At 44.6% G+C, this 72089-nt stretch overlaps 1 protein-coding gene across 1 annotated transcript; it reads right to left on the bottom strand.

Moving 5' to 3' along the window:
* Nucleotides 1–3832: 3832 nt before the first annotated feature.
* b4galt4 (UDP-Gal:betaGlcNAc beta 1,4- galactosyltransferase, polypeptide 4) lies at nucleotides 3833–56162 on the bottom strand. The gene is made up of 7 exons (XM_072514050.1): nucleotides 55777–56162; nucleotides 37895–38303; nucleotides 35690–35922; nucleotides 31649–31836; nucleotides 21916–22038; nucleotides 13895–13999; nucleotides 3833–11706 (listed from the first exon to the last, which is right to left on the bottom strand). The coding sequence occupies exons 2-7, from the start codon at nucleotides 38193–38195 to the stop codon at nucleotides 11553–11555; spliced, it is 1104 nt and encodes a 367-aa protein (XP_072370151.1). The 5' UTR covers nucleotides 38196–38303; nucleotides 55777–56162; the 3' UTR covers nucleotides 3833–11552.
* Nucleotides 56163–72089: the final 15927 nt, after the last annotated feature.

Genomic DNA, 72089 nt, shown 5'->3' on the forward strand with positions numbered 1-72089 from the left:
AAAACACCCTTCTACTGCTGCCCGTTGCCTTCTGTGACCGAGTCAGTTCTGTATCCATCTTACCATCCCACCTCTGATCCCGTGTGACTTCACCTTTTGTACCAGTCTGCCACTGGGCACATTGTCAAAGGCTTTACTGAAGTCCATGTAAACAACATTATAGAATTTAAAAGGAATTGTTTTAGGTACGTTTTATGTTAGGTATGTTTTACTGAAAATAAGGTTAAGGCAAGGAATCTTTTTTTATTTACGGGATGTGGGTGTCACTTGCTCGGCCAGCATTCATTGCCCATCCCCAAGTGCCCTTGATAAGGTGGTGCTGAGCTGCCTTCTTGAACCGCTGCGGTCTCTGTGATGTAGGTACATCCTCAGTGCTGTTAGAGGGAGCGTTCTAGGATTTTGACCAGTGACAATGAAAGATCAGCAATATGTTTCCAATTCAGTTACTTAGCGGAGAATGCCCAGATAGTGGTGTTCTCAGTATCTGTTGCCCTTGTCGTTCTAGACGTCAGTGGCCTTGGAAGGTGTTGCTGAGAGAGCCTTGGCGACCCCCCAGTGCATCTTATAGGTGGTACATACTGCTGCTACTGTGCATTGGTAGTGGAGGGAATGAATGTTTGTTGACGAGGGATCAGTCAAGCAGGCTGCTTTGTCTTGAATGGCGTTGCGCTCCTTGAGAGTATTCCATTACACAGTCCAGGTCTTTCTGCATTTGGGGAGACGGTGATGTAGTGGAATTGTCACTGGACTAGTAATCCAGAGACCCAGGGTAATGCTCTGGGGACCCGGGTTTGAATTCCACCACAGCAGATGGTATTTGAATTCAGTGAAAAAAAACATTTTATTTGTCCTTGGGATGTGGGCATCGCTGGCTGGGTCAGCATTTGCTGCCCATCACTGAGGGCATTTAAGAGTCAACAGCAGTGCTATGGATCTGGAGTCACATGTAGGCCAGACCAGGTAAAGACGGCAGATTTTCTTCCCGAAAAGGGCATTAGTGAACCAGCAGGGTTTTTACAACAATCGACAATGGTTTCATAGCCATCATTAGACTTTTAATTTCAGATTTTTATTGAATTCAAATTTCACCTTCTACCATGGTGGGATTCGAACACTTTCCCCAGAGCGTTACCCCATGTCACTGGATTACTAGTCCAGTAAAAATACCACTACGTCACCAACTCCTTAATGATGACCATGAAACTGTTGTGTGTGGGAAGGAAACCCACTGCCCTCACAGCAAACCTTTCTGGTCTGGCCTATATGTGACGCCAGGCCTACAGCAACGTGGCTGGCTCTTAAATGCTCTCAGCAAGGGCTTAGCAAGCCATTCAGTTCTTGGGAAAACAAATGCTGACACTTGCTAGTGATACCCATATTCCATGAAAGAATAAAGCAAAACAAATGTTTCAGTATCCAAGACTTACAAATGGAACTGAACAATATATTGCAATCAGCGCACATCCCCATTTCTGACCTCCCATCATCTTATGATGGAGGGAAGGTCACTGATGAAGGAGCTGAAGATGATTGGATCTGGGACACTTCCCTGAGGAATTCCTGCAGTGACATCCTGGGACTGAGATGATTGACCTCCAACCACCACAACCAACTAAGTGTAATTGAATTTCTATGACAATTTCTTTCTTTACCCTTACATAGATTCTAGAACTAGAGTACATTTTCTGGATTAAAGTCAACACTTGGCCACATGATCCACTCAGGTCCAACCTCTACATAAGGGTTGTAATGAGGTAATAGGTTACAGAAAAATCTTTAATTAAGCAAGCGGGTTTCATGTGCAGCTCAGGTGACTGTGGCATTGTATAAAGCATAACCTGGTCCACTTAATTCCCCATTAAATATTATTGAATCACTACAGTGCAGAAGACCATTCGGTCCACTAATTCTGCACCTACCCTTCAAAAGAGCACCCCACCTACACCCAATCTCCCACTTCACCTCCATAACCCCAATCTTTGGACACTAGCATGGCCAATCCACCTAACCTGCACATTTTTGGACTGTGGAAGGAAATTCACAGACATGCGGAGAATACGCATACCCCACACAGACTGTCACCCAAGGTCAGAATCGAACCCAGGTCCCCGGCACTGTGTGGCTGCAGTGCTAACCACTGTGCCACCCTTAGAAACAGACTGTTCTTTCTAATTATGCTGTACACCTCCAAAGTATCCATCTTCCCATCATTTGAAACTAAAGAGTCATCTGAAGAACTCTTCATTTCAGCAAAATTCTACTTGTTTTAATCTCACTGGGATTTGCTTTGTGGAAACCCCCCCACAAACGTACTGGAATGGGGAAGAATATGCCAACCTCAAATGGAGCTTTATTCACCAGCTAAAACAAAAAATATTTATTGTCACAAGTAGGCTTACATTAATACGGCAATGAAGTTACTGTGAAAAGCCCCTAGTCGCCACATTCCGTACCCTTTTTGGGTACAGAGAAAGAATTCAGAATTCTCAGCTGGTACAGGAATTGAACTCGCGTTGCCTTGTTCTGCATCACAAACCAGCTGTCTAGCCCACTGAGCTAACTAAGGTCAGGGCCTATTCAAAGATGAGTCAGCTTTTGGTACTGCTCACCAGACACAAAGGCTTAATGCAGGTTCAATAATCAGGTGCATGGTCTTAAGTGCCCCCAGTTATATTTCACATTAATCTCTACTGTAAATCACTGCTTGATACTGATCAGTAAGCTTCTTCAGGGCAATTTATGTGATCAACCTCTGCCATGCTTCTCGCTAAAGGTATGCAGTGGTCACGTTCCATTGCATCACAGGTTAGTGTGAGAGCCATCTGAACACACAGTCATGCCTGCAAGAGCAAAAGACAATCAAACACCACTCTGCCATCATCTCCAGGCAATAATGCTGCAACAGAGCAAATTTATATCCCACAATGATTTCTGGTAATAAACACTGACAACACAGGCATCGCCCAAGAACTGATACTGCTCGGCGTGTAAATGATAGGGGAAATGGGTTCTGTTCGAATTTCAGAAGCTGCACCTGGAAAATTGAAACATTACACTTGAAAACACACCCAATGCTGTTGCCATTTTGCCAATGTCAGTTTCCTCCCAGCCTCGATAGAATATGTGCACGTAAAATGGGCACAAATCAGTGTGGACTCAGAAACCCAAGGAAATGTTGAATCCTAACAGTGTACAGCAAGTCCTCATTTAAAGTGGTGGTAGATTTCCTGAAAACTGTCCCTTTGCCCCTTTAAATGGAGCATGGTTTCCCCATAGATTCCAGAGGACAATTTTTGCCTGGAAAATATCGGTAAATATTGAAAAGCTGTGCCATTCAAGTGGTGCATTGTTGAAATAACTTGCAGAAAGAGATCATTGAATATAACAGAAATATTGTATAAATTTAGACCATTATAGTATGCGTGACTTTGAAATTGTTACCTTGCCTGCAGTCTTCTTCCTTGCAGAGACCTGGGATATGGAGAATAGGTGGAGAGGTGGATAGGTGGATAGAGAATATTTAGTTATTGTAGTTACATGCATAACTTACTCCTGAACAAATTTCTGCAACATTATAAGCTGTGATGTGCTTGTCACTTTACTCCTGAACAAAGTTCTGCAACATTTTAAGCTGTGTGATGTGCTTGTCACTTGATTGTGGGTGTATCTGGATTAGAGGTGGAAACTCCAAGGTGCCAAGTTTAATCCTGTGCCTATGTTTTCACCAAATGCCAGCAAGTGGAGCTAGCCCAAAACAACATTAATTGCATATGTGGATGAGAAATAAAGTGTACCAGTTGCACAATTAAATGGCTCAGTTACAATTCAACACTTAATTTAAAATATATATTTTTATTGAAGATTTTTAATTTATAACAAACTAACAATACAAAAGTCAAATGTTGCACAATACAATATAGCCAAAACCCAACCAACCATATAAATCCCATCCAAAAGAAACCTGCCCCCTAAACAACTGATGGTGTAAACTCACCACTTAATATTGACAGAATAGTCAGCAGTTATCTAAAATTCATATCTCATGGTAATTTTATGTGGCAAAATCTAAGCCCACTTGAAGTCACATTTGTTCTGTATTTAAGTGATATTTTACAGGACAGAATTTAGAGCATTTACAGCAAGTAATCTCAGCATAGCTTTCACGTTTTTGACCATTGACATTCCCCGATTCCACCTATGGCCAACTATTTAGGTCAAAGCAGCATTAGCAGTAACATGAGTAATGGGACAGGTGGAGTAAGAAGGAAGGAAGAGGATGCATCTGAACCATGCAGGTTGATAAATGGGACAGGGAGCATGCAGTTGCTCTCCAAAAGAGAACATTGGTTTAAAAAAAGTCTACCATGCCCCAGGTCACAAAGTGGTGATCCTCTTTTCGAAGATGTTTTTTTTCCCCAATTCCACTATTTATTCTACTCTGAATGTCCACCTCTGTAGATCAATTTATTTTCATGTTGGGCAGGGTACAACTTGATGGCTGATATTCAGGCTGAAACTTTACTCCCCCGGGAGTAGGCTGGTGGCAGGAGAGGTATAAAATTGGCTAGCATGGCATGGGACTCCCTACCCATTGCATACCCCCCGCCCTGGAATATTCTGAACAGTGGAAGACCCAACACACAGTCTGCGCTTGGGCTATTTTAGTCTTTGCTTGCCACTGTTGGTATTTGACCTCCAGCGGTAGTGTTCATATCATCTGGCAAGGCGTCAAATGCACACTGGCAGTGGCTGGGATGTCCCTCTTGTTCAGGCACTCTGTATCCAACAAGGGCAGCCCGTTTGTTCCCTCTTTGCCCTCCCCTCCCTCTTCAAAGCCCACCTGGCTGGCCCCAGCCGAACCATCCCACTCACTTTGGTGTCCAGACGGTCCTTGGGTATCTACAATCTCGGCAGGGGCCATCCTCGAGCTGAGCCAGTTTATCGGCTGACGGTCATTAAATCAGATCAGGGCTTCCCAGCCACATGGAGATAGACTCCCCCTCGATTTATCTGCTGGGGGAGGGAGTACTACCGTTGCAAAAAAGTGCTAGACTTAATCTGTCAGAAATTGAATGTGTGCGAATTATTCAAGACTACAAACTCAATGCAGCAACATTTTAGTGTGAATATAGCTGTGAGCCTTTTCACCAGTTGAGGAAAAGGATAGGCACCCAAGTGTTTCATGACTTAAATTTTATTCACATGAAAAGACAGTATCAATTTAAAAATAAATATGTCAGCAATTTTGTAGAAACACAGACATAGCTTAAAAAGTATTAAGAGAGAAATGGGCATCAAATGCATGCATGGAAGAACTTCGATTTACATATAAAAAGTAGAGATTTCAAAAACAGGTATTTGTCGTTCCTAAGAAAATGGTCCCCTGTACAGCGCGGGACTGGAATCAGGGATAAAGGATCATTTCTTCACCTTATAGGAATATACAGAACAAAAAGACAAGTAGAAAGGAAGATTTCGATAAAACCAAATGGGCAACATTGCGGCCATCTGTTTTCACTGGAGGGCTTTATGTAAAAAAAGGTATCTTGTGCTGTACTTACCCAATCATTCCTCAAAGTCATTTTTGTAACATTTTTTGTCTAGTTAAAAAATATTCTTAATCACAGTAGTACTGTTGCCAACTGAAATATCTAAATGCACAATTTAAAAACAAATTCTTTCTAGTAGTCACTCAAATATTGATCATTTTGGAACACTCAACCAGACTCATTTATCCCCTGGACACAAAATTTTAAATATATGATTGAAAACCTTTAAAATGCATAAGAGGTTTACTGCCAAACAATAGACTTGTCAATAAAATCAAACACACTGTTTAATGATGTTGCAGTGTAATTAAAACAAGTTTCTATCAACAAACAAATATTCAATGGTTAAAAATTAATCAAAAGCCTAGCGTTGTGATTGAAAGGGATGAATAAAACATGTTCCTGAAGCGTTGTGCAACTTTTAAATTAATTTTCATGGACAAGTGTCTACGCTCATAATCCACAAGGCCAGATTTTACACTCCTCCCCAACAGGTTCGGAGGCTGGGGGTGGTGGTTGCAGGAGCGTAATATTGGATGGAATGGATTTCCTCTGAGAACCGGCCCTCTCGACCCACATGTGATGTTAGGATGGGTTGGATAGGGCCTCAGATAAGAAACTTGCCCATGCTCCTATTAAGGCCCTTAACTGGCCACTTAAGGGTTTTTCTGCCTAGGTTTAATTTTTAGGTTGGCAGGCGCCTGATAACTGAAGATAGGAAAAATTTTCTCATCCTCAATTTTAACAGGGAGGAGGGATTGGGGAGGGTGGGGAACCACCATTGGAATGCTCATTCTGACTGAGGGTGCCACCCCGTCAGGTACCAGAGAGCACCAATTCTCCATCTCTGCCCAGTCTACTCCCCCAACAGTGAAAATGTCCTCCCCCCCCCCCTTTCCCTCACCCCAACATCCCCTTCTCTCCCCAGGACCCCTGTGCGGTTCTGTAACTTAGCCTCAGGCTTAGCGCTGCAGTACCTCTTCCATCCACTGCAGTGCTATGCCTTGATGGCTGGAGAACTGTTAGTCAATCTGATTGGCTAATAGTTCTCCAAGGGGGTGGGACTTTTGCCCAAGTGCAGTCAGAAGTCCCACCTGTTGCTAATCAATGCTTAACGGAGTGTAAAATGACAACATGACTATCGGAGTGACTCTCTGAAGGACTAGCGCAGAGTGTGCACCATGCTATATATTCCAGCCTAACTCATTTGCAGAGAAAGTGCAGGTTGAAAATCCCTTATCCGAAATGCTTGGGGCGGAGTGTGTCTCAGACTTTGGAATTTTTTGTTTTCGTAATATAGTGTGCATGTGCAGTGCACGTTGGGAATTGTGCATGTGCGGTACACGTTGGGAACTGCACATGTGCGGAACATTGGGAACTGCACATGTGCGGAACATTGGGAGCTGCGCATGTGTAGCCCGCTTGAAAATAGTATGGATTTCGAAATTTCGGATAAGTGATGCTCAACCTGTATTTTAAACCTAGTCTAGGAAAAAATGAAGGGGAGATGGTAAAACATTATATCATTAGGGAATATTTATTATTATTCATATGTTTTTAAACAGCACTCATTCGGCTACATAAGTTTTTTTGGGCCACACTTCCATTCCTGATGTTAAACAACTCTATCATCAGGATTTTCACAACTATGATCAGGAAGTTGGTAGGAAATTTCTAGCTCCTATAAAATAAGCGAGTCAATGGGATTTCAGCAGTATTTATGCACAAATTAACAAGTGGCCAAGAGCAGAGCTCAGGGGAAATCTCGGCTGCTTGATGAAAAATAATTTGCTTAAAAACGTCAACAGAAAGTGAGAGATCTGAACAACAAAACTTTGGCTTACCTATGCTTTTTGAAAATTGTCCATTTTCTAATTACATTTCAGACTGAGCAAAATAACATACTGCAGCAGGCCATTTATTTAGGCGATAATTTTGGGTGGCAATTTTCAGATAGGATTCAGTGTGACAAAGATCAAGAGTCTAGTTGGATTGAATTGGCGTTCAATTTGGATATAATGTAATATCTGAAAAGAATATCACATTTTAATCAAGTAAATTAAATCAGTCAAGCTCCACGTTGTATGTTTGCCTTTGGGATCAATTCTAATTGTTTTGTTAGGCAGGAAATGGGCAGCAGTGAATCAACTGTACAATTTGCACCACACCCCATTTGGTTGTGAAAATTGAGTGCTGTGAAAAATAGGCAACTGGCCGGCTGAAGTCACATTCCTTACTGCACTGTTAACAATGGGGTAATTAATTTACAGTATTTATCTGAAAATAAAAAGGTGCAAGTTCAATATTATAAGTGAGCAATGTGTCACAGGCATGTCAATGGGTTTTGCATTTAATGGCCAACAATCTGTCCTGCATACTTCAGTGTTTAATGGAAATATTTACAGCACTATGGCATTGCAGTGATGCAATACTTCCATTAAGCAACATGCTAAAAGTCAGCTTTGACCAAACAGAACATTAACATCATTGTTCTCATTGTAACACACCCAAACACATCTGCAGTAACATTAGGCCAAAGTGTTATAAACATTCAAAACTCCTTTCCCTCTATACACAGAAGGAAAAAAATCAGTACAGACCAGCATTTTTATTTCCTCGTTTTACTGGTGTTCCATTTTAAAACATGGAAAACCAGTTCAGACCAGTATTCTTATTTCTCTGTTTTCCTTCTGGTAGGAGTGTATGTAGCTCTCGATCTTCACTAAAGACAGAGCTTGGTTACAATCACACATCTCCTTGCATTAAAATACTATCCTACAATTGCTAGACATAGCCAGCAACAAAACTATTATGAAAAATAGATTTATTAAAATGCTTATGACTAGAATAGGTGAATGACAACAGAGAGACATGAGGTATAATAAATACTGATAGTGCACATTCAACTCAGTGTTGTATTTTTCCTTCCTTCATTCACAGTAACGTGGTATACAAGGGAGTAAAAGGTCATTCATGCTGCAAAGGCAACTTGCACTGAGCCAAGAGGCCTGAGGAAAGGGCGGCGCGGTGGCAGTGGTTGGCACTGCTGCCTCACAGCACCAGGGACCCAGAGTTACGGTACAGACTCGATGGACCAAACGGCCTCTTTCTGCACTGTAGGCATTCCATGATTCTATGATAAAAATCAGATTTGTGGGTTTCATCTGAATAATTGGGATGAAGCGTTTGTGATTGCTGTGCCTTGACGGGCAGCTTGGCACACAAAACATTAATTTCAGTTGCCTTGTTGATAACCGCCCTCAGGGAAGTCCTTGGCAATGGTAGCATAGGTGGGATGGAGAATGGCAGGGTGAGGTTGCTCAATCACAATGCCTGTGAAATAGGGGAATGCTCTTCTTTATCCCGCTCCATTGGAAGGTATCCTTTTAACAAACGTTGCTCTCACTTGGTGGCTCTTGGAGATGCTGGAGTAGTAAGTCCAGCATCTGCCCCTCTCTTCTGGCAGTACTTTGCCAAAGGGGTCCTTTCAATGGCATCAGGGTTGCCTGGTAGATGGGCCCCATAAATTTGGCAGTGGGACTAGTATCTGGACTGATTGGGTGCATGTCATCCTACTGCTGTTTCATATACATGTTCCAACTTTTAGTGGAAAACACGTATATAGCCTACACAACTACTCAGCAATGCAGTTTTCATTCATCTACATCACAGGACCGGAATCACGTAAATTGACATTTGTACACTAATCTATTTGTTTTACCATACTACCAGATTTTTAGAATTTTCCATCTGTATATTTCTGAATCCACAGTAAAATACTACGAGAAACTGATGTAACTTCATTTTACAGTCAACACAGCATTATCAAATATAATAGCTATAAAATGAAATATCTGTTCTTCTTGCATAGTTCATTTCCTTACATTGAATTTGCACAATTTACTACAGGCACTGTGCAACTAATCAGTTAAATCATAACCAATGTCCACCAGATTCCATAACCCTGCCTTCTAATCTGCTCCCTAAATTGGAGCACCTTCTTCCTACACTGTCTGCATTATATTCAGAGATTGCAATAGCTGTTGATTACTATGATGAAATCAGAGGGCAAATATAGCAATCGCATGCTCTCAGCATGAAGCTGCACTTTAAAGATACATAGATTAAAGACAGTCCAGTGATACACTGATACTCCCTTTAAGAATGTCCCCCCATCCTTTCTTAAAAAATGGAATCCCTGATCGAGTCCTAAGGCGAGTACTGTAGGAGTAGGGATAAATCTTGAGTTGCTCCCCTTTGTGCTCAATATGAAGGATCTTTGGAATGAAAAAAAATTTAATTCCAGGCATCAAGCACTCCTAAGTCAGGCTCAAAAGTCATAATAAACAGATTTAAAATTTACTTCACTTAGGGTGACCAGACACCCCGGTTTTGCTAGGATGTATTGTGGAGGTAGTATTATGTTTCAATGGTGGGGGGGGGGGGGGGGGGGGGGGTTCTTCAGTGGACAGAGCGACTAGACAGATGATGATGTTTTCACAAAAGCAACTTTTTGACATAAAATAATTTAAAATTACATTCAGCTGGAAGCTCTGAATTGCTACTCAAAGTTATTTAGTAATTTAATGGTGATACTCAAAAGAGTTGAACTTTATACAGGAACAGAGCTCACATGATTACACCCGCTATTCTCAGCAAGAACTGATGATAAGCCATGATAGGTCAATGAGCAGAGGGAGTGATCTGACTAGAAAAGCAGGATGACAGAAAATCATTTATCCAAAACATAACTAAAAGGTACAAAAATGAGTTTAAAATAATTATTTACACCTACAGCTTTGGTCCCCCTTTAATCCCAGTGAATTCTAAAAAGCTTTTATTTTTCTTAAAAACCCTACATTTCTGGAACACAAAATTAGCTCAACAAAATATTGTCAGGTGATTACATATGGAGAAAAGATTGCATCACTCCTGTAAAATCAGAACTTAAGAATCCAGGGAGTAAAACATCACAGTTGTCCCAATGTAGGTCTCCTCAATTATTCGCAGTTGTTAACGGTACTTGTTGGATTATCACATCGGAGTTTACTGATGGACTGAGTCAGTAATGGCTCAATGGTTGGCATTAGGCCTCGAGTCATAAGTTTCAAGTCTCAAACAAAAATTAAATCAAAGCTGACACGCAAATGCAGTACTGAGGGGGCACTGCACTGTCAGAAGTACCATCTTTCACATGAGAGGTTGAGTTGAGCCCACATCTATCTGTCAAAGATACCATGGCGCTATTTCGAAGAGGTCAGGGAAGTTATCCCTGGTACCCTGGCCAATAACTATCTTCAATCGACATCTCACACAAATAAAAACAGATTACCAGGCAATTGTTGCATTTCTGTTGGTGGGAGCTTGCCGTGAACAGTTTAGTTGCCATATTTCCTGCAATACAACAGTGACTGCCTTTCAAAAATTACTTTGTTGACTGCAACAAGTGCTTCAAGTGGTCCTGTGGTTGAGAAAAGCATTATATAAAAGTAAGTTTTCCTTTCCGATGTGCAGCAGAGCACTGACGGCAACTTTCAAAATGGGAATATTAGGACTTCATCAAGAGCTAAACTTCATTCTGATTAAAAATAATGTTCTTCTTCATGGGGTATGGGCAGCACGAGCTAAGCCAGTAATTACCCTCTATCCTTAGATGGTGATTGTGTACAGTTGGAGTCCATAGAGTGAAGGTACTCCTATTGTGCTCTTGGGTGGTGAGTTGCAGGATTTTAAGCCAGAAATTCTCAATACCCAAATTAAACTTTATAAAGGTTTATTGTGTTTGAACAATTTCAATTTTCCCTATTCATCTAAACCTCATTCCAATGATGAAAAAAGGGTTTCAAGTTCCATTGCCGATGGCTCATTCCTGTTGATTTCCAGGCATATATAATGTCATAAGGGTGTGTAACCTGAAGATTTATTCATTGATCTCAAAATCTGTACAAAGCTGAAAAGCAGCCAATCATCCACAAGTCATCAGTGAAAGTAGGAATGCTGCATTTAGACAGCAACTTTAGGATTGTGACGAGGATCACCAATATCCACTGTAATGTTAATATACAAGGGGTTATGTTTCACTGATAGCACTTTGTAAGCACAGGAGTTCAAACCATCTTTGCTCCAGACTTGTGAAACTTTCTTTAGTAGCTCCATCCTGTGAAGGTGAAGAGAGGTATAAGAATTGCATTGATCCATCACAAAGAAAACAAACATTTATTGAGCAAGTACAGGATCTAGAATATTAAACATGGCTGCAATATCCGACAGGGTGAGCCATTGAATATATCTTCAAGGATCTCACGGGGGAGGGGGGGTGGGGCACATTAAATATATCTATAACATGGATTTTAATTCCTCTCTGGCCACAGGGTAGTGCCAGAGAACTGGCGAACAGCCAACGTTGTTCCACTTTTCAAGAAGGGTTATAGAGATAAACAAGGGAACTATAGACTGGTGAATGTCACGTGAGTGGTAGGGAAACTATTGGAGACAATTTCTGAAGGGGAGAATTAACCGCCTCACGGAAAGGCATGAGTTCATTAGTCATTAACATGGCTTTGTTCACGGGAGGTCATGCTGAATAAATTTCATAGAGGTTTTTGATAAAGTGACTGAGTGTGTGGAATGCACTGCCTGGGATGGTAGTGGAGGCTGGAAACCTCACAAATTTTAAAACCACTTGGATGAGCACTTGAAACACCACCACATTCGAAAGGTGGTACATTAAATATGCCTAGAACAATGATCTCACAGGGTGGGACATTAGGTATATCTTTAACAAGGTTCTCACAGGGTGAAACATTAAATATTCTTGCAACAAAGATCTCAGGGTGGGATATTAAATATACCTACCACAAGAGTCTCGCATGTTGGGATGTTTTAATAAACTTACAACCTGGATACCACAGGTTGGGACATTAAACATACCAACAAGGATCCAACATGGTGGGACATTAAATATACCTACAACAAAGATCTCACAAAGCAGTCATTAAATATTCCTGCAACAAGGATCTGACAGGATGGGACACTGAATATATCTACAATGTGGAGCCCACAGGTGGGACATTAAATATAGCTACAACAAGGGTCCGACAAGGTAGGAATAAACATAGCAACTAAAGATATTTCATACACTGTATTCAGTGGTATTATTTAGGTGGTAATTGTAAGCTATTTTTGAGTGTGATGTTAAAGATTTTAATATTGTATTAGTAACAAAGTTTGTTTTAATATACCATATCTCTATTCCTTTGGGCAATCACTCCTGAGCGAAGTATCTTTTCCTCACAGTCTTACAAAATTAAAATAAAATATTGGGGTCTCGGTCCGGTGTGTTAAGCCACTGTTGGGGTCTGCTCTGGGATCGTTAGAAGTTGGATAGATCCTGGCTAAGCATGGGGGTGTTAGGTTATCGTGTGCAGACAGGATCAAATCAGCCATGTTATCATTAAATGGCTGAATGGCCTACACCTGGTCCTTGTTCGTATGTGTGTTTCTTCATAACACTTGCATCTGATCTTTTCATTTGCAACAACATTCCAAACCGGTTTTAAAAGGAATAATACATTTTGAACTAAATGAAAACTGATACTGCAGAACTGCAATATTCTTGTAGATTTTAAAAAAATCTATACTTTTAAATGGTTGCCATTTCCTATGTTACTTCAGTTTGGGGACAGGAAGGTGAAATAAAAACAAATGTTGAAAGAACTCGTACGTCACATTTGACTCAAAACATGAACTCGGTTTCTCTATCCAAAGACCTGCAGTTTTCCAGCATTTTCTGTTTATATTTCAGATTTCTAGAACCTGCCGTATTTTGCTTTCATTTTTGTTAGACTTGGGGTGTATTTTTTGAAACACCATCAATCCAGTGCTATTTACAAAGTGGGGAAAAGGGAAACATCAGAAATGGATGAACAAGGAGGTAGATTAAAAGTGGTTATCAAGATGCTTCGATTTAATGATAACTGAGACTTCTGTGCAACCAAGTATTCAAAAAGATTAGCATGTAAGGATCGGAAGCTCAACAAAACGGTACAATCACAATTGTGTAGGCCTCATAAAGACTATAAAAAAAGCTGATATTTACAAAAATGATAGTAAACCTGTAAAGATCATGTTCATGCAGCTCGCAGGCATGAACATGATGACAAAGAACATAAAGACAAAGAACAACTTTAGTCCTAGACATAAATCACCACGGTTTGTTTTGCAATATGATGAGTGTGAGACCAGTGTACATCTTAGATTTGTAATGCCAGTTTATTCTGTTACAAAAGAAAAATAAACGTGGGGCTGACCTGCTCCTACTGAATGACATTTCCATTCCCACTCACCTCACAGGATTGACTTCATTTCCATGGTCCCTGGTGTGGAAGGTCATTGTGTATCTGGCAATTTCCAGAGGGGGGCGGACAATTTTCATTTTTTGCAGCTGAACTCTGGGGGGGAAAAAAACCCCAATTGATTATTGCTACAAAGCACTTAAGCTCGATGAATAAAATTAAATTGTCAAGGGAGAAAGGTAGTTATTTTCTTTTTGTTTCATTTAGAATTAATGTCCGTCAATGCAGTAAAGTAATCATGTTAACTATTTTAATACAAGTTTCATTTCACAAGAGCAAAACTAGTTTTTCCTCTTTCCCTGATCGACACCCTGGCTGCTGAAAGAAGGATATGCTTGGAAGAGAAAGCTGCCTCCAGTGCTTTGTACACAAGCACACCCAAATCTTTAGCCACAGCAAGTTAAGTCCTTCAGTGGAGGGAAAATACATGGGAATATTTTCAGTAGTAATGACTTGAGCATTTTTAGTAAGTTACTATTTTCTATTTGAAGATCGGCATTCAATAAAATGCACCACCTTACAGGTTGATGTGGGCTCGCTCAGGTTTATAGTTAATTATTAAGCCAAGTTTGCTCTTCTATCCACGCCCCAAGAGAAAAAAAGACACAGCCTGTCAATCCTTTCCTGATGTGTTTTAACATGTAATTCTCGTATCATCCTGTACATTTCCTCTGCACCCTCTCCAGTACCTCTATATCCTTTGAGCGAGGGCAGCTCTCCACGGTGAGAGCTCAGAAGTTTGCGCCACAGGGTAGCAAAATCTTGATTATAGCAGATTCAAATCTGGGTCTTTGACTTGAACCTCCCCTTTCCTCAATGCTCAATGGTCCCTTCAACTATATTACAGATAGGTCTTCAGGTGGAATCTCTTAGGAGCTAGCCCATCCCATTCCAATGATGAAGTTGATGTTCTTGTTTGCCTATTTCAAGAACTGCAATATTGAGAAGTATTTTTAGAAGATGGAGCCATAATCTGTTACAATCCACGTAGAGACCAATAACAAAAAGAAATTGGAACTTCCAATGAATAGTTGAAAAAGAGCCACAGCAAGATTAAACAAAGCAAATGCAATATTTAAAAAAAACATTTTGTTTAGGTACTACCGAACAGACAATTTCCTTCTTCCATTTAAAACAGAAAATACTTCACATTTATACTTCACATTGTCTCTCAAGTAGACATTCAATTCACCTGGAACCAGTCCAAAGTGATTTGTAGCACCCGAGGGTTTACTTTCATCCTTTTCCCTCAACAGCTTTGTAACTGTCTTGCATAGCGAGACTGTTCCTGGAGATCATCGCTCAAGCTGGGTGAATCTTCCAGCCTCGTAATAAATCCTCATGAATTTGTTCTTTCAAAATTGGAATGTGAGCTCCCACCTGCATTCCTATTTGCTGAACCATAGAGATGGGTTGCCTGTATCGGTGTTTTCTTATCTTACAAATCCGGGCAGATAGCCTCTCAGAAACTCTTCTCTCAAAGTCCACTTCTATGGCAACATGAATCACATGGACGTTGTACTAAGAAATGCTGCTTCTTTTTGTTTTACTCCATTCCATCTTGGAATCAAATAACTAGTTTAAAATATAAGTTTACAACCCAACGTTATCAACATCTCTAGTTGGAGACCAGTAGCCTATATCCACAGTCAGCACAGATGCTTCCAACATTGATCAGGAGCATGAACACCTTTCACCTTCCTCTCAGTGAAACAACCGGGATGCCGTGTAGAAAAGTTTAGCTTTATATGTATTTACAATTAGTTTAAAGTTTAATTATGCATCATGATCAAGTAATCAAAGTATATCAGTTAACCAAATATTATATTCTGCTTAACTGTAAACAATGCAAGACAACAGTAACCACATGAATCTTTATTTTGACAAGTGAGAAACACCATAAGGTCCCAAGCTATGTAAATCATATCACATTTAAGAATCATATAATCCCAACATTGCAGGAGGAGGCCATTCGGTCCATCGAGTCTGCACTGACCCTCCAAAAGAGCACCCGAACAAGGCTCACTCCCGTACCCTATCCCCGTAACCCCACCTAACCTTTGAACACCAAAGGGCAATTTAGTATGGCCAATCCAATACTAAGCTGCACACCTTCGGACTGTGAGAAGAAATCGAACACCCAGAGGAAACCCACGCAGACACGGACAGAACAAACTCTGCACAGTCACCCAAGGTTGGAACTGAACCAGGGTCGCTGGCACTGTGAGGCAGAAGTGCTAACCATTGTGACACCGTGCTGCCAATTATGATTTAATTACCGAGCAAATGCCGCAAACCATCAAGGTTGAGCAATCGGAGTGCAGGACAATCATACTCACTGGCAATTAAAATGAATCAGTGGCACTCAATGCCGATAACTCTGGACAGCTAGAAAGATGCATTGTGCAAAACAAAAATCGTTTGAAGTGGCAAGGGTCAGTCCGGTCCCATCCAGTCAGGTCCTAGTCTCCATTTCCACATTCTTGTACCCTTAGAACATAACAGCGCAGTACAGGTCCTTCGACCCTCGATGTTGCGCCGACCTGTGAAACCACTCTAAAGCCCATCTACACTAGTCCCTTATCGTCCATATGTCTATCCAATGACCATTTGAATGCCCTTAGTGTTGGCGAGTCCACTACTGTTGCAGGCAGGGCATTCCACGCCCTTACTACTCTCTGAGTAAAGAACCTACCTTTGTCATCTGTTCTATATCTATCTCCCCTCAATTTAAAGCTATGTCCCCTCGTGCTAGACATCACCATCTGAGGAAAAAGGCTCTCACTGTCCACCCTATCCAATCCTCTGATCATCTTGTATGCCTCAATTAAGTCACTTCTTAACCTTCTTCTCTCCAACGAAAACAGCCTCAAGTCCCTCAGCCTTTCCTCATAAGATCTTCCCTCCATACCAGGCAACATTCTGGAAAATCTCTCTGCACCCTTTCCAATGCTTCCACATCCTTCCTATAATGCGGCGACCAGAATTGCACGCAATACTCCAAATGCGGCCGCACCAGAGTTTTGTACAGCTGCAACATGACCTCATGGCTCCGAAACTCAATCCCTCTACCAAAGCTAACACACAGCACGCCTTCTTAACAACCCTCTCAACCTGAGTGGCAACTTTCAGGGATCTAAGTACATGGAATATTGGCCAAATCAGGAAGCAAAAACCCACTTTCATCCAGTAAAGTTGCTGCCCAGCTTGCTAAGTGTTATTATTGTTGCTTAATAAATGTTTCCTCAGTTGATTCTCTCCTATGGTTAACAAACAAGTTATTAAATGCTGACTCACAGATTTGAAGGTCAAACACCCTCAAAACCAAAAAACGTTTAAAATCTAATATTCAAACAACCCTGATCTACTGTCAGCAGAATTAATCAAAAAACATGGTCAAAAACTTTATGTTTCCAACAAAGAGGAGCCACAGGGCTTTAGTCATGGCAAATCAAGTTCTATTTAAGGGCTTATGTCAAGCTGAAACATTTGTACTGAGTTTGAACAGGTTGCATGAAGGTCTGTTGGATGTTTCTAGCCAAAATCTTCAGACAAAACTCCTTGTGTAGCCCTGATGAGAAGCAGCCAACTCCTGGCCAGAAAATTACAGGCTTGTAGTGTCAGACTTTCCAATCAGGTGAAGCGATGGATGGAAGTAAAACAACAGGCCTACAGGACTCTGATTTATTAGCAAGCAGTCCGAGAAGTGCCACTCCAAACAAAAAGTGTCTGATCAAGAAGTCATCTCCCATGATTATGTCTAATGAGATGTTCAGCTGAGCCAGCAATTAATCAACTTGATACAAGATTATCTGGAATGGTGAGGCCACATCCAATTTTCTTTTTGCAATAACCAGCAATATTTGGGGACCTTCAGACATGCCTACTAGCATGCAATTTATTGTAGAATTTTTCGATGGCAATTTCTGTTGCCGGACCAGAAACCTGCACAACATGTCCCTGACAAGCCCACATCAATGTTTAAGTATGAGGCAATTAATGGCCAAGGACGGGGCTTACCAGCCAATTAAAGATCCCATGACCAGAGGTCCAACTTGGGAGTTGCTGATTTGTGATGGAGCGATACAGAGCACCTTAACATGGAGGTGTAATCTGACCAAGTGGTCTTAAGAACAGCCACAGCCACCTGGTCACGATTATGAAAGGACAACATCTTCACAAGGTGGCTAGCGCCCGCAACTGCAGCCGAGCAGCTATCATGGTTGAAGGTGGGGGAGGGATTATCTGGGATTAACTGTGCATCGCCTCCTCCCAAAATAAAACTCTCCTGCCATATTACACTGGCCTTGTTTCAACCTGATGTGCAAAGCCCCCATACGGACTAGAATCCCTGTCAGTGTAGAGTATTTGTTCTAGGGGAAAGAGACCTTAATAAGCCTTTCAACTGGCTAACTACATGAGGATGAGTAGCCATTCCAACCCGGATCCAGCCTGCTTAAAAATAGCTCCGGGTCAAGATAGTAGTGCTGAACCAATACAATGATGTGAAATTGTGGGCCGGCGTGCCTGTTGATTCTGTCCCACTGCTGACTAAAATCCCACCTCATATGTCAATGCTTGCTGAAAAATACTAAACCCAGTGAACTCTTCACATACCAAGTAAACTCAACATTCCCCTTCCTTCAGTGATTAGAGGTTAATTAATTTGTGTAACAGCTCATTGTAAACTTGCATGCTTACATAAAATCTCAGTTAACTCACTTCCTTTCACAGGCAGCTAAATATTTCACAATACCTCATCAATAAGCTGGTAGGAATCATATAAACCATCTGAAAGATAACAAATAATTCAACAACCAGTTTAGTTGGGCATTGTTTCAACAGGACTAGAACAAATACTGCATTCTGATATTTTGGTGTAATATTACACCAAAATGACAGCATGGTATGCTGCACGGTACATTTGACCTACACTGCTGTTTATGTTCCACACAAATCTCCTCCCATCCTACTTCATCTCGCCCTCTCAGCATATCAACTTCTACCATGGAAGCTATGGCTCCTATTAGTGAGGTCTTTGCACCAGAATGGGGAGAGCTCTCTCTGCCCACCTCCAAATTCCTGAGGCAAAAATATACAGAAGTAGATCAGAATCTCATTGTTAAATGTGTTATCTCTCTCGGTATTCAGTTTACTTTTGTGCCAATCCTCATGTCCCCTGCCCCCCACGTTATCCTCTCACCCCCCACCACCACCCCCGCGCAGCCCCCCACCCTCGCCCACCCACCCCCACCCCACCACCCCCCAAAGGTTGCATAAGCCACAAACAGTCCGACGTTGCACCTGTTTTAAGACAAATCCTGCTACTTTTCAAAAGTTAGACACAAAACACACCCAACTGTGTGTAAACTGCTTTGGGACATCTGTGGACATGTGCAAATCGCAGATATTCTGAACAATCGAGGTTCAGGATTATAAACTGGTAAGTACAGTCCAATGTAAATATAAAGCCCAGTAACTAATCCAATTTATTTATTCCATTTCATTTCAAAAGTCTCAATCTTGCAAACGCAAAGCATTTAAAATTTCTTTCAAAAAATGAATCACTTCACACATCTCTATATTAGATTTAATTTGCAACTTGTCCATCCATTATGTCCTTTTGAAGTTCAACATTATTCTCCTCACAGTTCACAATACTTCCAAGTTTTGCAGCATCCACAAAATTTGCAATTCTGCCATTTACACCAAGGTCTAGGTCAATAATATTGAACAGGAAATGCAAGGATCATGATATCTAACCCTGGGGAACTCCACTATAAACCTTTCTCCAGCCCAAGAAACTTCCATTAACCACTATTTGTTAATTTGTGTCACTCAGCCAATTTTATATCCATGTTGCTACTGCCCCCTTTATTCCAAGACCTACAACTTTGCTCAAGTCTGCTGTGCGGGACTTTAGTAAATGCCCTTTGGATGTCCATGCACAACATTACAGCGTTACCCTCATCAACAACTCAAGCAAGTTAACCATTAATAAATGCCTTTAGATCCATGTTGGCTTTCCTTAACTAACCTGCAATGGTCCAAGTGACTCAAAATGTTTTTCCTCCTGAATTATCATTTCTAAAAGCCTCCACATCACCATGGTTCAAGTGATTGACATGTAGTTGCTAGGCTTATCTTTTCACCTATTTTGAACAAGGGTGTAAAATTTGTAATTCTCCAATCCTCTGACAACACTCAAGTATAATGAAGATCGGAAACCAGTTCCTCCACAATTTCCACTCAATTCCTTCAATATCCTCGATATCTTTGGATGCACCTTAACCAATCCTGGTGCCTTAACAACTTTTAAGTACATGCAGCCTATACAAAGAACAAGGAAAAGTACAGCACTGGAACAGGCCCTTCGGCCCTCCAAGCCTGCGCCGACTTTTTGTTCTTTGACCATGCTGCCCGTCTAAACTAAAATCTTCTACACTTCTGGGGTCCGTATCCCTCTTTTCCCATCCTATTCACGTATTTGCCAAGATGCCCCTTAAACGTCACTATCGTCCCTGCTTCCACCACCTCCTGCGGCATCGAGTTCCAGGCACCCACTACCCTCTATGTAAAAAAACTTACCTCGTACATCTCCTCTAAACCTTGCCCCTCGCACCTTAAACCTATGCCCCCTAGTGATTGACCCCTCTACCCTGGGAAAAAGTCTCTGACTATCCACTCTGTCTATGCCCCTCATAATTTTGTCGACCTCTATCAGATCGCCCCTCAACCTCCATCGTTCCAGTGAGAACAAACCAAGTTTATTCAACCTCTCCTCATAGCTAATGCTCATCCAGTACCACCTCCTTATTATTTTTTAACGCTTCAAGTTTCTGAACTAACTCCTCTGTCACCATGGCCTGGGCTGCTAAGTATCAATTTAAACCTCAGCCATGCCCCGTGCATAAATCCATGTTTGGTCCCACACCTCCCCTTTTACTATTTATATACCTATGAATGACTTTTGGATTTCCTTTCATATCAGGTGGCAATCTCTTCTCAAACTTCCTCCTTGCTCCTCTTATTGCTTTTTCAATTCCCCTCTGAACCTTCTATATGCCACTTGGTTCTCAATTGATTTACCACCTAACATCTCTCATAAGCTTTTTTTCTGTTTCATTTCTTTCTCAGTCATCATCCAGGGTACTCTGCATTTGTTTGCCTGACCTTTCTTTTCATGGGAATGTACCTTGAGTGTATTTGAACTATTTCTTTAAAGGGAGCCCACTGTTCAGTTATTAAAGCAAATTACTGTGAATGCTGGAATCTGAAACCAAAAAGAAAATGCTGGAAAATTTCAGCAGGTCTGGCAGCATCTGTAGGGAGAGAAAAGAGCCAACGTTTCGAGTTCAGATGACCCTTTGTCAAAACTCCTGTTGTTCAGTTATAGTTTTGCCTGCTGATCTTTGATTCCAATTCAGCAGAGCCAGATCTATTCTTGCAACCACTGAAGTTAGCTTTTCCCCAGTTAATTATTATTACTCTGGATAGGGCCTTGTTACCATATCCAACCTACACTTCATAATAATGATCACTGTCTCCTAAATGTTCCCTTACCAACACTTCATCCACTTGGGCCCATCTCATTTTCCCAAGAATCAGGTCCAGCAATGCCTCCTTTCTATTGGACTGGAGACATACTGCTCTAGGAAATTCTCCTGGACACAATCTAAGACTTCTTGCTCCTTTATCCCCTTTACGTTACTATCCCAGTCTTAATTTCACATGCTGAATGTTCTGGATTTATTGTCTGACGGGTTCCAGTGTTTTCCCTACAATATTATAGATGGAAAATATTAATTACTCCTATCTGCAGCAATTATGCAGGAACATCCAAGGGAAAAATTCTATTTGGCAGCCTCGGGTGAACAAGACTCAATTTAATACATACTTTGTTGAGAACAATCTCATTCCTATCATTTTAGGTTGTACATCTGCAAAAACAAATTACAAATATATATTATATATATATATATATATATATATATATACACACACTGACTTACCTTATGCGAAGATCGTCATCCTCACCACCCCAGCCCCAATAGCGATTAGAAAATCCATTGACTCGGGTGAACTGCTCCTTGGTCATTGCCGTTGCTCCACCAAAGTACCCTTTATAGTGCAACCTTATATTTGGGGGGAAAATATGCATTTGTAAATTATACTTGTTGCGCATTTATTTCCCCGCAAAGAGATAATTCAGTTAGACTGCACATTGGAAAGCTGTCAGCGAAGGGCAGCAATGATATGGATCCAACTGGCTACAAAGAGAGCATTTCCCTAGTTACAAACCCCAACTATCAGCTGTGGTGAAAGCTAATGCCCACTGATCTGCTTCTCCTTATTATTAAGTACGACAAAGGAATATTAATAATTCATTACAATCCCCCCCTAGATTTTAAACCTTTCACCCAAAAACATAGGATTAATCTGGAGTTCAATTGTCAACTTGCACAAATTTAAATGCTGAGCATGCTGAAAGCAAACACAGTAACCATCTGCGTTCAGTCAATATGCAGAGGCATAACAATTGCTTGAAGGCGATAATACATTTTTCTAGTTCCAATTTCAAGTTTTAGGAGGCACAAACGTGCACAACGTATTAGAGCAATGTCCTTTCTCCTTAGAGATCTTTAAAAGCAGAATATTAGACCAGAAGGCTCAAAATAAATTAGAGCATTTTCAATACCATTATCAGGGAGCCATGAGCCAAAACAAAAAAGTGCCACTAATTTTTTCATTAATTTGGCAACTTAAAAGATAAAATATGGGCAATAGAAATATCACCCTAATGTATAAGTGAGTGCATGAAAACAAGTCAAATTACATATGATGATGTGACATGCTTACATGGCAATTCGATTCCTGTCGTGCACATCCAGGTGAAAAATTGTCAGCACCATAATATCACTTGAATATAACTGAAGAAATGATGCTATCTGTTATTAAATAAATTAGTTCCCTCTGGAGATCAGTATTACAATTGTTTGTCACCCAAAATGCACATAAAGTAATATTTCTGTCGATGACCACTAATTAAACAAGCAACAATACTGACAAGCAGTACTGATGGAATTAGTTAGCTTCCACCAGAGCTGAAAAGCATGCAAATATAGACTGCTGATGCCCTAACTACATTGTCCCTTGAGCTGACTACTTCTCAATGGTGGTTTCCAAGTGCTAATCATTTTGAGACTGAAAATGGTCACCTCCGTATCCCCAGCTGTTGAAACTTCTTGGTAACCATTACCCAAGTGATGTCAGCACTGTATTTTGCTGAACTTTAGTCCACCACATTACTATATTCCACTTGATAGCTAGGTGGATCCTCCCAATCTGGTGAGCTCGCTCCGGGACTGTGTCTTCCACTAGCATATGTTGCTACAACTCTCTCCTCAACAGATTGTTTCTACTTAGATGATTCTGGAGGAGGAGGTACAACTTACTAATATGAATGGTATGTCGGAGGTGGGGGGGGCGGGGGGAAATGTTAGGATGGTAGATAGAGATTAGACAATAGTCGGTGACAGATCTGCGAATATCAATTGAATACTGAAACCTGCATTTTTTGAGGTGAATGAAGCATTACAAAGTACTCTGGTAAAATGCCAGCTTTTCTTTCCTCAGTGGTCATGGCTCTGCCAAGGCCACTGAACTGTTCCGGTACAATGAGTGCAATGATTCCTGGGGCCCTTCTCTTGCTCACCTATAATCATGGGCGATTTAAAGCTTCATATAGATTGACAAATCAAGTTGGCAAAGGCAGCCTGCAGTGTGAGTTCCTAGAGTGTGCATCATGTTTATGGACGGCAGAGATCCTCAGTGCCTTCTCCTTGTAGGTCTTTGAACTGAAAGCCAGATAAGGCATGTAGAACTGTATGCATTTCAAACGCAAAAACATATCGAACAAAAGTATGCTCCCCTTTTCCTAATGAATAAAAATCAAATTTGTACGCACAATCACATGCAACTGAGTTACCCAACTTACACACACTGTTCTCATACATGAACGATTGTTTGCTTGATCAATCAGCCTCTGCACTTGCTTTACATACATAATCTTTAAATTGTGCAGATCTTTTAAAGACACGCGTGTGCACTGTCACTGGCTGTTTGTCTGAAAGATGCTCCCTCTCTGGGGAGAATCATTCCTGTGGCATGTGTTACCAAGGTAACGGTTGTTTTTCTGTTGTGGTTGTTGAGTACATGTAGAGCTCTGGGAATTATTGTAGTTCTGTAGCCTGTACAGCTGGAGAAATCCCTTCTTCTATCCTAGGGGCAGCACGGTAGCATTGTGGATAGCACAATTGCTTCACAGCTCCAGGGTCCCAGGTTCGATTCCGGCTTGGGTCACTGTCTGTGCGGAGTCTGCACATCCTCCCCGTGTGTGCGTGGGTTTCCTCCGGGTGCTCCGGTTTCCTCCCACAGTCCAAAGATGTTCAGGTTAGGTGGATTGGCCATGGTAAATTGCCCTTAGTGTTGGGTGGGGTTGCTGGTTTATTGAGATAGGGTGGAGGTGTTGACCTTGGGTGGGGTGCTCTTTCCAAGAGCTGGTGCAGACTCGATGGGCCGAATGGCCTCCTTCTGCACTGTAAATTCTATGATAATTCTTGATCAGCCGAAAGCTGTGAAGGGTCAGCTTCCCTAGATGTGCACGTACGATTGTGCTGGCAACAGAATATTTGGTTGTTTATTTCCACCGTGTACAATCGAGGCAACAATTTCTCGATGTAGGCCCCAAGTTTCCACGTGTGTGGACTCTTGTTGGGTCTTTGAAGGTTAGTACTCTGACTGGCCCTCCAATGCTCAGCTTGAGTGATGGTTTAAGCAGTCTGGTAAAAATGAAGATTGTCTTTCTGCAGTTTCACCTTGAACTTTACACTCACACCTGTCTATACCTCTGGTTTCAGCAGCTTTTTTTGCCTTTGGAACAGTCGTTTACGTGTGGCGTTTCTTTTTTAATTTATACTTTACAGGATGTGGACGCCACTGGCGAGGACAGCATTTTTTGCTCATCCCTAATTGCCCTCGGGAAGGTGGTGGTGGGCCTTCTTCTTGAACCACTGCAGTCCATCTGGTGTAGGTACACCCAGAGGACTGTCAGCAAGGGAGTTGCAGAATTTTGACACAGTGACAGTGTTGGAACAGTGATATATTTCCAAGTCGGGATGCTGAGTGACTTTGAGGGAATCTCCAGGTGGTAGTACGGAGGAGCGTTCCATGCCTCAGGATTCCTAGCTTCTGGCCTGCTGTTGTAGCCATAGTATTTACATGGGTGCCCCAGTTCAGTTCCTGGTCAATGGTCAACCCAGATGTTGATATTGGGGGATTCAGTGATGGTAATGTCATTAGATGTCAAGGACCAATGGTTAGATTCCCTCTTGTTGGAGATAGTAATTGTCTGGTACTTATGTGGCACAAATGTTACTTGTTGTTTGTCAGCTGATATGAATTTGCTTGGCAAAGCAGTAAAACTAATTTAACAAAACATAATAGGATGTGATCTGCCCAACAGGTAGAAATCTACCTAGAAACAGCAGTAGCCAGGATTCATTCTTTCCCACTAACAAGCTTAGCAGACATCTAGATAGAATTAAATGTGAATTGCATATTAGCAGAAACAGCTTATCTAGACAATTGAGAGATCAACAAAACATACAGACGCTAACTTCTAGAGTCAGGCAGACAGCCAAATACACAGAAGTAAAAATCAAAGTGGAACAAAGGTATAATTAGCTCGACCTCAGGAGCAAGGGCGGCCAATTAACACCTAGCAGCCTCAGGAAGTGAACAAGCCAGCTTTCCAGCTAGCAACCTGGAGGCCAAGTTTTATAGTTAACAGCCTCTTAAGTCTTAGAGCCAAGACAGTGCTGAAACCTTCCGAAGGGAGTTTAAATATATTCGCAGGACCAAGGTAAGATGTTTCCCAGACTTGAATACCAACCCTGTATTGTGTAGTAACTAGAAGTTGGTTTTAACTTATAGATTTATTTAATTTGGCTGTTGTTTGGGGGAACAGGGGAAGTCTTGAGGAGTTCAGGTCGCGTAGATATATTTTGGAACAAGGGGAACATTCAAAATCAAATGTGAGTGTTTAGTAATTCAAGTCCCTTAATTGACATGGAGTAGAATAGTCCTGTTGTGTGTATTTGCATTGCCTTTACTTTAATAAATAAAGGTTACATGACGACTGGTCTATTTATTCTCATTGGGGATTTCAGTGGTCTCCTCACACCATTACAAAAACCGAAGCTATACATCCCCACACACGGGTGTTCCAAGTTGGATGCCCTCGCAGATAACATCAGCGTGCTTCATAACACAGCCCAAACCTAGATATTGTCCAGGTCCCCCTGCATTTGGTCCTGGACTGTTCAGTATTTCCGAAGTCGCAACTGGTGTAAACATTGTGCAAACATCCCCATTTCTGACCTTGTGCTGGAAGGGAGGTCATTGATGAAGCAGCTGAAAATGTTTGGGCTTAGGATACTACACTGAGAAACTCCAGCAGTGATATCCTGGAATGGAGATGATTGGCCTCCAATCACAACTATCTTCCTTTTTGCCAATATGACGGCCACCAGTAGTGGGGTTTCTCCTCGAATTCTATTGACTCCAATTTTGCTTGGGCTTTTGAAGCCATACTCAGTCAAATGCTGCCATAATGTCAAGGACAGTCACTCTCACTTCACCCCTGGGGTTCAGCTCTTTTGACCATAGAACATAGAAAAATACAGCACAGAACAGGCCCTTCGGCCCATGATGTTGTGCTGAACCTTTGTCCTAGATTAATCATAGATTATCATTGAATTTACAGTGCAGAAGGAGGCCATTCGGCCCATTGAGTCTGCACCGGCTCTTGGAAAGAGCACCCTACAAAAAGTCAACACCTCCACCCAACACTAAGGGCAATTTTGGACACTAAGGGCAATTTATCATGGCCAATCCACCTAACCTGCACATGTTTGGACTGTGGGAGGAAACCGGAGCACCCGGAGGAAACCCACGCAGACACGGGGAGGACGTGCAGACTCCGCACAGACAGTGACCCAAGCCGGAATCGAACCTGGGACCCTGGAGCTGTGAAACAATTGTGCCATTCACAATGCTACCGTGCTGCCCTTAAGAACAAATAAATCTACACTATATCATTTTACCGTAATCCATGTACCTATCCAATAGCTGCTTGAAGGTCCCTCATGTTTCCGACTCAACTACTTCCACAGGCAGTGCATTCCATGCCCCCACTACTCTCTGGGTAAAGAACCTACCTATGACATCCCCCCTATATCTTCCACCATTCACCTTAAATTTATGTCCCCTTGCAATGGTTTGTTCCACCCGGGGAAAAAGTCTCTTGACTGTCTACCCAATCTATTCCCCGATCATCTTATAAACCTCTATCAAGTCGCCCCTCATCCTTCTCCGTTCTAATGAGAAAAGGCCTAGCACCCTCAACCTTTCCTCGTAAGACCTACTCTCCATTCCAGGCAACATCCTGGTAAATCTCCTTTGCACCTTTTCCAAAGCTTCCACATCCTTCCTAAAATGAGGCGACCAGATCTGTACACAGTACTCCAAATGTGGACTTACCAAAGTTTTGTACAGCTGCATCATCACCTCACGGCTCTTAAATTCAATCCCTCTGTTAATGAACGCTAGCACACCATAGGCCTTCTTCACAGCTCTATCCACTTGAGTGGCAACTTTCAAAGATGTATGAACATAGACCCCAAGATCTCTCTGTTCCTCCACATTGCCAAGAACTCTACCGTTAACCCTGTATTCCGCATTCATATTTGTCCTTCCAAAATGGACAACCTCACACTTTTCAGGGTTAAACTCTATCTGCCACTTCTCAGCCCAGCTCTGCATCCTATCTATGTCTCTTTGCAGCCGACAACAGCCCTCCTCACTATCCACAATGCCACCAATCTTCGTATCATCTGCAAATTTACTGACCCACCCTTCAACTCCCTCATCCAAGTTATTAATGAAAATCACAAACAGCAGAGGACCCAGAACTGATCCCTGCGGTACGCCACTGGTAACTGGGATCCAGGCTGAATATTTGCCATCCACCACCACTCTCTGACTTCTATCGGTTAGCCAGTTCGTTATCCAACTGGCCAAATTTCCCACTATCCCATGCCTCCTTACTTTCTGCAGAAGCCTACCATGGGGAGCCTTATCAAGTGCCTTACTAAAATCCATGTACACTACATCCACTGCTTTACCTTCATCCACATGCTTGGTCACCTCCTCAAAGAATTCAATAAGACTTGTAAGGCTAGACCTGCCCCTCACAAATCCGTGCTGACTATCCCTAATCAAGCAGTTTGAACCAAGACTGTAATGAGGTCAGGAGCTGTGTGACTGGCGGAACCCAAATGGAGAGCCAGTGAGCAGGTTATTGCTAAAACAAGTGCCACTTGACAGAGCTGTTGGTGACCCATTCCATCACATTACTGATGATCAAGAGTAGACGGAGGGGGCAATAATGGGTTGGGTTGTATATGCCCTGTTTTTTTGCGTACAGGAAATACCTGGGCAAATTTCCACATTTCCGGGCCACAGAAACCTTTTGACATCCCAAGAGTACTAACAGAACCCCTGAGAAATGAAATGCTACACCACACACATTGATTCTCCCCACCTGCTTCCCTGCCCCTCTTCCACCCTCAGAGGCCTCTTCCTCTCCACGCCATGGCCACGGCCTGCCTCACCCCGCCGCTGACTCTGCCATCTGGCCACCTTTGCTCTCGGCCTTGCCTGTAACTTTCAATATTGACTTTTTTGGTAATCAAGGACAAGAACAAAAGACAGTAAGGGGAATAAGAAAAGTGATGGGTAGAGAAATCAAGAGGCAGAATCAAACAGGGCCTCAGTTGAAAAATAGTGGAAACGGGACAAGTAATGTTAAAAACACGAGCTTCAAAGCTTTGTACATTAATACATTTTGCAATAAAGTGGATGAATTAATCACTCAAATAGATGTGAACTATTCTGAATTACGGAGACATGGCTGAAGGGCAGGAATGGAAACTGAACATGCAGGGGTATTCAGTATTTAGGAATAACAGACAAAGAAGAAAAGGTAGTAGAGTTGCATTGCTGGCTAAAAAGAAAATTAACGCAATAGTGAGGAAGAATATTAGCTCCGACGATGTGGGTAGAGCTGACAAACCCTAAGGGGCAAGAAACGTTAGTGGGGGTTGTATATAAACCCCAAACTGTAGTGTTGATGTTGGCAATGGCATTAAACAGGAAATTAGAGACTCATGCTATAAAGAAACATCTAAAATCATGACTTTAATCTGCATATAGAGTGGACAAATCCAATTAGTAACAATACTGTGGGGGAGGAATTCCTGAAGTGGTTTCCTGGACCAATATGTTGAGGAATCAACTGGAGAACAGGCCATTCTAAACTGGGTATTGTGTAATGAGAAATAAATAATTGGCAATTTAGTTGTACGAGACCCCTTTGGGATGAGTGACCATAATATGAGAGAATTATTCATCAAGTTGGAGATTGACGTAGTTAATTTGGAGACTCGGGTCCTGAATCTTAATAAAGGAAACTACAATGATATGAGGCACTAGTTAGCTATAATGGATTGGGGAAAGTTACTTAAATGGAGGTGATAGGCAATAACAAACATTCAAGGAGCGCATGTGTGAACTACACCAATTGTTTAGTCCTGTCTGGTACAAAAGTAAAACGGGAAAGGTGGCCAACCCATGGCTTACAAGGGAAATTAGTGATAATATTAGATCCAAGGAAGGAGCATACAAATTGTCCAGAAAAAAAACAACAGATCTGAGAATTGGAAGCAGTTTAGAATTCAGCAAAGAGGACCAAGGGAGCGATGAAGAATGGGAAAATAGAATAAGAGTAAGCTTGCGGTGAACATAAAAACTGATCGTAAAAGCTTCTAAAGGTATGTGAAGAAAAAGGGGAATTTATAATGGGGAGCAAAGAAATGGTTGACCAACTAAAAACATACTTTGGTTCTGTCTTCACAAAGGAGGACATAAATAACATACCAGAAATGTTGGGTAACACAGGGATTAGTGAGAGGGAGGAACTAAAGGAAATAAGTATTAGTAAGGAAATGGTGTTGGGGAAATTGATAGGGATTGAAGGCCAATAAATCCCCAGGGCCTGATAATCTACATCCCACAGTATTTAAAGAGGTGGCATAGAAATAGTGGATGTATAGGTGGTCATCTTCCAAGATTCTGTAGACGTGAACAGTTCCTACAGATTGGAGGGTAATTAATGTAATCCCACTATTTAAAAAGGGAAGTAAAAAGAAAATGGAATTACAGTTAGCTTGATGTCATAAAAGATTTAATAGCATAGCACTTGGAAAACTGACAGGGTCAGATAGAGTCAGTATGGATTTACGAAAGGGAAATCATGCTCATCATGATTATCTGCATGGTCATAAATTGAGAGAGAGAAATGTGCAACCAAACGTGGGTGTCCTCGTACATCAGTCGCTGAAGGCAAGCATGCAGGTAAAGGTGACAAATGCTATGTTGGCCTTCAAAGCGAATGGATTATAGTACAGGGGCAGGTATGTCTTGCTGCAATTATACAGGGCCTTGGTGAGGCCACACCTGGAATATTGTGGTCTCGTTATTGGAGGAAGGATGTTCTTGTTATAGAGGGAGTGCAGCGAAGGTTTACCAGACTGATTCCTGGGATAGCTGAATATGAGGGGGGATTGAGTTGGTTAGGATTATATTCACTGGAGTTTAGAAGAATGACCAGCAGGGGCTGCTTTAGCACACTGGGCTAAATAGCTGGCTTTTAAAGCAGACCAAGGCAGGCCAGCAGCACGGTTCAATTCCCGTACCAGCCTTCCCGAACAGGCGCTGGAATGTGGCAACTAGGGGCTTTTCACAGTAACTTCATTGAAGCCTACTTGTGACAATAAGCGATTTTCATTCATTTATTTCATTCATGAGGGTGGATCTCATAGAAACCTATAAAATTATAACAGGACTGGACAGGGTAGATGCAAATAGGATGTGGTAGGGAAGTCCAGAACCAGGGTTCACATTCTGAGGATATGCGGTAGACCATTCAGGAGTGAGATGAAGAGAAAAGCTTTTCACCCAGAGGGTGGTCAGCCTGTGGAATTTGCTACCACAGAAAGTAGAGATCAAAACATTGTATGTTTTCAAGAAAGAGTTAGATATAGCTCTTGGAGCAAAAGGGGTCAAAGGATTTTTTTTGGGGGGGGGGGAGAGAAAGAGTGGGGAAGGTGGGAACAAGCTATCGAGTTGGATGATTAACCATGATCATAATGAATGGCGGAGTGGGCTCGAGGGGCCAAATGGCCTACTCCTATTTTCTATGTTTCTATGCTTATATAGGTAAACTGCACTTCTGGTGAATTGGTGAGGGGTCAGCCATTAGGTAACCAAAAGGTTAAAAGTTTCTGAAAGCATTCTTTATTGGTATGTCATCGCACTTTAGGTTCTCTGATAGCCAACATTTCCACAGTCAGTTTTCAGACATTTTACAGCTTTATAACCTGATTTGAGAAAATCAGCACTGCCCTACAAAAAAGGAGCATCAGCTTTTGTTTTTCACAAACCAAGGTTTCTCCAAGTCAGTGCACTGGCCAATGGGATTATTATGCAACCACAATTTTCCGTTTCGTCTCTCCCATTGACCCTCTGTATTGTGTCAAGATCAGATTCAACCACGTCACCTACTTGTATCCTGTAGCATTCCGGCCTACAACAAGGTGTTTTGGTTCATGATCACAGAGATATAGGTTGAAATCATTCTCTGGCACCAGATCAACATCATGGAAAATGAAACAGTCCCACTGGTGTTCCTTCAGTGATTCCAGGAAGCCCACATTTAATAGTTTGGCTCGATTAAACACACCTTTGCCAGCCTGGTGGAATAAATAACTTCTGTCAGCAGGCTAACTTCCGGAAAAGTAAATTTAAAAAGTATAATAGCTTCCCATTTTCCCCACAGGGTATAGGAGGTATACCATAGGAGGTATGTGCCTCTGCCGCTAGAGATGGCAAGATCATTAGGTATGCTACCAGTGGATCTTTCTGAATCCAAGGGTAGGGGTCTGTGAGAGCAAGCGAGTGTGAGAAAGAAGGCATTGACAATGAAGAGGAGAGCTTGTGTGAATCTCCATTCTGCTTTACGGAAGTGAGAAATACAAAAGCACAGACAGAAGATTGTGTTACACAATCAAAATAAAAATGTCAAACTTCAAAAACAAAAGATAGTTAACAACATAATGAAATGCAGAATAGTTCACAGCCAACAGGAAATAAAGGGCAGAGAAAAAGAAGAGACGAATGGAAAAGGGTAATATGTGCACTGGATTTTTAGAAACACACAAAAAAAAACACAGAAGAGAAAGGTAAAGACACAAAGAGAAACCGGAACATCCATATTTTATATTGTTTCTTGGGAAAAATATTTTAATTCAAAATTTTACATTTAACAAATAACCCCTACACCACCGTGTTCCCCCCACTGAACCATCCCACCCCCTCCACCCCTTGACGGCAACCAGATCCCAAAAATGTCAGACAAACAAACCCCATCTCTGGTGAACCCCTCATCTGCCCCTCAGAACAAATCTCACCTTCTCCAAATACAGGAACTTCATTAGATCCCCCAGCCACGCCGAGGCACAGCGGGGAATAACTGGCCTCCACCCCAACAGGACCTGCCTGTGAGAGGTCAGTGAGGGGAAGGCTAAGACATCTGCGCCCGCACCCATCTGCAACTCCAGCGAGCCTGACACCCCAAATATGGCCTCCAGGGGACCCGGCTTCAAATCCACGTGCAAAACCTCAGACATGATGCTGAAAAACGACTCCCAAAATTTCTCAAATTCCAGGCAAGACCAGAACATATGGACATGATTGGCTGGCCACACCCACACTGCTTGCAGATATCCTCCACCGCCTCAAAAAACTGGCTCATCCTCGCCCTGGTGAAGTGCGCACTGTACACCACTTTTAATTGAATCAACCCCAGCCTCGCGTACGAGGTTGAAGCATTAACTCTCCGCAGCACCTCACGCCATAATCCCTCCTCCAACACAATCCCCAACTCTTCCTCCCACTTGGCCTTAATCTCTTTCATGGACATCTTATCCTTCTCCATGATCCTACGTTAAATCGCCAAAATGACCCCGCTCTCCAGTCCCCCCGCAGACAGCAACCCTCCAGCAATGAGGAGGACGGTGCCACCAGAAAGTTTGTGAAGACCTTTCTTGCGAAATTCGACACCAGCATATACCTGAATCCCTCCTTACACTGGAGCCCATACTTCTCCCCTAATTCCTCCATGCTAAATATCCCTCCAAAAACAGATCCTTCAGCTCTTTCTCCCCTCTCTCCTCTTATCTCCAGAACCTCGTATCCAACTTCCCTGGCTCAAATCCATGGTTTCCTCTTATCGGCATCACCTGTGAGCCTGCCCTCAACTTAAAGTGCCCCCAAAGCTTCAGCGTGGCTACCACCACAGGGCTACCCGAGTACTTCCCAGAGTGAACGGTAGTGGCGCCGTTGCCAGCACCCACAACCCCGACCCTTTACAAGAAGCCACCTCATTTTGCACCCAAAAAGCCTCCATCTCGCTGCTCCAGTCCCGCACCTTCTCCGCATTCGCCGCCTATTAATAGTGTAACAAGTTCAGAAGGGCAAAGGGCCAACCTCCCCACCGACCGCCGGCCCCTTTGGAGCACCGTCTTCCTTATGCTGGCTACCTTCCCTGCCCACACAAACAACAAGACCAGCCTATCCACCCCTCTAAAGAATGACTTTGGCAAAAATACCAACAGACACTGGAACAGAAACAGTGGCAAAATATTAATTTTTACTGCCTGCACCCGACCTGCCAGTGACAAGATGATACTACCCCTTGCACCAAGCCCACCTTCACCCTCCCCACCAGGCTCGTGAAATTAAGCTTACGAAGCTGTGTCCAGTTCCGTGCCACTCCAAATTTCTAAAATGAATTATCACTACCCGAAATGGCAACCCTCCCACTCCCCTCCCTGCACCTGGAGAAGACACCACAAAATATTTGCTTTTCCCTAAATTAAACTTGTACCCCGAAAACGCCCCAAATTTCCTTAGCAACCACATTATGTCCTTCACCGACGAGCTTGGGTCCGAGATGTACAGCAGCAGATCGTCCACATACAGAAACACCCTATGCTCCATCCTTCCACCCCCTACCCCCCCACCCCCAATCCCCTTCCATAATTCCAAACCTTTCAGTGCAATGGCCAAGGGCTCAATCGTCATCGCATACAGAAGAGGTGGCATGGGGCATCCCTGCCTTGTTCCTCAAAATACTGGAAAGTACCCCTAATTCGTATCATTTGACTGCACACATGCTGTCGCATTCTTTTATATTAATTTCACCCAAGCCGCAAACTTAGGCCCAATCCCAAACTTCTCCACCACCACAAACAAATAACTCCACTCCACTCTATCAAAACGACTTCTCCACATCTAACGACTACGGTCTCTGCGGAATGCTGATAAATCCTCCGCCATTTTCTCCAACTCCAGCGTGATGCCACCACCAAAGACATCTTCCCTTCACTCTCTGTCAGCATTCCGCAGAGACTGTTCCCTCCGAGATAACCTAGTCCACTCCTCCACCATATCCACCTCTCCCATCACCCATGGCACCATCCCATGCAGAAGGTGTAACACCTGCCCCTTTACCTCCTCCATGCTTAACATCCCAGGCCCAAAACACTCATTCCAGGTTAAGCAGCGTTTCACTTGCATCTCTTCCAATTTGGTCTATTGCATTCGCTGCTCCCAATGTGGTCTCCTCTATATCGGAGAGACCAAATGCAGACTGGGTGATCGCTTTGCTGAGCATCTTCGGTCTGTGCGATTCAGGACCCTGACCTTCCCGTTGCTTACCATTTTAACACAAGACCCTGCTCCCATGCCCACATGTCTGTCCTTGGCCTGCTGCAATGTTCCAGTGAAGCTCAACGCAAACTGGAGGAACAACATCTTATCATCCGGTTAGGCACGCTACAGCCTTCCGATCGCAACATCAAATTCAACAACTTCAGGTGATTAGCTCTAACCCACCGCGACCCATTTGTTTTCATCCCATTTCATTTTAACTGTCTTTTACCATTTCTTTCTTTCTTAATATATATTTAACCCCCCCCCCCCCCCCCACCAATCTTATCCACCTTTCCTTACCATTTCTCCTCTTTGCTTCCCCCTTCCCCTCCCCCCACATCTACAGTTCATCCTCTGATGTTAGTTTCTCTGCTGTTTGGCCTTTCACATCTTTTGTTCTCTCTGGGGACTGCCATTAGCACTCTTTCCCCTCGGGTTCTGTGGCCATTAGCACCCGGTTTCCCTGGGTTTCTGTGGCTGTGACTCATCTTTCATTCTCACTCCACAGTATAAATATTCTCCACATTCTCTGTCTGTTAGTTTTGACAAAGAGTCATCGGACTTGAAACGTTAGCTCTTTTCTCTCCCTACAGATGCTGCCAGACTTGCTGAGATTTTCCAGCATTTTCTCTTTAGTTTCAGATTCCAGCATCTGCAGTAATTTGCTTTTATCGTGGGTCATAGGTCTGGTCTCCAACAATCCAGAGATGGGAAGATATGAGCCATGCTTGTAGTAAAGCACGGGTTAAATTGATGCACAAATCCAAAGGCTAGTTGAAAGTTCTGTTTTTTCTATACTCATATTAATATGCATCTAATTAACTCAAGTACCTGATTAATGATATATATCCCATATTCCAGAAGCTGCCGTTGTAGAAATGGATGTAAATGCTCGAGTAGGTATTGGAGGTGCCTTTCTCGGTTCCTATATGGGATCAGTATAGCAACCCGCTGAACAGGGTGACATTCTTGGGGTTCATATCTCCCTTCTCGCACCTTTGGATTGTTCCTCTGAACTTGTTCCAAGGTTAGCTGTGCATCAAACTTCAACCCCGTTGCACCGCCTAAAGAAAGAAATTGAGGTTGGGTGGAAGACAGGAAAATAAATAACTTCATAATATTTTTGTTAATCATCTCTCCTCTTCCTCGTTTAATCTTCCATGTTAACCAACCACAACAATCAATTTGCTTAAAAACTAAATTGCACCCATGCAACACACTCCGGGAAGATCAACGGTTGAGTCTCTTAAATTTCATGAAACAAATTCAAAAACATCTTATATGCTTTTCCCCTGAATGCTAAAATTTGAAATGTCGGCAGAGATTCAGTTTACATGAAGCTGGGTTGCATCATCAGAACATATAGAAATTTACATAAGAACAGGAATAGACTTTGTAGCCCTTTGAACCTTTTCCCAATTACAACACCAGGTTAAAGTACAACAGGTTTGTTTCAAATCACTAGCTATCGGAGCACTGCTCCTTGAAGGAGCAGTGCTCCGAGAGCTAGTGATTTGAAACAAACCTGTTGTACTTTAACCTGGTGTTGTAAGACTTCTTACTGTGCTCATCCCAGTCCAACGCCGGCATCTCCACATCATCTTTTCCCAATTAGACATTACCTGACCTGGACCTGAATGCCCCTTTACCCACCCTTCATCCATTTCCCTTGATCCATGCACCTAATAAAAAGTACAACAGACTGCGTATATGAAAAGGGACATTTGTTGCTGAAGTTATATTATCTTGCACACATCAAGACAAACACAAAAATACCAAATTTCAAATGATCACAATTTGTGCGATAGGAGAAAAGTGTGCTGATTGGATGGCATGTCAATCCTGATTGGCAGAGGGGTTGCCACAAGAGAAAGCAATGGGGAACTATAATCTTCCCAAATTCCCAGGTAAGGCACAAGGTTTGAACTTCCTTTGTTTGAAGAGAATGTGTCCTTGTGTATGAACGCATGTCCCTTCCAGTAAGCATTAATGAGGGGGCACAGTAGTTAGCACAGTTGCTTCACAGCACCAGGGTCTCAGGTTCAATTCCCGACTTGGGTCGTTGTCTGTGCGGAGACTGCATGCTCTCCCAGTGTCTGCGTGGGTTTCCTCCGGGTGCTCCGGTTTCCTCCCACAGTCTAAAGATGTGCAGGTTAGGTGGATTGGCCATGTTAAATTGCCCTTGGTATCCAAAAAGGTTACTTAGAGTTACTGGGTTATATATAGGGTGGAGCTCTGGGCTTAATAAGGGTGCCCTTTCCAATTGTCGGTAAAGACTCGATGGGCCGAATGACCTCCTTCTGCACTGCAAATTTTATGATTCTATCAGCCGCCTTATCAACTTGACTGGAAATCCTAAATTGGGTGTTTGCGAAAACTAATAGCGCACTCAGGATTGTTCCATAAATGCTGACCAGTTGTGGAATCACATAAACCAGTGGACTTTCTGTTTTGGATTTTGCAAGTGTGTACCATTATGAACAATTCCTGGCGATAAATGAACTTCATACTTCAACAACAGTGAACATACTTTAGTGACTATCCTCTAATTTAGTCTATGTTGAGGGTGTTAAATATTTTACAATTGCTATAAGTGAGTAAAGCCTTTTAGTTCAGAGCCTTCAGACTTCTAAGCTATTTCACGGTAGTAGGGTTATTCTATTCCAGAAAAGAAGTGGGGCTGCATTTTACAGTTCCCTATGGGTATGTGTTTTCGGGGGGGGGGGGGGCACACAAAAGATGCTGGTTGGCTAGCCATTGCCTTCTTTCCCTTAGGTCAGCAGTACACCCTCCCACAATTTTGAGCTCGTAGAGCCTAATTTCTATAGCTGCGAGCTATTATTTACGAAGACGCACGACACAAATGCCCAACTATCGCAATTTGTTCCTAAACTAGGAGCCCAAGTGAATCTGCAATTAAGGCCCACCACCAGAATACAATTGAGCACTCAACTACTGTACAATCAACAATGGTTACAAATCCTTCCTCCCTCTCCCAGATTTTCTATGTTTAATTAAAACATTCCCAATACTTACGTAGGTATGGTGATAGAAAAGGACACAATGGACGAGTGGTTGGAGTTGGGGATACCAGAGGTGGGCAGTGTGGATCTCTGGGCACCATCTGAACTCCAACCCATCTTTGCAATGTTTTTGCCAGTGGTTGCGGATTAATGTCCCGTAGTAAATCCTGCATATTATGAACTACTATCCATGTAAGAACAGAGCCAAGACTAACAACAATCAACAGAAGTTTCAATTTTTGAGGTAAACTCTTTCCCAATTTGCAAGCCATGGCATAGATGTCACAGTTCAATAAAGGTCGCAGGTTATACATCAGTGATGCAACAAATTTTGGAACTGGAAGAACATGGATTCTCTATAATAAACCTCTCCACTTAGATTTTCTTGTCCACAGCATACTTTGCACTGCTAGACATTCAACCTGTAAGACAAAAGGAAAATACAATAACGAACTGGGCCAGCTCAAGCCTGTTAAACAAAACTTTGGATCGGGTTGAGAAAGGAGGTAAACAGATATAAGAATACATGCGAGTAAGTTGTGGATTGAATGAGACATTGGGAATTTAGTTCAGATGAGAATTCAGGGCAGAGGGGCAAAGATCTGCTCCTTTTTATACTTTTTTCAGCCTCCAGTGTTTGGTGAGTTTCCTTCCTTGTCTCGAAACTAGGCGAGTGTAAACTACAAATACTTTATCTGTGTAAATTAACCAATTGACTAGGGCAGCACGGTAGTGCAGTGGTTAGCACAGTTGCTTCACAGCTTCTGGGTCTCAGGTTCACTGTCTGTGCAGAGTCTGCACGTTCTCCCCCGTGTGTACGTGGGTTTCCTCCGGGTGCTCTGGTTTCCTCCCACAGTCCAAAGATGTGCAGGTTAGGTTGATTGGCCATGATAAATTGCCCTTAGTGTCCCAAAAAAAAGTTAGATGGGGTTACTGGGTTACAAGGATAGGGTGGAGGTGTGGGCTTAAGTAGGGTGCTCTTTCCAGGAGCCGGTGCAGACTCAATGGACCGAATGGCCTCCTCCTGCGCTGTAAATTCTATGATTCTATGACTAAATAAATAAATGGGTGGACAGAAATGGCAGGGCTGGCGATGTACACTCCAATCTCGAGCAATAGTATTTGCAGAAAGTGCCTGCAGCTGAGGCAACTTCAACTCCAAGTTGTCGAGTCCGGGCACACTGCAGGGCATGAGGGAGAAGGAACAGTTATCTGGACACTTTCTTCAAGATGCAGTCACTTCCCTTATGTTGGTCAATGATCAGGAACAGGAGAATGTAACTGCAAGTTCGGCAAAGAAGAGGAACAAACATGTAGTAATGCAGGAGCCTCAGCCCCTTGTCCAATGGATAGAAGGTGCTTGCTACCTGTGTGGATGAGAAGGACTGCATGGTGGATAAGCAGACCTACCATCATGGCACCACAATGAAGGTGCCATTTAAGTGGGGAAGGGGGTGTGGGAGGAATTGGGTAGCATTGGGAGATGGCATAGTCAGGGGGCTAGATACGGTTCTCTGCAGTTCATAGAATCATGCAATTTACAGTGCAGAAGGAGGCCATTCGGTCCATCGAGTCTGCACCAGCTCTTGGAAGGAGCACCCTACCTAAACCCACACCTCCACCCTATCCCCGTAACCCCAACTAACCTTTTTAGACACAAAGGGCAATTTAGCATGGCCGATCCACCTAACCTGCACATCTTTGGACTGTGGGAGGAAACCGAAGCACCCGAGGAAACCCACGCAAACACAGGGAGAACGTGCAGACTCCGCACAGACAGTGACCCAAGCCGGGAGTCGAACCTAGTGAAGGTGAGAGTCCAGAGAGCTGTGCTGCCTACCTGTTATATTATCTAGCACTCACCAGGACAAACCCAGAAATACCAAATTTCAAATGATCACAATTTGTGCGATAGGAGGAAAGGGTGCTCATTGGTTGTTACGTCAATCCTGACGTGCCAGGATTCAGGATATATGCCCAGGGCTGAAGAGGAATATGTAGTGGGAGGGGGAGGATTCAGTTGTCTCATGGTCCATGTAGGTACCAATGACATGGGTAAGAAAGAGATTCTCAGAGTGTACGAAGTACTGGGTATTAAATTGCAAAGCAGAATCTTAAGGTTATAAACTCTGCATTATTACCTGAGCCACATGCATAGTTGTGTAGGGTAAATAGGATTAGAGATAAACGTGTAGCAGGAATTAGTTTTGATTCATGGAGTACACTAGCACCAGTACTTGGGAAAGTGGGAGCTTGACCATTTGGGACAGTCTACACCTGAACCAGGCTGGGACCAGTATTCTACTGAGTGCTATAACTAGGGAAGTAGAGAGAGCTTTAAACTAACTAGAGGAGGGCGAGGAGGAATCATGTAGTGGAGTATTAGGTAAATTAAAGGGAAACAAGGCAGTAGGCCAAAGGAGCAACAAAAGGAAAGATAATTAAGAGCATGGCAGGAGGAGACAGGGTTTGCAAGTGGATAGGGCCAGAGTAGTTAACAAAAACAGTAAAATTTAACAATTGAACGCTCTATATCTGAATGTCCACAGCATTCACATACACCAGATGAACTATTAACTCATATAGAAATTCATATGCATGACCTGACACAGAATTGCAGCTACAAGGAAACCAAAGCTGAGACCTGGAATTTAAAAAATATTCTTTCATGGGCATTGCTGACTAGGCCACATTTTTTAGTGTTCATTACCCTCGAGGAGGTGGTGTTGAGCCACCTTACTGAACCCCTGCAGTCTTTGTAGGAACACCCACAGTGCTGTTAGAGAGAAAGTTCCAGGATTTTGATCCACAACAGTGAAGGAATGGCGACATAATCCAAGTCAGGATGGTGAGCGGCTTGTAGGTGGTCTTATTACTATGCATCTGCTGCTCTTATTCTTTCAGGGAGATTGTTGGTTTGAAGGATGATGTCGACAGAGCCTTAGTCAGCTCCTGCAGTGCATCTTGCAGATGGCTCATACTGCTGCTTCTGTGCATTGATGGTGGATGGTGTGGGTGTTATGGTAGTAGATAGGGTGCCAATCAAGCGGCTGCTTTATACTAGTTGGTGCTGAGTTTTTTCAGCATTGTTAGAGCTGCACTCATCCTTGCAAGTGGAAATATTCCATCACACTTGCTCCGTGTAGAGAGTGGACAGGCTTTGGGCAGTAGGACGTGGCCATTACGAGACACCTGGAGGACGTGGTCATTGCCCGGCTCCTGTAGGACGAGGCCGTTGCCATTGCGAGGCTCCTACCCGGCTCCTGGAGGAGGTGGCCGCTGCCCGGCTCCTGGAGGAGGTGGCCGCTGCCCGGCTCCTGGAGGAGGTGGCCGCTGCCCGGCTCCTGGAGGAGGTGGCCGCTGCCCGGCTCCTGGAGGAGGTGGCCGCTGCCCGGCTCCTGGAGGAGGTGGCCGCTGCCCGGCTCCTGGAGGGGGTGGCCGCTGCCCGGCTCCTGGAGGGGGTGGCCGCTGCCCGGCTCCTGGAGGGGGTGGCCGCTGCCCGGCTCCTGGAGGGGGTGGCCGCTGCCCGGCTCCTGGAGGAGGTGGCCGCTGCCCGGCTCCTGGAGGGGGTGGCCGCTGCCCGGCTCCTGGAGGAGGTGGCCGCTGCCCGGCTCCTGGAGGAGGTGGCCGCTGCCCGGCTCCTGGAGGAGGTGGCCGCTGCCCGGCTCCTGGAGGAGGTGGCCGCTGCCCGGCTCCTGGAGGAGGTGGCCGCTGCCCGGCTCCTGGAGGAGGTGGCCGCTGCCCGGCTCCTGGAGGAGGTGGCCGCTGCCCGGCTCCTGGAGGAGGTGGCCGCTGCCCGGCTCCTGGAGGAGGTGGCCGCTGCCCGGCTCCTGGAGGAGGTGGCCGCTGCCCGGCTCCTGGAGGAGGTGGCCGCTGCCCGGCTCCTGGAGGAGGTGGCCGCTGCCCGGCTCCTGGAGGAGGTGGCCGCTGCCCGGCTCCTGGAGGAGGTGGCCGCTGCCCGGCTCCTGGAGGAGGTGGCCGCTGCCCGGCTCCTGGAGGAGGTGGCCGCTGCCCGGCTCCTGGAGGAGGTGGCCGCTGCCCGGCTCCTGGAGGAGGTGGCCGCTGCCCGGCTCCTGGAGGAGGTGGCCGCTGCCCGGCTCCTGGAGGAGGTGGCCGCTGCCCGGCTCCTGGAGGAGGTGGCCGCTGCCCGGCTCCTGGAGGAGGTGGCCGCTGCCCGGCTCCTGGAGGAGGTGGCCGCTGCCCGGCTCCTGGAGGAGGTGGCCGCTGCCCGGCTCCTGGAGGAGGTGGCCGCTGCCCGGCTCCTGGAGGAGGTGGCCGCTGCCCGGCTCCTGGAGGAGGTGGCCGCTGCCCGGCTCCTGGAGGAGGTGGCCGCTGCCCGGCTCCTGGAGGAGGTGGCCGCTGCCCGGCTCCTGGAGGAGGTGGCCGCTGCCCGGCTCCTGGAGGAGGTGGCCGCTGCCCGGCTCCTGGAGGAGGTGGCCGCTGCCCGGCTCCTGGAGGAGGTGGCCGCTGCCCGGCTCCTGGAGGAGGTGGCCGCTGCCCGGCTCCTGGAGGAGGTGGCCGTTGCCCGGCTCCTGTAGGACGTGGCCGCTGCCCGGCTCCTGGAGGAGGTGGCCATTGCCCGGCTCCTGTAGGACATGGCCGTTGACCGGCTCCTGTAGGACGTGGCCGCTGCCCGGCTCCTGGAGGATGTGACCATCCCCTAGCTTGGTTGTAATGGTAGAGTGGTGGATATGCTAGGACATGAGATTACAGATTGTGTTTGAGTACAATTCTGCTGCTGATGATTGCCCAGAGCGTCTCATAGATGCCCTGGTTGGAGTTGCTAGATCTGTTCTAAATCTATCTTATTTAGCACAGTGATAGTACCTCACAACGCAATGGAAAGTATCCTCAATGCGAAGACAGGACTTTGCATTGAGGATACTTTCCATTGTGTTGTGAGGTTCTACCACCGTTCTAAATAGGATAGATTTAGAACAGATCTAGCAAGGACTGAGTGGTGGGATTTCAATCCAATGGGATTTAAATATTCTAAGGAACAGGCTAACTGCACTCCGATGTTCAAAAGCAGCAGGTAAGCACAGGTGTAATCTGCTTTTTGTTGGTAAAAACCAGAATCCTAAGTCTTTCAAGGAGATCAGGGTTGTTCCTAATGTAAAGGCCAATAAGTACACATGAATGACTTAATAATTTCCCTTGATCAGTACGAGAACCATTTTGCCCCTGAAACCAGGGCTCCTCATCGGTCTGTGGGTCTTCCGGAGGACTGAAAAGTTATAATACAACTTGAGAATTGTGCTTCACACTCAATGCAGAACTCTTCTTCAGAGATAATTTTTTCAGAGTTTCTCCCCCCCACCTACACCCCGTCCCTCATTCAGCTCATGGAACAAGGAGTTCTGCAGACATTCAAATCTAGGTACAAGGGTGAATTCAGGCACAAAGTGCTTACTGTACGAAACAGAGACTTGAGATTTAAGGAATTCCAAAGAAAATTCAATATAAAAGATGCACTCTGGACTGCTATGAAGGCCTGGGTCGATGTGCCCCAAAATACTTTGATAAATGGATGGCACAACTTGTGGCCATTTATCTTGTTCTAAATGGGGAGGGTGAAATTGAACCTGATTTTACTAATTGCCATGTATCGGATGAGAAAAACCTTAAAAGACGTTTTGGCATATGTGAAAGGTTTGTCCTGTGCTGAAGCCAAGCTGTTGGATGAAGATTATCTGAACACGGACAACGATGCTCCAATCCACCTCCAACTCTCAGTGAAGAATTAGAGTGATAATGATGAAGAAAGTGGGGCATTGGATGAATAGGAAAACGTGTCTATTTATAGATGCATAAACATTAAGCAGGAATTGATTTGTTGGATGGAGAAGAGCTTCATTAGAGCAGCATGTTATCTGGGTCAACAGAATACAAGAGTTGACAATGAAAGAAAGGCACACATATTTGATACAACTTAAGCTGCAGGACGTACGTAAAAGAGAAATGAAAGAGCCTCAACATTCAACTTCTCCAGTTGTGTTTGTACATCAGCTACCGCCTCAGGCATTCCTTCTGGTGCTGGCTCTTCTTTGGTCGAGATGTAGTTGAAAAAAATTAAAAGTAAAGGTAAATAAAAGCCCTTTCCTCGTGCATTATAACTGCGGAGTACAAACTCGGCCTACAACCCAAAATCCCAACCTTCCCAGATACAGGATCCAGTATGTGTACAACACTATTTGGCTTAAGATAAAATCAACACCTGAAGCTATCCATACAGAGACAGCCTTGGAACTTTGTGTTTGATTGTTTGGCAGCATATTACCATCATTAGTCATCCTGTAAGCTTTATTAAGAACCAAATCTGTCAAACAGGCATTTTATCAAATAATATTTTAGTGCCATCAAATGAGCAAACACTGTAACTAGCAGTTAAAAGCAGTTCTAACTAACTTGTATTTAGAAAACAGGATATCTAAACAAGGACACTGGCTATATAAAAAAAAAACTTGATACATAAAGAAATAAAATATTTGCTTTGGAAGAATTAGCTAAAAGGTGTGTCTCTCTGCACTGGTGGCGGATGCAGGTGATAGCTGTGACACCTAAATGGACAAACAACTGAAATGGATGATGCATGTTAGGTGCAATTTAATGTACGCAAGTGCAAAGAAATACCACGGAAAGGCTGGATAATCTAAATGGTACGATTTTGAGGGGCGCAAGAGAAGGATTGCATATTCACAAATCTTCAAAGGTGATAGCACAAGTTGAAATTTCAAGTACCTCTTAACTGTCCGACGGTCTGTATATGGAAAGCATCTGTCTTAGCATCCACCCTTCAAAGGCTTCTATTCCCTTCCACAGACCTCCACTTATTGTCCCGGTTTCTGACACATGCAGGAAAATGGATCAAATGTAACGTCGTACGAGGTTTTTCCTTGTTATAAACTTAAGCTTTCTTGTTAACACATCCTTATCAATTTCCTCCAGTGTGATGCCATCTACATCAATCGAATGTATTCCTCATGACTACCACTTTTTATCCTCTTGGTGTTCATACTCAAATCTGTATTATAAACTTCTAGATTTGACTTATCTCCAATCCTACAAGTAGCATTTTGTCATCAGTGCATGTAATTTTGTTCTGTCCTTGCCTCTAATTTTTACCACAGTATGTGCTAAGCCTTCGCAAATCATCGGTTAGGCTACAGCTAATGTCGTGTGCACAATTCTGAGTATCACACTTTCGGAAGGGCAGCAAGCTCTTGCAGGGTACAGAGGCGGTATACCAGGGATGGCAAGAAATTCAAGAAGCTGGGATTTCTCTCCATAGAGCGGAGAAGGTGGAGGGGAGATGCAACAAGAATATTGAAAATGTAAGCTTTTGACAATTTTGTAAATTCCTCTGACTCATGGTCAGTAACTAAATTTCATGGATTTAAAGTGAATGGTGAAAGAACTAGAGGAAGTGAGGAGGTATTTCTTCATACAGTTGGCTTGGAATCCGGTGCAAATGGAATTTTTAAAAAGGCTGTGCACTTGGGAGAGAATCAAAATGCAAGGCTGGAAAATGTTGTGGTATAGGACTGAATTAGATAGCTCTTTCAAAGAGCCAAAACAGACATCCCACACAGAATGGCCTCCTTGTGTCCTGTAGAATTCTACGTTTAGGAGGCTTAACGTACACTTAACGTACAAACATACAAATGCGGAGGCAGCCAGCCATTTGGCCCTTCGAGCCTGCTTCAGTTTTGAATAAAGTCACAGCTGATCTGATTGTGGCCTCAACTCCACATTCCACCCACCCCTAATGGCCTTTGTACCACACAAGCTGCTCCTTATGGAATTAACTAAATCTTGTACCAACATTTCTACTGTGTCTTATGACAGATCAGTGTGATTAAAAATTAGAACTTTAATCACCCCCTCACAATCATTGGAATTCAATTACGGGTTTATTTTTTTTAAATTTAGAGTGCCTAATTCATATTTTCCAATTAAGGGCTTTTTTGGGTTGTGGGGGCGAAACCTACACAAACAGGGGGGAAACATGCAAACTCCACACGGACAGTGACCCCAGAGCCAGGATTAAACCTGGGACCCTCAGCGAATGAGGCCGCAGTGCTAACACACTGCGCCACCATGCTGGCCTCTAATTACAGGTTTCTGATCAAACCTTGTATTGTATATAAAACTATGCATTTAGCATTTAAAGAATAGGAGCATATAGAGACTAAGAGCATATAGAGACTAAGGGCATATAGAGACTAAGGGCATATAGAGACTAAGAGCATATAGAGACTAAGAGCATATAGAGACTAAGAGCATATAGAGACTAAGAGCATATAGAGACTAAGAGCATATAGAGACTAAGAGCATATAGAGACTAAGAGCATATAGAGACTAAGAGCATATAGAGACTAAGAGCATTATAGAGACTAAGAGCATATAGAGACTAAGAGCATATAGAGACTAAGAGCATATAGAGACTAAGAGCATATAGAGACTAAGAGCATATAGAGACTAAGAGCATATAGAGACTAAGAGCATATAGAGACTAAGAGCATATAGAGACTAAGAGCATATAGAGACTAAGAGCATATAGAGACTAAGAGCATATAGAGACTAAGAGCATATAGAGACTAAGAGCATATAGAGACTAAGAGCATATAGAGACTAAGAGCATATAGAGAATAAGAGCATATAGAGAATAGGAGCTCGCAGTGAGCTAAACACCAACATACAGACCAGAAAATGCCAAATTTAGTCCTTAGCAGGATTCAGTCAGGAAAGTAGTCAGTTGCTTTAAGTAACGTGATTGTTCTTAAGACTGGGGGCACTGGGCAAGAGAACGAAAATTAGTCAGGGCTCCAGCTTCTGATTGCTATGCAGTGACCCCAGGCGAAATGATGCATCCAAAGCCAGCATGAGAAGAGAGGTTGTAATGTCCCACAAAATGCCATAGTTGGTCAACATTCACCTTTGGGCTCATATGCAAAGCATGGTCACTTGGACAAAGTGTCTGAAAGCACCCAAACCCCAATGTACCCAAAACATAAAGGCAAAAATTAAGGTTAACAATTAACATTCAAAATTAGGATTTATCAAGTTTCGTAGTTCCTTTCCTACTGATCACCAGGAAAAAAAAGTTTCCCCAAGGCCATGTCACTCCAGGAGCCTTTACCCAGAACTAATCGACGAATACCCATCCCGGCTTCCAATCTCCCAGAACACATACACTCCGTGACCAAAGCTTTCTCTGCTTTTGGACATCCAGGGTGCCTATCCTCATCTGATTGCCTTTGAATTACATTCATGTAGCACTTTGAACTTAAATGCATCCCAAAACATCACAAAAGCACAGGCTGAAGAAAGGGAGGTGAAGAAGCAGAGGAACTTACACACCCATCAATATGTATTCAGCTATACAACCAAGACTAATATCTCAATGCACATGCAACATTCTCTGTGCTGGTAACATAATAAGGAAATGTAACATATACATTTAAAAAATTGATCCTTCCTTCACTAGTTTTCCTCCCATTCTCGAGAAATCTTTATTAATTTTTAGACTATAGTTCCACAGCTAACATATACATTGCCAATTCCTGCAGTCTCAGCTCATGCATATATAGACAGAGAGAGCAAAGTTAATCAGCAGTTGGGAGGATACAAGTAAACAAAGTGACAAATCCCTGTCCAGAGATAACAATATAGTTTGGATGAAAAAAGTAATTTGGCTTATCTGAATTCAGCCACCTCGAAAGATCCTAAATCCCATCGCAACAATTCCAGTGGGTTTCTTTCCTACACCACTGTCTTGTAGTCTATTCAGTGGTAAAGTGAGGTTTGGACAACTGGGAGTCGGTGTCAAACTCAGGATTTGACCAACTAGGCAGGAACAGGACAGTTGGGAAATGCTGTTTTACTGAACCCTTGTTGAGTCCTGACCATCCCACTGAACCTGTCTAACTAGCTTGCCATATCCCTTGTTTGTTCTTTTTTTTTATAAAAAGAGGGCCTGGATAGCCGCCAACAACCATAGCTACTCATTACCTTAATCAGTGAGCTTTCAGGGAGGGAACCAATGTATTTGTAAAGTTCACGGGTTGTACAGGAATGGTGACAAAGGACTAACACGTTACACCATTTACAGAAAGGTGCACAACTCTTTACATGCTGTGCCTGCCCGTGGTGGGAAAGAAATCCCGTCCTAATGACTCATCACTCTCTGTGCAAACGTCATCACGATGTGTACCCAGTTTATATATTCCCCATCTTAGTTAGGATGACCCATAGTACATGCATATGACAACGTTGGACGGAGGTAACAGGTCATTAACTAACAATGTACAGAACACAGACTTGGGCTGTCGGACATGTGCAAAGCCCATCGCGTCCTTCCCATCCTCACTTCCTTGAAAATTGTCCATATGTAGACTGTCAGTACATTGTCCCTTAGCTTGGAGTTTGGTCTGCTCAAACACCCTGAGAATGTAATTGTGCCAGTGGCTGTGCTTGGGGTTCACTTGGCTTGTTGTTCAACAGACAGATGGCATCGGGCATTGCTTAGGTTAGTACAGGGCCTGCAGGGCATATTGCAGTGTTTTTCAAACTTTTTTTCCGGGGACCCATTTTTACCAACCGGCCAATCTTTGATTGGTGGGCGTGGCCCGTGGGTGGGTCGCGGAGCGGTCCAACGCAGCGCTCCCGATCACGCAAATGTGCGCAAAACAGCCGGCTTTTAATAATGCTGGCTGCAAGCGGCCGTCAAAATGGCCAGGAACAAATTTAAAAATTTAGGCACACATGTGCAGTGCGGCCGCATTTTATATGGTCGCAGGCTTTTTTTTTTCAAAGTTCGGGGGCCAAAGGGACCAAAGGGACCCAAAACAATTTCCTCCATTTTTGGCAGCAACAAACAAGGTTAAGAGAAAATGGTGGGTTGGCAGGTCAGCCGGCGTGGGTCGCCAAAGTTGGCAGGCTGGTAAAAATGGTTCCCGGAAAAAAAAGTTTGTAAAACACTGCGGTATTTTTTCTTTCTTTTCTGCGTATTCAAAGGTGGGAGGGGGGAATGCATGAACAGGTAACTGAGTGGGATGATCAGCCATGATCATAATGAATGGTGGAGCAGGCTTGAAGTACCAAGTGGCCTCCTCCTGCTCCTAATTTCTACGTGACTATATTTTGAGGGCTCCACCCACATTTAATTCCACTTTAGGTTGCAGGAGGGCCTTAGCAACAGGTATGATGGTTCTGGAACATCCGGAGACCATTCTCTGCCCTGTTTCGGCAAATTTTGTAGGTGAGGTATTGCGACATAGAAGTCCCTGCTGCCAGAGGTATTTTGAGGAGGTGTTTTGCTGAGTGTACTGCCCCCTGTCAAACCAGTCGATTGTGCGTAGAAGTGCCTCCTTGAAATGTGCTCAAAGTCCCATGTGTGTGCAAACTCCTTGAACTCCCCGGAAACAAATTGCCGAGTGTTGTCTGTAATCCTCCTCTGAGAATGCCATGTGCAGCGATGTTTATCTTCAGCTTACCAATCTTCATGTCAGGCATGTTGACTAACAACATCATACCAACCTGAGTATGGGTCAACAAGGATGAGATGTCTTTCCCATCCCATTCGAATACCTCTGCCGCTGTGAGAGTCTATGGAAGGTCTGGGACCTCAGGGAGACACAGCAGTTCTTGGTTTGATGAAGCTTGAGAATATTCCATGGTGCACACATGGACACTTGCCTTTCTCTGTCACGATAGATTGAGAGCCAGTACATAGAATTTACAGTGCAGAAGGAGGCCATTCGGCCCATCGAGTCTGCACCGGCTCTTAGAAAGAGCACCCCACCCAAGGTCAACACCTCCACCCTATCCCCACAACCCAGTAACCCCACCCAACACTAAGGGCAATTTTGGACACTAAGGGCAATTTATCATGGCCAATCCACCTAACCTGCACATCTTTGGGAGGAAACCGGAGCACCCGGAGGAAACCCACGCACACGCGAGGAGGATGTGCAGTCTCCGCACAGACAGTGACCCAAGCCGGAATCGAACCTGGGACCCTGGAGCTGTGAAGCAATTGTGCTATCCACAATGCTACCGTGCTGCCCCAGTACATGGTTTCCTTTGCCCAACACTTTATTTCTTCCAATCTTGGGTGTCCTTTATTTCTTCCAATCTTGGGTGTCCTTTTTGAAATCGCTGGGTGTAGTACCTCCCTCTGCAGTAGAACTAGAGATGGCAAATCTCTGGCCACGTATCAGTCTGATTTGCACAGTTTTCTTTTTAAATTTGGAGTACTCAATTCATTTTTTCCAATTAAGGGGCAATTTAGCGTGGCCAATCCACCTGGCTTGCACATCTTTGGGTTGTGGGGGCGAAACCCACACAGACACGGGGCGAATGTGCAAACTCCACACGGACAGTGACCCAGAGCCTGGATCGAACCTGGGACCTCAGCGCCATGAGGCTGCTTTGCTAACCCACTGTGCCACCGTGCTGCCCTTGAACTGACATGCACAGTTAACTCCTCAGGCATGTTTCCTCCTCAGACCCGCAGGGGTCAGTCCTCAGATCTCAATTGTTCGCAATCTATATAGATGATCTGCGAGCAGGGACAGAATGTAACACAGCAAAATTTGCAGATGATACTAAAATAGTGGGAAAGCAGGCAGTGAAGAGGGGATAAAGTTTTTACAGGTGGAAATAGATCAGCTAAGGAGATTGGGCCAAAGATTTTGCAAATGGAGTTTAATGGATGAGGTTGTCCATTTTGTCCGAGAAAATAGAAAGGAATATTATCCAAATGGAAAACAGGGGTCTAAACAGCTGGCTTGTAATGCAGAACAAGGCCAGCAGCTTGGGTTCAATTCCCGTACCGGCCTCCCCGAACAGGCGCCGGAATGTGGCGACTAGGGGTTTTCACAGTAACTTCATTGAAGCCTACTTGTGACAATGATTATTATTAGATTCAAAATGCATCTGGGCAGAGGGATGTCTTTGTTCATGAATCACAGAAAGTCGGTCTGCAGGTACAGCATGTAATTAAAAAGGCAAATGGAATGTTAGTGTTTATTGCAAATGGACTGGAATATAAAGAGTACAGAGGCATTGCAGAGAAAACTATGGTTCAGCTTGAACATCATACACTACAGATGTGGTGATGCAGTATTGTGGTGATGCAGTATTAACAGATTTAAGTGTAGTTATAAATGGCTGATGATCAGTTTCAACATTGTCACGGCAGTTATCGATGAAGTCATGAAATTCTGACAAGGGGAGGCGAAGGCAAAGAGTTCCTTCTCGATCTGAGCATAACAGGTTTCAGTGTCAAGAGCCCTAGATGCAAAGTCTACTCGTCTGTCATTCAGGATACAGTCCATGCTGGGAGGCATCTGTTTCTAAGAGTAGAGGTGATCAAATGTTAAAGGACCAGAGAGGCTGGAGTTTGTTGAACGCAGCAGCATGATGCTCCTGCCAACACTATTCGATATCCTGGCGAAGAAGCTGATGGGAGGGCTCCAGTCACCTCACTGTAGCAGGGAATGAATTTAGATAAATAATTTGTCATATCATCAAAGTGCTGCAGGGCATGCTTGTCCTCAGGAATGTACATTTGTCGTGTAGCCATTAACTTATCAGGATCTGGCTTCAAACCATTGCTGTGAGCAGGTGACCCACACAAGGAATCTGACTGACCCGGAATATGCATTTAGCAGGGTTGAACATCACCTATATGGTACAGGTTCTGTCAAGGACCAAGCGCAGGCACACATTACATTCTTGCCCCAGACCAGGATATCATTGACGATGATTTCACAAGGTTATCCTGCAAAACGGTGTTCCACAAACCTTTGGAAGACCTCACTGCCAGTGGAAATCCTATAGGGCGTGCGGAGGAAATGGTATCTACCCACTGGAGACATGAACGTAATGAGCTTCAAAGATAGGATTTGCCAAAATCCACACTATGCATCCAGGATGCTGAAGACTTTAGCATTGGGCATGTCAACTATGACCTGTCCAGCTACCTGCATAGGGGTGGGGTTTCAACAGTGTCTTGCTTAGATGAATTCGGTCGATGCAGATCCTGACCATGCCTTCTTTTTTCATTGCCAATATCGTCAGTCACAGGATATGATGGACAGGTCTTTGTGTTCTAGCATTTCTGGAGTTTGGTGCTGCACAGTGCGTACATCTAGCCCAAGGTGGTTCATCCCCCATGTAATTCTGCTTGGAGATCCAACAGTGGTTTTATATCTTTTGTCGACTTCGTGGAAATGGAGCCTGCCTTGTGTGCAGTGCAAGGTAGCCGTGCCTTCCATATGTTTGGTCTGTCTGCAAAATACAACTGAATTTACTTGGTGGTGGAATCTAGTGCAGCACAGGGATTGATTTCCTGCAGAAGCAGCTTCAGCAGAACATTGCATTTTGCTCCAGTGTCGATTTTGATTTTAGGTTTGGCATTGCTTTGAGCAATGTTGAACGTAGAAGATTTCACCTTTCCCAGTGATAGTTAGCAGTCTAGCAGTAGAACATTTAGAAAGGCTCAGTATTCGCGTTGCTTTGATTAACCTCCAGCTCATTCATTCTTATTTGTATTCCAAACTTTGGGAGGGGTTGCCACCCCCACATTGATTCTGTATACACCTCCCGCTGCCTCAGGAAGGCAGACAGCATTATCAGAGACCCCTCCCACCCAGGCATTGCCTTCTTCCACACCCTTCCATCAGGCAGAAGGTACAGAAGTCGAAAGACCCGCACATCCAGACATAGGAGCAGTTTCTTCCTCACAGCTACAAAACTCAACGACTCCCCCTCGTAAGAACACTATTCACAATGCTCTATGCTGCTCCTGCTCATGTACTTGCGTTGTTTGGCCCCTTGTTCCACACTGTAATCATTCATGGTTTGTCGATGTACCATTTATCAATGTACTCTGTTGATTATTCTTTGTCTACTATGTACGTACAGTGTACGTTCCCTCGGCCGCAGAAAAATACTTTTCACTGTACTTCAGTACATGTGGCAATAAATCAAATCAAAAATTGAAATCAAAAATTGAAATCATGTGTGTTAATGGTGACTTTGGGTGATTCCGGATTCCTTTTTGTCATTTGTTTATGTTAACATGCGGGATAGTGTTTGGGGTTTGGTGGGAGGATGGGATCGTTGTTATTGATATGGGGATTGACATTACGTTCGTTACTGATTATTGTTTTTTTTTTTAATTTAGAGTACCCAATTTATTTTTTCCAATTAAGGGCAATTTAGCGTGGCCAATCCACCTAGCTTGCACATTTTTGGATTGTGGGGGCGAAACCCACACAAACACGGGGAGAATGTGCAAACTCCACACGGACAGTGACCCAGAGCCGGGATTGAACCTGGGAACCCGGCACCGTGCTAACCCACTGCGCCACCGTGTTGCCCTGTTACTGATTATCGTTGATTGTTGGGTGTAAATTTGGGAGAAAATGTGAAAAAGGAGAATAAAAAATAATTTTTTAAAAATCAAAATCAAATCAATGTGGCTACTGGTAGTGGTGGGTTGCTGTGACTTGGATGTGAACACTTGCCACAGTCATTGCAATGTCTATGAAATGCAGTTGGCACTCTGTGTTGTGGATGATGGCCGCCACAGTTCAGGCAAGGTGTGTTCTGTACTGCGAATCCTTCTGTATCCCACCTTAATTCTTTAGTGCTTCTCTCCGATTACTCATTTAGTTTCCAGATACCGATGGCAGACTCAAACCCAAGGTTTTTTCCTTGGAGCAAATGTTTGTAAAAGGCATCGCTGTGTATTTCACAGATGATATGGTCTCCCATGAGTTCAACTTGAGGCTACCGGCGCACACATTTTTGCCAGGATTTTCAAAGTCACAGTATATAAGTGTACACTCGTCGGGTTTCAGGTGAGTGGTGTTAAAAACACAACTGTCCAAGATTACATCTTTTACCACCATACATATCTGAATGAATTTCTTTAACAATACCTCTGGGTCTTCTTGTTCTTCTTCCCCTTGGAAGACTAAAGATTCAAATTTTTCGGTCACCTCCTGGTCTACGAGCTTCAGTGTGTATGCTTATACCTTCTTTGATTTACCAGAGAGACCGACATAACAGCAAAGGCACATTCTTTTTCAAACTTCTTCCAGTTATCAGCAATGCTTTTGTCAAAGATGGGCTGGTTGATACGGAAATGTCCTCATGCCATCTTGATCAGCTCCTGACACCATGTAAAGTTGTTGGTGACAAAGGACCTACTGAGAGATCTTAGCAGCTCTCTTGCTGTATGTCTGCTCGTTCTGAGGGAGAACTCCTGTGTTATCAACATGACACATCCTGTGTACACTCCACGACATGATCACCCAGTCTACAGTATTTATAAAAAATAAAAGTAGAACTTGACTGATCAAAAATTTCATTTTTGTCAGCTACTGAAGGGTGAATTGCAGACATAAAGATAAGGTGAAAGGTATTTTTGGATAACCACAATGTTCACCTAGAGCCAATAACTAATTCCAGACAAGATACCAACAGTTACTGAAATGCTATCTGTCAGAAAGATTTGTTTTACTTATAAGACATCACAATGTTGCCAAACAACATTTTAAAGTTGCTATGATAGAAAACAACAGCCAAGCAACACAAGAAAAGTTCATGTAATGAGATAATCACCAGAAAACCTGGTTGATTGTCATAATATACACCAGTAAGTATATCATGGTGCAGATACACACACTGATGGACACACAGTGGGACCAATCAACACACACAACACCGCAGCCAACCACCAGTTAGAGCACACTCCCTAGAATGACAGGGGGCATCAGAGTTCCCGCTCATTTGGGATGCAGCCTCCTAGAAGGACAGAGCTTACAGCACAGATCTTCACCATGTGCTGAGTGCATAGACTGGTTCGGACAGGCATAGGTCTTTAGTTTAATCTAACATCATGTTAACCCACAGTGAAAGTTTGTTCAACAGTTTCTAACTTAATAAAATAGTGTTGCACTATTTTAAGTGTTGGTGGCCTGTATGTGTTCCACAAATCCAGAGCACCCAACACATCAGATTGAGGGATATCAGCCCAAGAGCCTGGGGGAGACACTTTGCTCTTCAAAATGGTGACGGGCGCACTTTTGGGTCCAGCTTAAAGGGCAGCGAGAAGGGTCACCTGAAAGATGACAACACCTCTGACAGTGCAGCACTCCCTCAGGACTGCACTGGGACGTTGATCTAAATACACTGCTCACTTCTCAGGTGGGATTTGACTCCATAATCTTCGGATTTAAGAGGCCCCGAGTCTCAGCTGACACTTTAATGAGTTAAATGGCTACTAAAAAGATGTGTTCGAGTCAACACGGTTCGACTGAGCTGCATTTTATTCCTGAGATTAAACAGGCTGTAAAATCATCACATTCCCTTTAATAAAAATAACTTCATTGAAAATAAATATATATATTTTTAAAATATATATTTCCCCAGGGAAACCAATTTTGCCATCTTAAACAGCAACAAGCGTCTGTCAAACAGCAGGTAAAACTCTTTCTGGAGAAGACACACTTGCAGGGTTTCTGGTTCTGTGTAGTAGCTGCTCGCTGGCTGCTGTAACACTGGCTGCATTTTCTGCGGCAGGAACGGAATCCTTTCCCCAGCGGGGAGATGTCGCTTGCCCACTTCCCTCAATGTAGCCGACACCATTTATTTAAGGGAAAATAAAAACACCGAGACACCCAAACACTGGTTCAATTCCCCCCACTTCCAAAAAGATATAAAACCTGAAATAATGCAGCATTCGTTCTCTTAAACAAAGAGCAACATAAATTGGAGGTTTTTTTTAAAAAGCAATGAACCTGAAGTGGGTTTTTAAAAAATAGGTCCGAATAACATCCCACCGTGCGGGGTCTCTAACACTTAAAGAGCTCTCACCTAATGCAGCTGCCGGTATCTCTCTCGGTGATTCTGCCACCGGTGTGAACAAACGCCGGGTGGATCCAAACTCCGGCTGGACGAAGAGAGCGGCACAGGGGGAGTCCAGAGTCACAGTCCCAGCGTCGGTGCGAACTGCCCGTGCTTCCTGCAGTCAGACGGAAGCAGAAGTGACACTGACGGGAGACGGGTTGTGTCGCTGTGTTAACGCACCCTGACCAGGCGCAAAGGCCTCCGCCTTCCAGTGTATTCGAAGGTGAAATGGGTGCGGGATTCAGTTAAAGACGGGCTCTCCCGCCCCCTGAATTGGTTCAGGTTCTGCATGGGCCTGGTTCCGTTTGCGCCATCGGAGGCTTCCTCACTGGATTGGAATAAAATACCCTCACTGGATTGGGTTATGCAGGTTAAAGATTGGGTTACCCCTGTGCCAGCCAACTCAAAACATCAAATCCTAACACCAGAGCACCACGAATACAACAGTCACACTTTTGTTTGCCGAATGAAAAGCAAACAATTTTATTATAAACTCATTGAATTGCACCACTGAGGGCTATTCCGGGTTTTGGAGTAATTCGATTGTTAATGAAGGATCGTTACATTAAACAACGGATCATTTTACCTCTTGGCCCAGCGAGCATTAGCTTTATTCTGCAGGTATGACTTGGAATTTGTGACAAAGTTAAACAAATTCTGAGTTCTATGAAGTGTTTTACCGGCGTCTCCCGGCCCCGAATTCCCAGCGGTGAGAAATGATTTCCCCTAAATTGATAACAGATAGAGTGCTCTAGGTCTGTGAGAGTATGCTTGAGGTCTCATAATGCTTGAGATCATTATGTTAAGTTGGTTGTGTCCAACCCAACAAGAAGTGACAACCCTTTTGCAGAGAGGTCGACGAATACTTAAAATTTACCAGAAAATCCCTACAGTGTAGAAGGAGGCCATTCGGCCAATCAAGTCTGTACTGACCCTCCGAAAGAGCACCATACCTAGGCCTATGCCCTTTCCCTGTAACCCTATCTAACCTTTTGGATTCTGAGGGACAATTTAGCATAGCCAATCCACCTACCCTGCACATCTTTGAACTGGGAGGTAACCCACAGACACGGAGAAAGTGCAAACTCCACACAGTCACCCAAGGTCAGGATTGAACCCGGGTCCCTGCCGCTGTGAGGCAGCAATGCTAACCACTGTGCCATCGTGCCACCACAAACCTACAAACTACTAAGGGTTGACAAAGGTTTCAAAAAGAAAGCTAACACAGCACCTAAAAGCTGGCAAAACTACTTACAACCAGAAACCAAATCCTAGATTACCAAGGCCACTGATTCAAGGAAGCTAAAAAGTTAAATTCCTTAATGGCATTAAGGAATTGGTTGAGTTGATTTACTGTATTGGATCTCAGCAAACTTGTGTAATTTGGGATCATATTTTCTTCATGAAAGTTGAAATCCAATGGCCTTCATTTGGTAAATGGGAGGAAAGAAATTCCAATGTGAGTATTACAGTGGGGTAAATGGGGTCAGAGGCACTGCAAACAACTGGAATGTACACAATACTTTGTGGACTTGACAGGCTAGATACTTGATGTACCTTAAACCCACAGAGAGGCAGCGAGAGCGAATGAACATAAGGCTTTATTAGCCATGAACTTGCCTAGCCAGAGTCAGTAGTACAGATGAATGCCGCCCACAAGAGGCCGTCCTATATATGCCCTGGTGTGGGCGGAGCCATACCCGGGGTTACAGTACAGTACCTGGAAGCACTTCATATCACCACTTCCAGGTCATAGGTCACAGTTGTCACAGGTGGTGAGTCCAGGGGTGTTGTGTCTGGAGCTTGAGCCTCAGTCCAGGGTGTCAGAGACGGTTGGGGTGCAGGGGTAGGGTGGGGGGTGATGGGTGGCGGCAGTGTCGGAGGGGGATAATACAGGAGACCCAGCGGGGCGTTGTGAGTGGCAGCGGGCAGCGGTGGGGGGGGGGGGTTGTAGGCGAGGGGGGCGCGTTGGTGGGGGAACCAGCTGGCGCCAAGTCCCGTAGGGAGACCGTACCTTGCCGTCCGTCCTGGTGCGCGATGTAAGCATACTGAGGGTTGGCATGGAGCAGCTGGACCCTCTCGACCAGGGGGTCGGTCTTATGGCTCCTCATGTGCCTCCGGAGAAGGACTGGTCCTGGAGTTTTCAGCCGAGATGGAAGACCCCGGAGATGGACTTCCTGGGGAAGATAAACAAACGATCATGAGGGGTCTCCTTCGTGGTCGTGCAGAGGAGCAATCTGATGGAGTGGAGGGCGTCAGGGAGAACCTCCTGCCAGCGGGGGATTGGGAGACTTCTAGACCTGAGGGTCAGAAGAACGACCTTCCATACCGTTGCGTTCTCCCTCGCCACCTGCCCATTTCCCTGCGGGTTATAGCTCGTAGTCCTGCTCGACGCGATGCCTTTGTTGAGCAGGTACTGACGCAGCTCATCGCTCATGAACGATGTGCCCCGGTCACTCTGGACGTAGGCAGGGAAACCGAACAGCGTGACTATGCTGTGCAGTGCCTTTATTACGGCGGCTGAGGTCATGTCGGGGCAGGGGACGGTGAAGGGGAAGCGGGAGTACTCATCGATGATGGTGAGAGAATATATATTCCGGTTGATGGAGGGGAAGGGCCCTTTGAAGTCAATGCTTAGGCGCTCAAAGGGCCGGGAGGCCTTTACCAGATATGCCTTGTCTGGCCGGTAGAAGTGCGGTTTGCACTCCGCACAGACTTGGCAATCCCTGGTCATGGGCTTGACCTCAGCGGAGGAGAAGGGCAGATTGCAGGCCTTAATGAAGTGGGTAAGCCGGGTGACCTCTGGGTGGCAGAGGTTATTGTGGATAGCCCGAAGTCCGTCACCTTGTGCGCTGGCGCATGTGCCGTAGACAGGGCATCTGGGGGCTCGTTGAGCTTCCCAGGACGATACTTGATATCGTAGTTGTAGGTGGAGAGGTCGATGCTCCACCTCAAGATTTTATAGTTTTTATTTTGCCCTGTTGTGCGTTGTTAAACATGAAGACTACCGATCGTTGGTCGGTGACGAGGGTGAACCTCCTACCGGCTAGGTAGTGCCTCCAGTGCCGCACGGCTTCTACTATGGCTTGTGCTTCCTTCTCGACCGAGGGGTGTCGAATTTCGGAAGCGTGGAGGGTCCTAGAGAAAAATGCGACTGGCCTGCCCGCCAGGTTGAGTGTGGCGGCCAGTGCGACGTCTGACGCGTCGCTCTCTATCTGAAAAGGGATGGACTCGTCCATCGCGTGCATTGCGGCCTTGGTGATATCGGCCTTGATGCAGCTGAAGGCTGAGCAGGCCTCATCCGTCAGGGGAAAGCTGGTGGTTTGAATCAGTGGGCGGGCTTTGTCCGCATAGTTGGGTACCCACTGGGCGTAGTATGAGAACAGCCCCAGGCATCGTTTTAGGGCCTTGAGGCTGTGGGGAGGGGGGAGTTTTGTGAGGGGGCGCATGCGGTCGGGGTCGGCCCTAGGACTCCGTTCTCCACGACGTAGCCGAGGATGGCCAGTCGGGTAGTACGGAAAACACACTTTTCTTTGTTGTATGTAAGGTTGAGGGATTGGGCGGCTTGGAGGAACCTCTGAAGGTTGGCATCATGGACCTGCTGGTCATGGCCGCAGATGGTCACGTTGTCCAGGTACGGGTATGTCGCCCGCAAACCGTATTGGTCCACCATTCGGTCCATCATTCTCTGAAAGACCGAGACCCCATTAGTGACGCTGAAGGGGACTCTGAGGAAGTGGAAGAGTCGGCCGGTGCTTCAAAGGCAGTGTAGTGGCGCTCTTCCAGCTGGATTGGGAGCTGGTGGTAGGCCGCTTTCAGATCCACCGTGGAGAACACACGGTACGGTGCGATCTGGTTGACCAACTCTGCTATGCGGGGGAGGGGGTACGCATCCAGTTGCATGAACCAGTTAATTGTCTGGCTGTAGTCCACAACCATCCAGTACTTTCCCCCGTTCCGGACGACCACACTTGCGCTCTCCAGGGGCTGTTGCTGGCCTCTATGATCCCCTCACTCAACAGTCGCTGGACCTCTGACTTGATAAATACCATGTCTAGCGAGCTGTACCGCCTGCTCCTGGTGGCAGTGGGCTTACAGTCCGGAGTGAGGTTCACAAAGAGTGAAGGGGGGAGACATTGAAGGTCGCGAGACTGCATACTGTGAGGGGGGCAAGGGTCAGCCGAACTGTAAGGTCAGACTTCGGTGATTACACTGAAAATCCAATCCGAGCAATAGGGGGGCGCAGAGATGGGGGGAGGACGTAGAGCTTGAAACAGGTATACTCTGCGACCTGTATCGCGAGGTTGACTATACAGTACCCCCGGATCTGGGCCGAATGAGACCCGGAGGCAAGGGAGATTGTTTGTGAGGCGGGGTAGGTGTGGAGGAAGCAGTGCCTTACCGTGTCGGGGTGGACAAAGCTCTCCGTGCTCCCGGAGTCGAAGAGGCAGGGGGTCACGTGCCCGTTGACCTAGACGACCATCATGGAGTGCCTCAGTGGTTTTGGCTGCGACTGGTCGAGGGTCACCGTGCTCAGCTGTGGGTAGCCTGCGTTGTCGGTGGAGTCGCAAGATGGCGGCCCCATATGTCACACGTGTCGGACGGGGTCGAAGATGGCGACCAAGATGGCCAACCCCATCGGTCGCACATGTCAGTTGGTGTTGGGGCCGGCAGACAAGATGGCGGCCCCCACGATTCGCACGATGCCGATGACGCGTCAGGGGAGGGTGTTCCGGGCAGGCACGCAGCCACATTGCAGGGTCTGTGGGGCTGTGAGTCCATGGGTCGGGCCTGTTGTGTTTTCGATTTCTGGGGCTGAGATCGGCCCAGATAGACTCTCGCGTAGTGCCCTTTTTTCCTGCAGTCGCTGCACGTCGCCGTGTGGGCTGGGCAGCGCTGCCGGGGGTGTTGGCCCTGGCCACAGAAGTAGCATTGCGGTTCTCCGGGCTGGGCTGGCAGACGCGCGGCGCAGGCCTGCGGCGTAGGCGGATCCGATGGGGGCCGTGACGATAGTGTCCAGGAGGGGGTCGCCGGGCCCAGGCCCGCGGGGAATGCGCTGAGCTTCTGATAGGCCACCTCAAGCGAGGTCGCTAACTTTACCGTGTCCCGCAGGTTGGAGGTCCCGTTTTCCAGCAGGCGCTGCCTGACATAGTTCGAGCGGACCCCCGTCGCGTAAGTGTCCCGGATCTGTGAGTTCATATGCTCCTCCGCCGTCACATCTCAGTAGCTGCAGTTTCTTGCGAGTAGGGTCAGGGTTTCCAGATACTCGTCTAACGATTCTCCGGCACATTGACGGTGAGTAATGAGGAGGTGTCTAGCGAACACCTCGTTCATGGGCTTCACGAAGTACGCCTTGAGGGTTGCGACCGCTTCCTCATACGTGGCCGCTTTCTCAATCATTACCGAGATTCGATGGCTCACCCAAGCGTGGAGGAGTCGCAGTTTGAGGGTCTCCGAGGGAGCCGTTGCTGAGGAGTCGATGTAGGCCTCGAAGCATCAAAGCCAATGTTCAAATATTTCCTTGGCTTCGGACGCGCGGGCGTCGAGTTCGAGCCTGTCTGGCTTTAGAGCAGCTTCCATGGTGCTGTCTATGACTAATTAATTCTCAGAGACCATTTCCTCTGGCTCAGGAGTCAAGAAGTGGGGTTGTAATCTCATGGTAAGGGGTCGGCCATTTACGACTGACATAATGAGAAATGCCTTCACTCTGAAGGCTAGAAATCTCTGGAATTCACTACCCCAAAGGATGGTCAATCAGTGATATATTCAAGACTGAAATCAATCATTTTTGGACACGAAGGAAACCAAGGGATTTGGGCATGGGATGGAAAAATGTAACTTCAGCCATGAACATCGGAGCAGGCTCAAAGGGCCCTTTGCTCCATTGTTGCTCCAATATCCTATGTTCTAAGGAAATTGCAAGATGAGACAGAGAAATAAAACACGCAAATAGGTTGAGTTTTGGAACAATTAATCTGTGTTGGTGTTGCTCTTTCAGACGAGCAGTTGTCCTAGCTCCATGTACCTGCCTTGTTCCCATAGTAATTGATCTGCCTACCCATCTAATTTATTTTGGTACAATCACTAACTCTGGTGAGTGCACTCCACAAAAAAACCCACTCAGTAAAATGTCTCTCCTACTCTCTGTTTTAATTTTCATACATTTAATCAATGTTCCATCAATGTAGACTTTTAATCACTGGAAACAATTTGCACTCCATCCATTCTGTTCCACCTTTCACAGTTTGAAACACACAGATCATATCAGAACATAATCTCCACGATCATAACAAACCCAGCGCCAATTTATCAAATTAGTCTTTGTATTATTTTATATGTATTTCTTCACACCAGGCTGTGCCCGAGTGAATCTGTGCTACACCCTTTGTATTGCATCAACATCCTTGTTATAATGTAGAGCACAACTGCAGATGGTCATAAATATAAATATTACTCTTTTAGCAAAGGTTTCCACCTCATAGTGACACACGGCATTTATTAAAACCAACATACCATTAACTTAGCAAAACATCCCAATATGCTTCACAGGAGCATTAGCAAATAAAATTTGACATCATGTCACAGAAAGAGATAGTAACATAGGTGGCATGGCAGGTTTTAAGGATTGTCTTAAAGGAGAAGAGAGAGGCAGAGAGGTATAGAGAGGGAATTCTACAGTTCAGGGACTAGGCAACTGAAGATACGGTGGCCAATGGTGGAGCGAAGAGAATTGGGGATGCACAAAAGGCCAGAATTGAAGGACCATATGCATTTTGACGAGATGTGGGGCCAGAGAAGGTCACAGAGTTAGGATGGTGCAGGCCACAGAGAGGTGCGTGATCCAGAATGAGAATTTTCAAATCAAAATGTTGCCAGACTGGGAGCCAATGTAAGTCAACAAGTCCAGAAGTAACGTCTGTGGACAAAACTTGGTACGAGTTAGGATATGAACAGCTGACTTTTCAATCAGCTCGTTCTTATGGAAGGTGCCAAGGTGCGAGCTCAGCCAGGAGAGTATTGGCTTACTCAAGCCTAACAAAAGCATGAATGAAGTTGACAGCAAAGAAATAAAGAACTGAGACGAGGATACAGCTAGTGAAATACTGGAACTGGAAGTCGGTGATGTTGGTGATGGTGAGGATATGGGGTCAAAAGCTGACCTCAAGACCAAATAGAATGCCAAGTGTGTTCAGCTTCCTTTAGACCTTAGAGTCATTTAGTACACCTCCTACTTTAGTATCATCTGTAAATTTTGCCGTTGCTCCTTCTAATATTTGATTTGATTTGATTGTCACATGTACCGAAGCACATTGAAAAGTATTCCTCTGCGACCAAGGAAATGTAAACAGTACGTACACAGTAGACAAAAAAGAATAGTTGATAGTTACAGTGAATGCAAAAAGGTACACAGTACATCGACAAATAGGTAATTGGTTACAGCATGGAACAAGGGGCAAACAAAGCAAATATGACATGAGCAAGAGCAGCATAGGGCGTCGTGAATAATGTCTTACAGGGAACAGATCAGTCCGAGGGAGAGTAGTTGAGGAGTCTAGTAGCTGTGGGGAACTAGCTGTTTCTAAGTCTGGATGTATGTGTCTTCATACCTCTGTATCTTCTGCCTGATGGAAGGGTCTGGGTATATTTCTACCCCATGGATTCTGCCCAGATGATAAAGGTTTGTTGTTTCAATGACATGTAAAGAAAATATTCTGATAGAATATGCTTATTTTATGGTATTAGAAAGGTTTGATTTTATTAATCTACACCTGTTAAAATGTTGAGAGAAATGATACCTCCTACTCCGAAATGCAATTGCTGCTTTATGCTGACTTAGCTTGTTTTGTTTTGCAGGAGGCATTCACAGGCAAGTGCAAACCCATGCTGATGAACACCCATCCTGCATACATCCTTTTCAGCAAAAATACCACCTGATTATTTTCTCCAAGTGCCTGTCTATTGGTCCCAAACAGGGCACAACTGTAGTGTCCTTATTGCTATCCTGGAGGTACAGCAGGTGGGCTTATTTACAATTTACATCTTATCGTTCTGAACTAGGTATGTTCATCCTTTACAAATCCAAATGCTTAATACAAACTGCTATTTTTTTGCATTTTTCTATCCTCTCTGCATGACAACCCACACATTTCTTCCTTCCATGAAAATATACCTCCATTTAAGGACTAACAGTTTAAGCTTAAGCTCTCTGATCATTTTGAATCAATAAACAATGACATATCTTTAATTAGGTTTATTGAAGAGCTTAAACTGACCATCACTGAGATTCAGATCTTTGGTACTTTAAATTGACTTCCCTACTTGACAAACAAAGGCTCAAGGTTAGTATAGCTGCAATATAAAGAGGAATCAATCGTAGTATAACATTAGTGCTAGTATAACACTACTACAATATAAAAAGGGATCAATGGTATAAGATGAGTAGACTTAAGAACGTTCTGATTAACCCCTTTCCTTATGATTCCCACTCTGTTAGGTTCAGAATGTCTGAGGTAAACTTAACCATTATTTCGCTAGCATTGTGTATTTATTTAATTTTGAAAAATATTTTTTTCAACATTTTAACCTTTTTACAACAAATAATCCCAACAACACCGGCCATCCCCCTCCCAACTTTTGACAGCAACCAGATCCCCAAAATGTAAGACAAACTCCATCTCTGGCGGAAACCCTCATCTGCCCTTCTCAAAGCAAATTTCACCTTCACCAAATACAGGAACTCCATTAGGTTCCCCAGCCACGCCGAGGCACGGGGTGGGGGGAGAGATAAACTGACCTCTACCCCATCAGAACCCGCTGTTGCCTTTTTCTTCTCTTACTCTTTTACTCTGTCCTTTCTGTGGCTCTGTTCCAATTATGGCAAATTTCTATGTTATCTATATTCTAATGCTTAGAGTCACCAGGTATCAAATGATACCACCACAAGGTTCAACTGGCTATCGATCAAAGAGTCAAACACCAGTTAGTTAGTGCAAGGTCAAGGGTACTTTATTTACACACAATTAGTCATGAAACATAAACACTACTAGTTAACTACACCTATCGACTAAGACAACCTGTACTTAACTTTGGGCACCCGGCTTAGGTCAGAGAAACAGTGGCCGCTGTTCGATTCAGGATCTATCGGGTTCGAAGGAGTAACTGCTGCTCAGCTAGGCTCATCCATCTGGTAGCAAGCGTTGAACTTGGACTTGCTTCTGGTGTTGCTGCAATTGGAGATGGCCGTGACCGGGTTACCAGGTCCAAGAGAGGACTCTTCTTCTTATACTTTGGGGTTTTTGCGCTCTTTTGGGCGGTCCTTCAGTTTGGGCCCCACTAATTGGGTGATCCCTGATCACTCCGTTCGATTCCTAACTAATAAGTGGGCGGGGATTTGGATAGCTGGGCGTGTCCCAAGTAGTCACTGACCACATTGTTTGCATTTCCCTTGAACAGGGAGTGGCGCCAAAATGTCTTGGACTGTACCGGTTCCGCAAGTACCAGTCCTTTGTTTTGGTGACGATGGACCATCAAATGCTAATCGGCCCCTTTAAAATGCTAATTGGTCGGAGTTTCGATACCGTCTGGACTTCTTGCTTACGAATATGCATTTCAGGCTCTGAGCCTGCCTGAGTCTTGGCTTGTCCATTTTACCCGCTAGGCTTTCTGAGTTTCTCTGTACCTAGTTGTAAGTGGCCATCCCAGATGGCTACACCGCCTGCGAGCAATCGATGAAGCAAAAGCTAAATAACCTGTCCCCACACCTGTCTGCAACTCTGGTACGTCTGACACCCCGAATATGGCTTCCAGGGGAACCGGTTCCAAATCCACGTGTAGAACCTCAGCCATGGTGCTGAAAAATTACCTCCAAAATTTCAGGCAGGACCAGAACATCTGGATATGATTGACTGGGCCCCTCCCACACCGCTCACATGCTACCCTCCACCCCCTCAAACATCCTGCTCATCCTCACCCCCATTAAGTGTGCCCTGTGCAGCACTTTTAATTGAATCAACCCCAGCTTCGTGCACGAGGTCGAGGCATTGACCCCTCACAGCACTTCAACCATAATCCTTTCTCCAACACCATCCCCAACTCTTCCTGCCACTTGGCCTTAATCACTTCAATGGACTCTTTGTCTTCCTCCATAATCCTACCGTGGATCGCTGAAATGACCCCTCTGTCCAGCCCCCTCACTGACAGCACCTCCTCCAACAATGAGGAGGACAGTACCACCTGAAAGTTTGGAAAGACCTTTCTTGCGAAGTTCCACACCTGCATATACCTGAAGCCCTCCTCACGTTGGAGCTCATACTTCACCCCAACACCTCCAAGCTTGCGATCCTCCCATCCAGAAACAGATCCTTTATCTCTTTCACCCCTTTCTCCTCCCATCCCTGGAACCTCACATCCATCCTTACTGGCTCAAACCCATGATTCCCTCTTATCGGCATCACCCTCGAACCTGCCCTCAACCTAAAATACTGCCAAAACTTCCCTCAAATCTTCAGCATGGCTACCACCACAGGAGTATCCGAGTACTTCCCTGGGTGAATGTTAATGGCGCTGTTGCCAGCGCCTGCTACCCCGACCCTTTGCAAGTAGCCTCTGTCTCTCTACTCTAGCCCCGCCCCTTCTCTGCATTCCCCGCCCATTAATAATGTAACAAGTGTGGCAGCACGGTGGCGCAGTGGTTAGCATTGCTGCCTCACGGCGCCGAGGTCCCAGGTTCGATCCCAGCTCTGGGTCACTGTCCGTGTGGAGTTTCCACATTCTCCCCGTGTTTGCGTGGGTTTCACCCCCACAACCCAAAGATGTGCAAGGTAGGTGAATTGGCCATGCTAAATTGCCCCTTAATTGGCAAAAATGAATTGGGTACGCTAAAAAAAAAATTTCAATAATGTCACAAGTTCAGAAGGGCTAAATCCCGACTGCCACCCCCTATAGAGCACCGCCTGCCTTATCCTGGTTACCTTCCCTGCCCACACAAACAACGAGACCAGCCTGTCCACCCCTCGAAAGAATTACTTTGTCATAAAGACTGGCAGACACTGGAATAGAAATGGGAACCGTGGCAGAATGTTCATTTTTACTGTCTGCACCCGGCCTCCAGTAACAAGGGGAGACTACCCATCTCACTAAGTCCTCCTTCACCCTCCCCACCAGGCTCATGTTATTAAGCTTACGAAGCCGTGCCCAGTCCCGTGCCACCTTCATCCCAAATATCTAAATGAGTTATCGCTACCCAGAATGGCAACCCTACCACTCCCACCCCTGCCCCTGGAGAAATTTAAAGAATTTGTGACTGAGATTGATGACATATATGCTGAGTGAATTGGTGAACCAATTTGTAAAATCTGTTTTAGTTGCATCTGCCATTTAATGTGTAATTTATAGTTTATAATCAACCACAATCTGCTTGTTAATTCATATCTAACTTATATTGATTCTGGGTTTTAGTGTGCAGGTGATTACCTGAGATATTTTTTAGTGCTCTGAAGAAGAGTCATTCAGACTCGAAACGTTAACTGTTTCTTTTCTCCACAAAAGCTGCCAGACCGACTTTTATTTCATGTTTGCTTTATTCAACTCTTGTACAGTAAAATATATATTTTGTTTTAAATTATGAAATCTTGTGGCTCCAATCTTTCAGTTAATAATTTGGATTTCGTATTTTTTTTAAAGAAAAAGTTACTGGTCTGCATTGAGATTGTAACAGGGTTAATATTATCATGATTGCTTCATGAGGCTTAAACCTGAAGTTTGTTTCTCTATGAAGCATGTGTTAGAGTCCTGAGTAAAAGCTCTAATTTAGGCGTGATACAGAATATGGTCCCAACAACCAGAACCACACGTAATCCATTTCATGTGGGAGAGGCTTGTCCAACATTTTCACTGGGAGAGCGGTGGGGCGGGGTGGTCATTTCAAATTTTCTCTCATTTGAGATAATTTTGGGAAGAAAAGGAAACAGGTTTAGAGGATTGGCAATGTATCTTGCTGTTACTCCAAACAACACAAATCTGCATCTCAATGAACAAGCTACAGATGAGAAGACTAATTTATCATCTTACTTTCTCCACAGCACAGTGAGTGAGGGCTCCATGAGATATTTGGCATTGCTTTTATTTGAACAAGAAGTTAATGTCTGCCTGCACACTTGAGGTGCCATGTACGGAGTATTCCAGATCGATGCCATCTCTCAGTAGTGATTTTGATTTGGACTTTCTGCTTTTCATTCATGAAAAGAGCTGTTTGCAGCAATATGTGCTGTCAAACAATGCAATAAAGTGATGGGCATGACTTGACAGCTTTGGATATGAATGAGAGGGAACATAATGCCTGTAATATGTCAGAAGGCCCTGGTCTGCAAAAGTTCTCTTTAGGGCACTGTCATTCTGCATCTCAATTATCTCCATCTGGAACACATCAGGGGCATCAATTCCAAATAGATCTGCAAACAGCTCTATCTCATCCTTCTGTTCTTAAGCACAAGAACAGTGCTCGAATTCATCTCTAAAGCCACTGATCAGTGCAGCATACTTCTCATTATCCACTGCCTCAACCTGCCTTGATGAGTGTTGGGAAATGGAAATTTTCTTCATGGCTAACTGTTTCTGAAGTAATTCCAACTTCCGACTGAACACATGGAGATGCTAATGCAGTCTGTTGATGAACTGATCCTTTCCTTGCAGTTTCACATTCATGACCGTAAGAAGCTTAGTAATGTCAACTCAGAATGCCAAATCACTGTGCCACTCATTATTGCCCATGAAACTCTCACCTTTTCTGTTATCGGCCGCAAAGGTTATTATCTCTCCGCATGCTACCCACAGTCTGGCTAGCGTGGCCAGCTTGCTAAGCCAGCACACCTAGCAGAAATAAATGATGTCCGGGAGTTCCAATGGTGGCATGTAGGAAAAGGTCGCACAGAAAGTGTCTCCCGCCAGGGTCCTTGTTTATTGGTCTTTTTGTCAGGCTCCCAGGGGAATTTAGTGAACAAGCCCGACCCATCTGATTGCTTTGGATACTGTTGGGGGGGGGGGGGGGCTTACCAGGGGTAAGCCATGGGGTACAGGTCTCTGGCACAGAGTCTGTCCCTGTTGCTCAGAAGGGAAGGGGGAGAGGAGTAGAGCATTAGTCATTGGAGACTCCATAGTTAGGGGGATAGATTGGAGATTCTGTGGGAACGAGAGAGACTCGTGGTTGGTGTATTGCCTCCCAGGTGCCAGGGTCCGCGATGTCTCGGATCGTGTTTTCGGGATCCTTAAGGGGGAGGGGGAGCAGCCCCAAGTCGTGGTCCACATAGGTACCAACAACATAAGTAGGAAAGGGGATAGGGATGTAAGGCAGGAATTCCGGGAGCTAGGGTGGAAACTTAGATCTAGGACAATCAGAGTTATTATCTCTGGGTTGTTACCCATGCCACGTGCTAGTGAGATGAGGAATAGGGAGAGAGAGCAGTTGAACACGTGGCTACAGGGATGGTGCAGGAGGGAGGGTTTCAGATTCCTGAATAATTGAGGCTCATTCTGGGGTAGATGGGACCTCTACAAACGGGATGATCTACACCTGGACCAGAGGGCTACGAATATCCTGGGGGGGGAATTTGCTAATGCTCTTCGGGAGGGTTTAAACTAGTTCAGCAGGGGATTGGGAACCTGAATTGTAGCTCCAGTATACAGGAGGTTGAGAGTAGTGAGATCATGAGTAAGGTTTCAAAGTTGCAGGAGTGTACCAGCAGGCAGGGAGGTGGTTTAAAGTGTGTCTACTTCAATGTCAGGAGCATCCGGAATAAGGTGGGGTGAACTTGTGGCATGGGTTGGTACCTGGGACTTCGATGTTGTGGCCATTTCGGAGACATGAATAGAGCAGGGACAGGAATGGTTGTTGCAGGTGCCGGGGTTTAAATATTTCAGTAAGCTCAGGGAAGGTGGTAAAAGAGGGGGAGGGGTGGCATTGTTAGTCAAGGACAGTATTACAGTGGCAGAAAGGACGTTTGATGAGGACTCGTCTACTGAGGTAGTATGGGCTGAGGTTAGAAACAGGAAAGGAGAGCTCACCCTGTTAGGGGTTTTCTATAGGCCTCCGAAAAGTTCCAGAGATGTAGAGGAAAGGATTGCAAAGTTGATTCTGGATAGGAGCAAAAGTAACAGGATAGTTGTTATGGGGGACTTTAACTTTCCAAATATTGACTGGAAACGCTATAGTTCGAATACTTTAGACGGGTCCGTTTTTGTCCAATGTGTGCACGAGGGTTTCCTGACACAGTATGTAGATAGGCCAACAAGAGGCGAAGCCATATTGGATTTGGTACTGGGTAATGAACCAGGACAGGTGTTAGATTTGGAGGTAGGTGAGCACTTTGGTGATAGTGACCACAATTCGATTACGTTTACTTTAGTGATGGAAAGGGATAGGTATATACCGCAGGGCAAGAGTTATATCTAGGGGAAAGCCAATTATGATGCGATGAGGCAAGACTAAGGATGCATCGGATGGAGAGGAAAACTGCAGGGGACGGGCGCAATGGAAATGTGGAGCTTGTTCGAGGAACAGCTACTGCATGTCCTTGATAAGTATGTACCTGTCAGGCAGGGAGGAAGTGGTCGAGCGTGGGAACTGCGGTTTGCTAAAGCAGTTGAAACACTTGTCATGAGGAAGAATGAGATCTGAAGGTTCAGTTAGGGCGCTCGAGAGTTACAAGTTAGCTAGGAAGGACCTAAATAGAGAACTAAGAAGAGCCAGGAGGGGACATGAGAAGTCTTTGGCAGGTAGGATCAAGATAACCCTGAAGCTTTCTATAGATATGTCAGGAATAATAGAATTACTAGGGTAAGAGTAGGGCCAGTCAAGGACAGTAGTGGGAAGTTGTGCGTGGAGTCCGAGGAGATAGGAGAGGTCCTAAATGAATATTTTTCGTCAGTATTCACACAGGAAAAAGACAATGTTGTCGAGGAGAATACTGAGATACAGGCTACTAGACTAGAAGGGCTTAGGGTTCATAAGGAGGAGGTGTTAGCAATTCTGGAAAGTGTGGAAATAGATAAGTCCCCTGGGCCGGATGGGATTTATCCTAGGATTCTCTGGGAAGCAAGGGAGGAGATTGTTGTGCCTTTGGCTTTGATCTTTAAGTCATCTTTGTCTACAGGAATAGTGCCAGAAGACTGGAGAATAGCAAATGTTGTCCCCTTGTTCAAGAAGGGGAGTAGAGATAACCCCGGTAACTATAGACCAGTGAGCCTTACTTCTGTTGTGGGCAAAGTCTTGGAAAGCTTTATAAGAGATAGGATGTATTATCATCTAGAAAGGAATAATTTGATTAGAGATAGTCAACACGGTTTTGTGAAGGGTAGGTCGAGCCTCACAAACCTTATTGAGTTCTTTGAGAAGGTGACCAAGCAGGTGGATGAGGGTAAAGCAGTTGATGTGGTGTATATGGATTTCAGTAAAGCGTTTGATAAAGTTCCCCACGGTAGGCTATTGCAGAAAATACGGAGGCATGGGATTCAGGGTGATTTAGCAGTTTGGATCAGAAATTGGTTAGCTGGGAGAAGACTGGAATCCAGTTACTAGTGGTGTACCACAAGAATCTGTTTTGAGGCCACTGCTGTTTGTCATTTTTATAAATGACCTGGAGGAGGGCGTAGAAGGATGGGTGAGTAAATTTGCACGTGACACTAAAGTCGGTGGAGTTGTGGACAGTGCGAAGGATGTTAGAAGTTACAGGGGGACACAGATAAGCTGCAGAGCTGGGCTTAGAGGTGGCAAATGGAGTTTAATGCAGAAAAGTGTGAGGTGATTCATTTTGGAAGGAATAACAGGAAGACAGAGTACTGGGCTAATGGTAAGATTCTTGGTAGTGTGGATAAGCAGAGAGATCTCGGTGTCCATGTACATAGATCCATAAAAGTTGCCACCCAGGTTGAGAGGGTTGTTGAGAAGGTGTACGGTGTGTTAGCTTTTATTGGTAGAGGGATTGAATTTCGGAGCCATGAGGTCATGTTGCAGCTGTACAAAACTCTGGTGCGGGTGCATTTGGAGTATTGCGTGCAATTCTGGTCGCCGCATTCTAGGAAGGATGTGGAAGCATTGGAAAGTGTGCAGAGGAGATTTACCAGAATGTTGCCTGGTATGGAGGGAAGATCTTGTGAGGGAAGGTTGAGGGACTTGAGGCTGTTTTCGTTAGAGAGAAGGTTAAGAGGTGACTTAATTGAGGCATACAAGATGATCAGAGGGATTAGATAGGGTGGACAGTGAGAACCTTTTTCCTCGGATGGCGATG

Source organism: Scyliorhinus torazame, chromosome 8 (assembly GCF_047496885.1).
Source record: "Scyliorhinus torazame isolate Kashiwa2021f chromosome 8, sScyTor2.1, whole genome shotgun sequence".
Lineage (NCBI taxonomy): Eukaryota > Metazoa > Chordata > Chondrichthyes > Carcharhiniformes > Scyliorhinidae > Scyliorhinus > Scyliorhinus torazame.

What these genes read in the sequence shown, in the direction of transcription:
- b4galt4 (XM_072514050.1), bottom strand. Translation starts at nt 38,195, where the DNA reads ATGTATAACCTGCGACCTTTATTGAACTGTGACATCTATGCCATGGCT. An exon ending in TTTTCTATCACCATACCTAC is followed by an intron (nt 35,923 to 37,894) that starts GTAAGTATTGGG and finishes TTCTTTCTTTAG; the next exon opens with GCGGTGCAACGGGGTTGAAG. An exon ending in CGGAATGCTACAGGATACAA is followed by an intron (nt 22,039 to 31,648) that starts GTAGGTGACGTG and finishes CCCAAATATAAG; the next exon opens with GTTGCACTATAAAGGGTACT.